Source organism: Solea senegalensis, linkage group LG7, assembly GCF_019176455.1.
Source record: "Solea senegalensis isolate Sse05_10M linkage group LG7, IFAPA_SoseM_1, whole genome shotgun sequence".
Classification (NCBI taxonomy): Eukaryota; Metazoa; Chordata; class Actinopteri; order Pleuronectiformes; family Soleidae; genus Solea; species Solea senegalensis.
The window spans coordinates 15,984,448-16,056,536 of NC_058027.1; the positions used below are offsets into that span (position 1 = coordinate 15,984,448).

Below are 72,089 nucleotides of genomic sequence, written 5' to 3' on the forward strand. Positions count from 1 at the left end.
GATGTGAGTTTTTATGTGTGAACACTTGCTTTCTACCGCTGGAGTAGGCAATATTCACACTTAAACTATGCTGTTCTCAAGCTGGCAGGCTTCGGCTATTAGTGCTCCCTTTGCATGTTTCTCAACCCAATAACTGGGGGAAAAATGAAAAGAAATAAATGGTGAGCGGTCCTCCCCAGAGCACCCAAAAAGGCCTAGATATGAATGGAAAAGTCCTGACAAGGAGGTTTTGCCAAACATTAGCTCTTTTTATCACCTGTCATCTGACGCCTGCAACTCTTTGTCTGTGTAAAGCCATTAAGCAGGTATCTGCAGCCGCCAGGGCGCCGTGTGACACAAAACAAATGCCCCCTGTTATTCTTTACCTGCAAATCCAGCAGGAAATGGGATGAGGTAATGCTGCTCCGCTTACATGGTATATCGTATGTGCCCTTGCAATCAAACACTCTCTCTCTTTCATTCACGCACACACAGTTAAAAGCTTAAGTTTAAACGTTTTTATTGCGACGGATACAAGCACAAGTACACAGACATGCCATTAATGTTTTGTTTTTTTTGTTTTCTTTTGATGGATAAACAGTCAAATGTCCAAAATCTCTGTTGGACAAACCCTCCTCCGTGAGTCTGCAGCTGCTGCTTCTTTCCACCAAATCTGCCTCCCCCTAGCTCTAGCTCAGGCTTGCCCTATTCTTGATGAGCATTAAGGTATCAAAGGCTTACCCCTACAGTACAGCCTCCCTTGTTTATATTTTTGTCCAATAAGGTTTATCTTAATGGGCTATTTCCAATGATATTTTCATTGGAGAGTAAAGGAGGGGAGTGGTTGACAGCTGCTTGGATTTTCTCTTACAGTGACATGAGTTCATACCTTTCAGCCTTACCATCATCCTCCTCATCACTGACTCAGATGGGTGGATGCACTTTGGAGTCATATCTTGACTGCACTTGTGGAGGCAGATGTGGACACATGCTGGTATCTAAAAACGCATTGATTTATTACAGTACTTAAGACAGCATATAATAAACATCTTATATAAACAGTGAATCAGTCAGGTGCGGATTTGTGGCTGAGCTCAAATATTTTCATATTTGGTGTTCATCAACATGACAATTGCACAACCAACTGAGAAACCAATTTCCAACCGAGAACACACAAGACTAACCCTAACCAGACTGTATCTAATGGGAACCAAACGCCAAATCATGAGCTCTCAATCTCATCCATGTAACTGAGGGATGTAAACATAATGTTGAGCGAATTATGCAATAAAAGAACAGAAAAAGAATTTTAAACGATGAACTCATTATATAGACTGCATTGGGAAAAAGTGCCAATTTTTCCTTTCCTTATAGGGCAACAACATGTTTTCTCTGCGGTCAACATTCTACAAAAACATCTATAAATATATCTCAGTTCTGCCATCTCCTTCTCCCAACAGGTAGCACTTTTTATTTCATACATGCCCATCAAGAAACCCACCAACCTTTCCTTCAGTATCGGAAGTGAACACATCACAGCCATTGTTTTGTGTCCTTTTTAGTTCAGATTTATTACACCCCTGTAAATCAGACCACAAATCAAACACATGTGTTTTCATGGTGATAGACCTCACTGATTCTGGACAAAGTTAACAGTTAACACCAATGTTTACATCACTTGACATTCCATTGATTTACTCTTCTTACTTTGAGTACATAAACCTTTACCAAGTGAAAACCTGTCAAAACAGAGTTACAAAGTGCTTTATGAGATGAGATAAATGGACACAGTCACACCAGGGTGTTTGGTTAACACTGGAACAGAAGGACCATTCAAAAACTATTACTATTTTTTCGTACATGTTATATTTATTTATTCTGTGCTCATACTCAGTTCTTCTTATGTTTATTCCATACAGACCACAAATATAAAATGCAAAAGGATGCATCAGTGTTTAAGTGCAGGAAGAAGGAATATTACATTATCTTCAATCAGTCAATCAATCAAATCAAATGCCATTTTTCATTCATTGCACAGCATTACACAACCAAAGACAAGTGAAACTCCTTGTGGTTAAAAAAAGATAAAAGATAGAGCGACAAAATGCAGCTTGACATAAATACTTACAGTGGCCGACAGTGTGTTTTGGGCCATTGCAGTGCGTTTGCCCCTGCCGGCCACCATAAATATCAGCTTTTTTTATGGCACTTGGATAATGGAACCTGGAAGACTATGTTCCTAGACTAGGTTCCTGGTAGTGCCTTTCATAAGGCAGCAGTTTAAACAGACCGTTGTAGAACAGGCATAAGAAATAACCACTTTGTGGAGAACGCTGCTGCAACTGTTAAAATGTGGCATTCGTACAGCCTGAGAAATGCTCTACCTCCAGTGCCAACAAACTTTATCAGGTCCACACCATTTAAGACATGTGCATCCACAAGACTGAACCAGTGATAACTTATAGTTTAGCAGTTCCAGCAGCAAATACTGTGGACATGATAATGTAACTGACATCCAGTACTACATAACATGGAGTATACAAATAATAATAAGACAAATAACAGTGCTTCCTGTGTGTGTATGTGTGTGTGTGTGTGTGTGTGTGCATGCGGTGCACATGTAGGCAGATTAATGCTTTATTTGCTTTACAATGTAACGTGTTTAACACGGTAATATGTATATTTCACAAAGAACTTAAAGCACAGAGTGGTATCATTTAAAAGCCACAGGGACAGTGGGGTTTCATTCTGCCTGGCAACAAAGAATGAAACACACACACACACACAAACACATCAATATTGGGCAGTTAGCACCTTCACTGGCACAGGCCCACTTGACGTAATCAAAGGCAGAAATCCCAGGTGCAAATGGAACAGGAAATGGTCTTTCTGGCTCTGCTCTGACTCCTGGCACCTGGCTGACAACTGATGACATCTCCCTTTTCATGTAATGATCCCCTTGACTTCAAAGTGAAAGTAGGGGAATCCCACCACACACAAACAAACACACACACAGCTTTTTGATATGTGGTTATCCAACTTTTCTTCCCAGTGGCAAGGTGTGAGGTGTGAGATGATTATAGCTGTCATTTCCTTTTTTGTAAATATTCTTCAGATGTTTCAGCTCTTAAATACAGGGTTTCAATAAATGCAACTTTTCTGTCATTATGGTCTCATTATGTGAAACCCAACAACAGAAGAGCAGGGCACAAATGAAATGAGCTGGTTCAGTGCTGGTTTGTTTTAGGGCTAGTTTTAGGGCTTTTATTGAAATATCTCTATAGAAATATCCTTAAAAAATGGTCAAATACTATTTGCTGCTTGGACTATGACCACAGTTATTCATTTTGACGTGGTTTCCATTCTTGCACAACACATAAATGATTTGCAGTGATGAGTGGGAATTAGGGAATTTCTAAAATAAAGGACCATTGACTTTCAGATCGAGGGAACCAACAGGGGCAAACACACTGCAACGACCCAGAACACATGCAGAAAGAGAAACGAGCTGCATATTCACAAACGCTGCGGATTCAAATGCACAAACAAACACAAAAACAAAGGCAACGTGAGAAACATGCTGAAAAATGATCAAACTACTGCCAAATTAAAACACTGATCATAAAACCTGCAGGGTTACAGGAGGAGAATACTATTCACTGTCTGAACTACGGCCCCAGCAACTCATTTTGACAAGGTTTCCATTCTTGCACAACACATAAATGATTTGCAGTGATGAGTGGGAATTAGGGAATTTCTAAAATGGATCATTGACTTCAGATAGAGGTAACAGAAGCAATTGTTTGCAACTGGAAAAGAAGTGCTTTGTACAATGTGTTGTCTAATTACATTAAAAAAACTAAAATGATCATACGTGACCTAAACATCTTCAAATGCTGAATATTTATTAGAATCTATATTCGCTTCAAGACTGGAAAAACTGGAAAAGTATAGTCTTTGGCTTGCGTCTGACCTTCACACAGCGAGCCAATCACAGCATGAAGTTTGTCCTCATAAGAATGTAATCGCAAGTAAAAAATACTCACTGTAGAACTATAATAGACTGTAGTTTCCGCTCCAACTCAGTAGATGACTGATATTACAGAGAATATAGAGAATTTGAGGCGAACCATCTGTGAACTATACTATAGCACTGCACATCTTTGAATATTTGATGCTGGTGGGGGAGAGATGGAGAGAGAAAGAGATATGCCAGATGAACTGCCAGAAAAAGATGAGGCTATGAATGACAATGACTGGAAACACACACACACACACACACACACACACACACGCACACTAAGAGAGAGATTTAAAGGATAGTTCCTGCATGCATTCACATTGATCATAGACTGGGGTCTCTTCAGCTAGACTACATCTGTTAATACTTTTCCAACACTATGCATCATCTACAACAATAAACTATATTTTTTAATCCTTATACATACACGGTTAGATCTATTTTGATCTAACGGTGTCATCCATACTGCTATGATTTATGATTTTTTTTTTTAAACTGTCCGAATCAGAAGTTATCTGCAACCATACGAACACAAACATATAATAATTGTGATTACTTACGGACGTAAGGTATGCATGTATGGAAGGGCAAGGTTTTTATTATGGCATATTTCCACGGCACGGTTTAGGTTCCATCTCCACTACAAAAAAAGTACCTACTCAACGTGTGCAGAGTGATCACTGCACGGCTGTGTTAAACTGCGGTGACTTTGTTTTATACGCGACACACACGCACACAAACGAGTGCAGTCCCTAAGTACACCACATTCCTCTGTTAAATACAGAGATTTCCCTGGTAGTTGTTGGAGATTAACCCACGTTTTAGGATTGTTAACTAGTTTTAACTGATCTACAATTCGGCACGGTTCCGCTTGATTTGTGTGTCGGACGTCTCTTCTTGTGGCGGCACCAGTCAGTGGCCAGCAGTCTGACCAATCCTCGCATAGTACCTACTCAGCACGCTTTTGGAACCTTGCAGGAGCAAGTACTAAAAATAGTACCTGGTACCAGGTGTTCTAGATGTTTCCCTGCTGCATCAGCTCGTCATCAAGCACTGCAGAAGCCTGATGATGAACCATTTACTTGGTTCATGTGTGATGGAGGTAGGAAACTTCTAAAACATGCAGGGCAGTGGGTCCGTGGGCCCAGGTTTGAGCAAAACTGGCTTATAGTCGAGGTGTTGCCATGGAGACTAAATCAGGAAGCAAATGCAAGTCAAAGTTAATCAAATTCTCCTGTTAAAATGCAACCTGCGAGTTTTTAAATGAAAACGTCAGTCTTCTCTCGTTTAAGGCTCAAAAACACCGGGTCAGTGTGAATGCCAGACATATATGGTGTAGAATTGATTTAGTGCATCATCGCCTATGTAGGCAAACAGATGCTTGCAACGATGGCTGACGCAGCCAAAAACAACAGAAATTCACCCAAATACTGTATATCCCACAGATAGATGCAGCAGGGAAATTATATGATCTGAAACATGGACGAGGAGGAGAGGACTGACTCTGCAGTTGTTCAATCTGGATCCCACACTGGAAAAAGTGGTGCCACATGACAAATAAAACAAACAAACAAAGCAAAGTTAAAAGGGGGAGAAATCACGGACATATTCCGGAGGTAACAGCTTGATCTTCTTAAGAATTTAAGTGTTTGACTGTTCTGTAAATAGAAATCGCATCTGATTACAAAGGGAATGTGTCTACTCAGCCGGGACTTCATGGGTAACTTTGAGTGGTAGTGAGATGCCAATAGGGCCTAGCCCAAAAGGACTCACTCACAGGAGCTAGTAAAGCTCAGGTGTCCTTTTATGAGGCCTTGTGAGGGATCATGAGGGGTTTCCACTTGTTTTTTGGAGCTTGGAAAACCTCTAATGGATAAAAAAACAGGGTGGCATTCCAATCAGACTCCTGACTCATCTCAAAATGAGAAATAAAAAAATATATATCATCCATATTGTCCCATTTCATATCAACCAGGCTTAGATTGGGAAACAGAAAACCACAAAACAACATGAGAAGAGACCGTCCCTGTGGGAAACCAACTATAGGAGTGATATGTCAGCAGAAAAAAAAACCCCACTTGATTGTGAACATCACTTTGTTGACATTCAAACATGACACTAGGCAAGGGGATTTTGATATTTAGCTCATTTTGGCAAAAGAAGAAAAGTCAGGGAATCTCGAGAGTCATCTGGATTAATCGTATGGGAACCATGAACATCTGTACAAGATTTTGTATCAATCCATGTAGCAGATGTTGAGACATTTGACAGGATAAGTGAGAACAGGCCAGTGGCAATAGACGCAAAATGAGAGGAACATCAGGATTCTCAAGAGTCATCCTTTGGGCACCATTGGTGACAGATGGAAGACAGAGGCTGACATTACTGAATTTGTTTTGAAATACTTACACTTGGAGAAGATTGGGATTTACAAAATCTAAGATTAGACAAAGATGTGGTGTTTAAAGTGAGGTAGCACAGGGTCATGCAGAGTATGTTCACCATAATGACAAAGACTTTAAGAACCACAGCGTACATGTGTTCTCGTGCCATGCACACTGTGTTTGCTGTGAGTTCCAGTACAGGATGTCTGACTATGTACATCACTGCAGTGTACTACTGTAGTACTGAGGTATTATCAGCTCATTAAAGGGTCTCTATCTGCTGGTTCCTCTTATGTTGTGTTCCCACGACAGACGGCACGGGGGAAATGTCTCATCTCAGCGTGGTCTTACAGTCTATTTCCATCTGTGGCCAAACAACCCAAACTGCTTATATTTCCAGCTGCAACTAGATATGTTGTATTGCTTTTGGGACACAAACAACAGACTGACCTGACAGGCCGCGGTGGCTCAGCAACACAACTGACGGAAAGAGACCATTAGAGAGGGGGAAAAAAAAGAATGGGAGCCTGCTAAGGACTTTAGACAGATGGTTTACCATACCGTAAATAAGCACATCATCTGTCAACACAGTGGCACGGTGCAATGTGCTGTGGTGTACTGAGTGTTGAGATTTAAAAACATCTGCAGCCTCCACTGTCAGATCAAACTACAGCGCTGTGATCAAAATGGTGGGAGAAATGGGCCAGAGACAAAGGGCAATAATCGCATCTGCCTCTCAGGCCACAAGTCTTTCCACTTAACGATCTTTATGTCTCGGCTCGGCTCCAGACATGGAAGCACATAGGTGGGCCAAAGCAAAGCAGGGTAATCAGGTAGTCAGTCAAACCTTGGTAAGCTTACACAACAACTGCAGGAGCTTCACCGCCTATCTGCGGCAACGCTGTGGTCGCGTTTCCTCACTAACTCCACATCAAACTGTGCAGATGACAGTGCAATTACCCACCAATGTTCTGTGCAGGAAATTTCCCAGCAACCTCAAATCATCTGACACTTACACTAACACTGAAGCCGAGTAAAGGGCCACCAAAATTGCATCTTACAACTTAATGACAAGCAGACACTGTAATGAGCCATTGAGGTGAAGTATCGTCATAAAGGAGTCTGTTCCCATGAAGAGCTTCATTCTGGAATGGGACATGTTTTATCAGGAGAGAGTGAAACTATTTTGAGGTTAAATAAATCTTCTAATCGAGCCTTCAAAGGGCTCACATATCCCTACTTAACAGCACACTCCGGTACACTCAAGTGATATATTTCCATTTTCCTGGCTTACTTTATGAATTTACTGCATGTGCAATAAAGAGGAAGTGCCATTTTTACAGGCTCATTATTTTACAATTTTTTACGGTGATTTTTTTCTTTTAACAATGCATCCTTGATGCTTCTCCTGTGACCACATGGTTTCGGATGTGCCTCCCTCGTCTCGTATTTAAATGCACCCTGACACATGTCACATGTTAATGTGTCACATCTGTACACATCTGTCTGCTGTCAATGTGAGGGTGAAAGAGAGCGGCGTGATGATGCCTGTTCATCAAACCATGCTGTTGTAACATGAAACATGACTTAAACGTTTAGAAAAAAGAAATCATTTGACCGTCAGTGTTTATATGTGACAGTGGCTACACATAATGTAACGTATGAGTTCTGATTAGAATAAAATAAATGTGTTCACTATGAAACTGCAGTAGGTCAGGTCATGTCAGCGAAGGAGGCGGGCTCTAATCTCTTCTGCGGGTGGATCGCTTTCATCCATTGTGGTCACATGTGTCCTCAAACCACCGCATCCCCACATTTGGAGCGTCCAGACCTGTACTTAAGGCTGTCGGCATGTGAGCCAATCTTGTATGACAGACGACTGACAGTGACCCGTCAGGATTCCTGGTCGTCTTCATCAACTGTTGAACCGGGAGCTCTACATGAGACGTTCCAACATTTTTGCTCGGCTCCTTATCGCCAATGCCATGGCTCCTAGACACTGGGAACCTAGACCACAAGTCCCCTTGAAATAGGGTGGGCCTAATGCTTAGAACCAACTCCATGGTGTTCTATTTCCCTGCCGAGCCTAAACACCAATTAAATGTCAGTCAGTCATCATCTACCACTTTATCCTCCACCAGAGGGTCGCGGGGGGTGCTGTGCCAATCTCAGCTACATCGGGCGATAGGCGGGGTACACCCTGGACAGTTCGCCAGTCCATCGCAGGGCCACACACAGATAGAGACAAACAACCATTCACTCTCACACTCACTCCTACGGTCAATTTAGAGTGTCCAATTCACCTAATCCCCACATTGCATGTTTTTGGACTGTGGGAGGAAGCCGGAGAACCCGGAGAGAACCCACGCACACACAGGGAGAACATGCAAACTCCATGCAGAAAGGCCCTTGTTCCAACCGGGGCTCGAACTGGGGTCCTCTCACTGCAAGGTGAGAGTGCTAACCACTACATCACCGTGTGGCCCCCAATTAAATGTTCTCTTTCCAAATTCACATAATCTTGTTGAAATGAAATGGAATAAAACCTGATTGAAATGAAACAGTGTTCAAGTGTTCAAGTGTTCAAGGAGATTGAAATCTATTTCCAAGGAAATGACAAATAGAACTGCCTGTTTATAGGGTCCGTGTGGCCCCTTTGCTGTGATATTAGGTCTGGTAACATCCTCTAAATACATGATTAAGTAGTGCAGACATTTTTGGGGGCCACGGGAATATTGTGGGCTTATTAAGGTGAGGTTTTATTCATGCCACACAGTGCAGTGGCAGAAGAGCTGAACGTGAGCTGTGAGAAGCAGTATTATGCTCAGTGGAGAGTGAATTTCAGCTATGTGTCTGTCAGTGCATTCCACCAACCTGTCCAGGTGTTCTCCAGGCAGTGGACTGAGCAAGGGCGTCTGCAGGACCACCTGTTCACAACAATTAAGATTACACACATGCTCCAACAATACGAGCCGGTGAAGTGTGCACAACGTGTCGCTTTAGAATGACAGATTTCATTATATGAACCAAACACAATGGTGTTGTAATGTAACACATTGTAGTTCATTTGTAGTTATTTCTTGCTATTTTTACTTTTACTCCACTACATTTCCTCTAACTATCTTTGTGACTCATTCAAAAAATCAAAATAAGAAGAGTTGGTAATGGTCTGTATTTATATAGAGCTTTTCTAATCTTGATGACTATCATTACTACAGTTTACAGCCATTCGCACATCTTTCATACCCATTCACACGCTGCAACATGGGGTTAAGTGTCTTGCTCAAGGACACAGAGACGAGCAGAGCCAGGAATTTGAAAGACAATTCTCGCTACCGTGGCTCAATCCTAACTCATCACTCACTTTAATTCAGAGAATTACTTTTGATACTTAAGTACATCGATTGGCATGTACTTTAAGACTTTTACTTAAGTAATATTATAAGAAAATGACTTCAACCTATCAAAGTCATTTTCTGGTAAGATACTTTTACTCAAGTATTCCTTTTTAGTACTTAATACAAGACTGCACATGAACGTTATTCCATTTTGCCTACTTTCATTGACTAGTACTGGAACACTGCTGCTGGTGGAATCATGCATACAGAAAACATTACACCAGACAGTGCAAGTCTTTGTTAAGCATGTGTTTTTGGGGAGGGGGGGTTTATTCACATGGTGCTATTATCTTTGTCACTATATCAGTACAATGTGAGGAGAGCATAACGTTATTTATGCCATATAATAAAAACATTTCACCGACAGTTCCACAGCTGTGTCTGAAACGATGCCTGAAATGATTTGACTTACTTCAGGAACTCCTGCAAATGATTATGACAGAGTGGAACAGTTAAACGTTAAGCCTTAAGCAGCATTAAAACAATATCTGCATCCTCTATTGTTAGGGAATCTTCTGCAAGACATAAAGAATTTAGAAAGCTAAATGCATATCAACTAGGTGTGGGACCAAATATCGATTTGGTGATATATCGTTGTCTTTCCTCAGTCAATATGATAATTGATATGCCAAAGCAAATATTGATATTTTAATTAACAAATTATGGCGCTCTGGAGTAAACAATCGCTGCCAATTTCACTCACCGGGCGTTGTTACTTCATGTCTCCTCATGGCGGCGCTGCTCAAATGACTGAGAGAAACTTGGGTGGAAGTTACCTGGCCGAAGAAGAGTTCACAAGCGGGATAATGGTAGAGAAAGCTACGTCCACGTACAACTTTTAACTCACCAAGTGCAGGTAAAACTGGTCTAAAAATGTACTCAAGTTCAAGTAAAAAAGTAGCTTAGTTACTTTTTTAACAAGGTTGGGGTTGGAGTACAAGTACACAAAAAAACTACTCAATGTAAATGTAATTAATCGCTTCCACCTCTGGTTTGAAGCACAAAAATGGCATAATATTAATGATTAATGTGATGACTTTTATTAAGCAAAAGACTCACGTGCATGTAAATCTGCGGCAGCAGTGATAAATCACTTTTAAATATAGAAAGCAAAGTCATTGCTACTCACTGAAGTTTGAAAGTAAAAAAATTACGAGCAGCTCTTAAAGGCACCAGCAGAGCTCCGCCGATGCCAAGAATCACTACAGCTCATTTATCTGCGCGTGCTAAATGATGCTACGCGCTGATTGGCTGCTGTCCGCTGACTTGTGTCCATCCATCCCGCGGCCCTCTCTCTCTCTCTCTCTCTGTCTCTCCACCTCTCTCTATCTGTCTCTCTCGCAGACGCACACAGAGCCGGGCTGAGTGCGGTGTCCCGGTGATCCCCGACACCACCACCACCGCTGCTCCTCCTCACACACACACACACACACACCGTCACACACACACACACACACACACACTCATGAGTGCACTCCGTGTCTGTGCGTATCACCGGCTCCTGCAACCTGCCGACTTCACCTGAACCTGCAAAACAAACAATGCGTGCACACTGCGTTGTGCGTTACCGCAGGTTATTGCTACTTCTGTGCGCACTCAGGAGGTAACTAGTGGGAGGTATGAGCTTGCATGCGTGCCATCATCATCATCATCATCATGGATTGCCTTTTTCTTCTGATGTGGACTTTACCCATCCCGCTGGTCGGCTGCACCTCAGTCAAGCTTCTCTCCACCCTCCTCTGCTGGAATATCATCAAGGCATGTGGCATTTAAGTGCACACACACACACACACACACATACACTTCAATTCTGCAAATGCAACCTAAACATGTGTGTTTATTTTATGCATTATGATTGTTTTAAATGTCAAAGATAGATGTCATCTCAAATTAGGAGGACAACTCATTTTTTATCACCATTTATGAGGCTTCCACTTCTATATCCTGCAACCTGTTGCTACCTGTCCATTCACTTTTTCTTTTCTTGCAGACTCTGCACATTTACTGCTCCCACACCTCCCACACCGTTTCGGCCAGCTATTCTTCCAGTGACAGTGGATTAAATCATGGTGAGTTTTTTGCCTTTTAACATGTGTGGATGCGTCTTCCAGCTTTGCAGCATTGCAGTGTTTGCAGACATGACAGTGTGGGCTCAGATATCAGATATTGGGAGACCATATTAAGACAAGATAAGATAATCCCCTCAGGAACATTACACTGTCAGTCTAAAGCTAATGTGATACAAATGTTCGTTTTAAAAACAATTTAGTGACTCTGGCTGCAGTGGCTGTTGAGACAAGACCATTGATTGCATGCAGGGATTCATTCTTGTCTGCTTTGTCCTGTAGAAACCAAGGAAACAAGTTGAGGTGATTTACATACTCTGATTTACTTAGAGACAAAGGCAAATGGGCTTCTCTCTCAGGTTGTGCACAATGCGTCCTACAATGTAAAAGAAGTCATATCTTTTTTAAAAAAGAAATAAAGCTGAAAGAGTCAGGAAAATGTAAGAGAAAACTTATGGAGATGTTATAGCTCCTCTTTTACAACTGAAATAAAAATAGTTTCAGTCACTTACATTTTATTTGACTGGAAGACAACATGTGTGAAATCAGAACATTATGACTTTACTACCTCTGTTTTTTTTTTGAAATGCTGACCCATATTTTACATGCATGTAGGTAAATTGGCACAGTAGTTTCTGTTAAAATCCATCTGTGATGCATTTGAGTTTGTGATCTATCTGTCTGACTGTCTATCATCATTGCTTTTTGTTGTCTACAATATAAATTAAGGAAAACCTAAATTTGGTGGCCCAAATTTGGAGTCACTAAATTGTCTCTAAGGGGTTTGAAGACCTGGCTGGTTGGGTTTAGATAAGAGGAAGGATGACTGGTTTGATTTCAGAATAAATATCAGGGTATACAAATCAGAGACAGGGTAGAAATACATTTTTGCCCGGATACCACATTTGTCAAATTTCTCTGAAATTTTACTGAAAGAGCCAGAAACCCCTGGGTGTAAACACACTCAGTATGTTTACATGTCATAAAAACAACACTAGTTTTGGTTCAGTCTGACTAAAAGCACAATACATTTTAACAAGTTAGTCCGGTTGAAATTGTACAAAGTTGAATTTCTAAAAGTCAGGCTACCTCATGGAGTTACCATGGTTGGACGCTTGTATACTGGGACAAGATAGCTCAACTTAACTGTGCATGGACACATCCTGACTGATTCTTTGTGTGGTTTTTGTGCATATTAGGGGACATTTACGACATTATATCCTCTTTGGTCAAATGTACTGGTCATACTGTTATTACTAATTCAGCCTTAAGAACACCAGTGAGTCACACAATGTTATTGGAAGTATCATTGACATTGACATGTTTGTTGGTGATGACTTGTTTTCCGCCCGTCTTCTCCTCAGACTACGAGTTCGTAACACCAGTGGAGGTGGACTCTGACGGCGGATACCTGTCCCATGATGTGACCAGGCACAACCATCGCAGCAAGAGGTCTCTCTCCTCTTCTTCTCTGCACTTCCAGTTATCTGCCTTTGGGCAGAACATGCACCTCGACCTGCATTCATCCTCTGTGGTTGGCCCGGGTTTCACAGTGCAGAGTCTCGGCTTGAATGGCATCACCACAGTGATGGGGGATGCAGGTTTTCATAACTGCCTGTATCAGGGATTTATCCGCAACTTGTCAGGCTCCACAGCTGCCATCTCGACGTGCTCCGGACTGGTGAGTGTCTGCAAGTTTCTTGTTATTTTATGATTTTTCAAATAAAGGTGCTCAGTCATCACGTCAGGCCTTGCCAAAAGTTTGGATGAACTGTAACATGACATCATACTCATGAGTATAAGCATCAGTTTCTAGCGCTTTGTCCCGAACCTCTTTGAACACTGGGAGGAGTGAAAGAAGAGAGTGAATGGGGTAAAATGAGGAGAGCAGAGGCATCACTATGCTGATATCGCAGTGCAAGGAGAAAGGCTATCATTTTACATAACTGTATACAACACAAACACACCTGACTTACTGATGATCAGCATGGAAGAACAATCGCAAGAGACTTGGTTGACTAATATGTATTTGTGGATATGGACAACAAAGGAAAAAGTTTGAAGTTTGAATTCGTTCACAAATGTTTTGCCTTGCAGTGAGAATGCATGACATTATGCTTTTTTTTTAGTCATTTCTATTTCCACCTCAGTCACCACACCCACTGTTACTCTGCAGGAATTAATATTCAAGGAAATAATCCAGATTATAGGAATATGTACCAATAACTAACTTCAACCCCACCTTTTGTACAAAGCTTGAGTAAGGACGGATTTAACCGAGCCTTAGCCTCAGCAGTGATTTAAGCACTCCAAGTTACTTCATGATCCCGTGACAGTGTTCTCTACTCAGACTACTTCTCTCCTCAGAACTTTTGAAATGTTTATTTTTCATTTTATCTATCTCCAAAAGTGAGTTTCATCTTATAGCGGTAATCTCAGACATATCTACTTTCTGCCTGGACCATAAAGTGTGTCCCAGGAGGAAAACTAAAGGTCCAGTCCAATATTTCCGCAGTGACAGTGACCAGGGCTGGTGCTGCTGTCTGTAAGTATTTGCCTCAAGGCAACATTTCATTTTTCCAGGCAGACAGGAGACATTTGAGGACATCTAGATATTGATATGGAAGATAAAACCTGCCGCTGGAACAGGTCAAAGGAAGAATATTTAGATTTCTCCCCTATGAGGACATGTAAAATATGTTATATAAGTGAAACAGCTTTTCTACTAAAGTACAAAAGGTTTTTTCAGATCCCCAAAAACCTCTTTCACGCTTAACTGAACAAGTAAACATGAGATTGTGGAACCTGGGTGAACATGCTTAAAGAAGGCAATGGACACCATCCCAACGGCCTGTGGTTAGTTTTTTCACCCCTGTGTGAAATGTGATGTCACAAAAAACATGGAAACAACATGAGATGGAGGAAAAGGAAGAAAAAAACAATCAGTCCTTTGTTCAAGTCGAAGAAGAAAATAGTGCGTCCCACCCCGTCTTGTATTGCTGCTAATAAAAAACTCTGTTAAACTCGGACAGTCCAAGATGATTTTGCATTTCCATTAGGAATAGTACCAAAAAAACGGCCCCAACAGTCCCATTTTTCAGTTCCCTTCCCTTGCGGTACCAGAGTCCTGGTGAGGTACATGACAGGTGGAGGTAGACCCACGACAGTCAGCTGATTGGGTGACAGAGAAGTGTCACTCCAGTGATTCTTCAACGCCCGCTGTCTATTCTCATACAAAGCTTGACGTCTTGTTGAGACAAACAGCCACAAACCGAGCAGAAAAGGTACCGCTCTCAGTCGAAGCGCAAGCCTGACCGAGGGCTTTACTGTTCCAACTGTGCCATGATGGAAGCATGGTTTTGATTAGCTTGGTTGGTTTCTGCTGATTTGACTTTAACTCCTGAGCAAAACCAAATCACAGGATTTGTGTTCAGGATCCGGAGCTGCTCTTGTCATCCCCCATTTGTGTTTAATTTACATCTTTAGATTCACAATGCATATATTTTCCCCTTTAAAGCCCAAAGACTGTAATTATAAGCTCACCTGTTTACATGAGTGGTTTATGGTGTGTCTGGACCCCGAGCTACCAGCACACCTTGACTCATCCCACAGCCTGGAGCAGATGGACACACTACACTCCATAGAAGTCATACTTCCATTTATCATCCAGTCTCTTACCTCCTCCTTCCTTGCTTGCCCTGCTCTTTTGTCCTCTGTTTGCCCTCCTTCTACACCTTCTCTTGTTCTCAGCAATTAAAGCCAGGGTGAAGTCTGAGCTGCCTGGCTGGCACTGCAAATCTTGGCATTGTCCCTTTCATTAGGCTTGCTCCCACCCACAATAAAACGCCACTATTCTGGTCTCTTAAAAGCGCTGTGACTACAGAACGTGATTGGGGCATGATTGCATTTCAATGGGCCTCGATTTGGGCTTTGATCTATTTTTTACTCCTCTCCTCTTCAGCTTGTGCTTTGTTATTTTTTTCTTTCTTTCTATTCCAAGTGGGGATTTGGGGGTCTTTGTTGGTTGTATATTCACTCAGGAAGTTTAAAAAGTCACGTCCCATGTCATTATATTTCTGGCAGATTAGCAGCAGAAATGAAAGTTAATGAATAAACTAGGACGAAATTATAACTGCATGAAAGGTAAATTCTCTGCCTTTCACCTCCTGTCTGTCTCTTCTTCTTTTCCAGTGCATCCATCTGTATGTGTTGTTAGACCTATGCAAGGCTTAAAACAATGAAAGCAGTTAACCCCTGCTTTTCATCTGGCCCCGTGCCCAGAATATTTTGGATTAAGTTCAAATGAGGAACAAGGCATTCAAGACAGCTTGATGCAGTGACAGGCTCGAGCAAGAGATTAAACTGGGATTAAAGCGATGCAAAAGAGGAAGAAGTCATTAGGAAAAAAAGAAGGAAATAAAGACGTGGAAATCTAAGTAAAGTAGAGAAAAGCAACGAGGGCGAAGCAATGAGTGACAAGTGAGCCGCGCTGGGCTCGGCTGGGAGTGTAGAGTGCGGTGCAAGAATAATGTGAATTCATTATCTTGGGTGGAAGCTCCCAGGGAGGCTGGATGGTCTCTTTATAGAGAGTTGGAGAGATGGACTCAGTTTATGTCAAAGAGCTTTGGAGAAAAAAATGAGGTGAGAGCAAAAAAAAGGAAAAATTGCCTTCTCATACTTCATGTCATTGTCTCCTTTCAACAGAGAGAAGGAAAGAGGAGAAAGGGGAAAAGAATGTCCCTGAAATAGGGTTTTTGGACTTGACCCTGCTTGTTAATAGTGTAGAGGTGTCAACACCCGCTACTGGGCCAAACCAAGCTCAGCCTGTTTTAGACATTCATCCTGGCCCAGACCAAGCAGATGGAAGTGGGATTCCGCTGTTTTAATGAAGGATATTGTGAGATGGAATTAAGAACAGGGGCCGGATGGATAGATGATTGCCAAAGAGGGATTTTCCGTTGCAAATCCTCATTAATTGAACATGGCAATACTCGCTGTTTTTTAATTATTCTCTCCGCGTCCTCACAAAGCACCGCACTCATGTGTACGAGTGAAATTAAGTTGTCTCTTTGGCTTTTGCATGAGAGATGAAAGGATGTCATTTCAGATGTAATGCTCTCTGATGTGTAAGAGGAGGGAAAGAAACCAGGGGAGGGCCCTCTTACTTTCTTCTTTTGAGTGTTTCTCATCTGAGGTCGCACTGCTGGTTGACCCCGATCCTGTCTGCTCAGGCATATGGTGAGTGGTGGTGGTGGTGTTGGTGGGGGGGGTGGCTGGTTGTAGGGTTCCGACCTGGACTCTTAAAGGTTCTTACCACTGTGTGTAGTACAAGTTCAGAGCTGCTCTCCACTCAAGTGAATGCAGGAAAAAGAGAAGTGATTTACTGTTCACCTCTGTCCCTCTGTCCTCCAGCCCCCTCCCCAGGACAGGATTCTTCTCTGGGGTGATTAGGGCAGACCCGAGTCGGTCCCTGTGAGAAAAATACTTAAAGTGTCATAAATATGACACTTTTCTTAGCAGCTGGGCAATTTAGTCATCGACAAGCTGCATAGACAAGTGTATTATTCAATCGCAGACAACAGAGAAATGGATGATGTACACTACCAAAAAAACTCCCCAGTCTCTCCGAGTGCTTTCTCTAGTTTAGTATTTTGTTGATCAGCATAGCTGCTTAAAATGCATTGCTGTATGTCATCTTTACTGCTTCAGTATAAAAAACATTTAAGCTGGATGCACCCAGTGTCAGGTTGTGACAGAGTTGACCTTGACCTTTACTGTGACCTCTCCCATGCCCCAGCAGGCCAGGTCAGAGACAGGTTGGGTTCTATGGCAACTGAGCATGCAGGTTCAGATAAACCAATGGGTTCGATTTAACGGGATCACCTTTCTCCTTGTGTGGCGCTGTCTTTAGGTTGCTTCACTGACTGTCAAACGGCGTCATGTCGTAACTTTCCAGTATGTGGCATCCAGTTGTGAGAGGAAATGTGGTTTTTATGCAAATTGAACTGCAAAGAAGCCACAATTGTAGAATAACTTTGGAACCCAGCCCACCTCCTTTCCAACAGTGGATTGGGGGAGTGTCCATCCATTATCATAACGTCCTGAAACCAAATTTGATGCATTGCATTTGAACTGCTTCCCTTTTTATATTTCCAGAAGAGAATGGGAACATGTGCCACTATCGTTAAATATTTTAAAGATACCTTTATGTTAGTGTGGATGTTTATTACTTCTGGTATTGCACTGAAATTCTCATCTGGATGTAGACATCTTTTTTTTTTTTTATCTGAAAAGCAGTTTTCAAATAGTCGTATGGATGCAGTCTTAAAGTGTGTTTCATTTTCGTGGTCCTATTTTCTTTGCATTTAAATTTCTCCAGTATATTTGTCCATTTTATCTCTTCTCGTCATCTTCTATCTACTATGGTTTGGCTGCAGATGAGCACAGGAGATGGACTTGTGGTGTAAACATCTCATTTTATAGCCTAACGTGTTTGCACAGCCACTTGTGAAAGGAACAACACTAAAGAAAGTGTCACTACACCCCTCCTTTATTCTCTGTCGCAGCACCCCCGCCGTCTTCTCTCTGTCAGCTTAGATCAAACCTGCTGTCTGATGGCCGTTGCTGACACGGTGACGCATGTTGTGGCAACCACTGGTGACTGTTGTGCGACAGGAGCCTGACCTATGACCTCTGTCTGTCTCCAACGGGCTCAGGCTCCACGTGGTGTGAAAAAAGCATTTGCCCTTTCCCGAGCCTTCCCCTTCTTTGAATGCGGGATGCACTGTAGCCTCTGGAGGGCTTAGAGGTAGAAGGACATATCACAGTGTGATGGATTTACGACGTGATCACATATGTGTGATCTCCAGTACTCCAGTACTTGTTGGCTCATTTGGCTAATTTGACATCCTTCTCAAATGTTTTTCTTTCTGGCATCAAAGGATCTTTTGATCCTTTTCTCCGTGTGAAAGTTAATCATGTATTTCAGGAACAACAAAGTCAGTTCTAACAGAATTCATGTATAGGATATTGCGATGACGTTCATATGTCCGTAAACTACATCTGGAAAATAAAATCAATTTGGCCAAAAGGCATACATTTAAGTGCTCAAAAGCTCTGTTTGAATATTTAACATATGTAGATGTTGTAATCCCATTAGAGCCCTCGCGGAGCTTAGAGACAGAATATGATTACTCATCTGTCGGGCTGGGAATGGAGGCAACATATGATGTGTGCATGTTTGCCAGTGTGCTTCAAATCCCTCAGGCTTCTACAAAGTAAAAATGACATTTGAATGACCGATTTCCAGGCACCACTCAAGTCATTTGTACCTGTCCATTTTCTGTAAAGGCCAACAAATTGGAACAACGTCCCTCTACAATGTGCTGCTCTGGCTTGGCCATAATTCAGGGACTGGGCTGGGCCACAGAGGAGCTCAGAGCTTGGCGCTACAAGAGGAGAGTGGCCCGGAGCAGTTCCCTGGTGGTCTGGACGCTGACAGTGATGTAGTGCCCACCGTTAGATGCCAGCAGGAGAGGGGGTCAGGTTCTCAGCATGGGTGTGGGATGGTTTTGTGTGTGTGCGTGTGCTTTTATGTCCTTTTTAGTCTGTGCAAGGTCTCTCTCTCTCACATAAGACAAATGGTTGGTGTTCAAGTCTTCAAGTGGATGCTGCAACTTCTACAAACAGAGCCCATACATCAAATCTGACCTACTATTGTCACCACTGCATTACATTCACTGGTGCTGTGGTGAAACAGCACAGGCCTATAAGGAGTGACTATTTGACATACATTTCAGGACAGGCTGTTTTTTTTTTTTTTACAAAAGGGTGGCACACTGTTGTCAAGGTACATTTATTTCCCGTGGTACTGTATAGAATTTGATTAGGAGGTGCCACAGTAGCTGTGATTGCAGACCATTTGGGCCACCTGATTATGGTATATGTAAAGACTATTGCAGTGATGTATGATGTTTTCCTGCAAATGCTATTGGAGTTTAGTGGATCAGTGGTACACCGGGTCACCTTTCACCTGGAAGGTCGTACGTTTGATCTCATGGCTCTGCTAGTCTACATGTGTCCCTGACACTTAACCCCAACTTGCCCCTCATGAGCTGTGCTGGCAGTGGGTTATGGGTAATGTGAGAGAAAAACGCGCTGCACATACTGTAGATGCACTGTGAGAATGTGTGAATGGCAAAACTGTAGTGTTTGTTCAGATACAGATACATATACATTTTTGTTTACTTCATATGTAAGTAACAAAGCAGTATCACTGGATATGATAAGTTACAGTAGAGATACAGGATTTTTTTTAATTTAGCTTCTCTGGGTGATAGGGTGTGACTTCCCAATTCTGCCAGCTCCACCTTTCCATTTTATAGAGTTTGGTTACTGGAAGAAGAAGTCACCAACTTGCACATCTTCAAAACATTTTTGAATAGGTTTCTAAGTTTTGACTTGCGTTGTTGTCATTTGCATCACAGTAGCGCCGCATTTGTAAGTCAGTGAAAGTGTCAGAGTAGCACCGTAACCCAGTTAGAGTACAGTTAACGACACTTTGAAGAACGACATTTCCATGTGTATCAACTGGTGTGGGAGTTGCCCTTCTGTTTCCTGCTGTGTCTACACTGGATAACGAGTAGAACTGTGCCCATAGGCCCCAAATGACAAAGGACTCATCCAGCACCATCACTTTTTCTCTTTGTGTGTGTGTGTGTGTGTGTGTGTCCACCTCTGCTGTGTTCCCCAGACACATTCACAGGGTGTCACTAGGTTGTTCAAAGACAATAAGTGAGGACAAACAAGGAAGAAAACCCTGGGCTATTGACACACTGTGAGCCTCATCAGTCGTACATGATGAGGGTTATCTAGACATGGTATCACCAATGGGGTGATTGTAAATGACTTTGCTGCAGTTCAGCAATCTGCCTGTGTTTCTCTATCCTCTTTTCCACTCTGGCTTGTTTGTGATGTCAAATATGACTCACCAGAGGTAAAATACAAACTAGATTGCACATGGGAAATTAGTGTGCAGTTTTAGCCATGTTTTAAAACCCCACATAAACACACATTTAGTGCGTGAAAGTACTATGGAAGTTCCAGTTTGTCTGTCTAGTCACTCAGGCTGCTGTAGGCATGGTGGCCCAAGATGGTGGCCTCTGTAAAGCAAGTTTGGCTACTAAAGGAAAGTAATTGTTTATTTTAAAGCGATTATACACTATTATAAACATACTTTAGGGTTGTGTATTTAGTTCCTGACCATAAACCCTCCTCAATGTTACACAGGAAGAGGCAGCACCCTGAAGAAGGCAGAAATGCAACACTGTGATTCTATTGAAAAAGGCAGATGCCTGAAGGGCCTCCTTCTGCTCTTGAACGATTTTTTTCCCTGCACATCACACACTGTGCTCACATGATGTTCGGCTGAGCTGGAGTGCAGATGTGCTTTACAGTGCAATAATCACCGGCTTGGGGCTTCTCACCACTTGGCCCTAGTCTTTAACAGCATGTAAGCACTTACTCATTTGCCTTATAATATAATGGTGGGAAGCCTTAAAAGAAGCTACAGTGTATAGAGTGACAAGCTAATGATGCCTTCTCCCCTCACATAAATCAGTATGTTGCCAGACACACAGAGCTTTTTTGTTGGAGTGAGTTGTTTTCATTTTATCCAAGGAAAAGGAAAGTCATGAGAGAGTTGTGTTATTCTCAAGCTGAAAATAGTAATAGCGTTGGACGCGGCTGGAAGTGGCCCGACTCGGCCTGTAATCTGTCTGCAAGGATAGAGGAGTGAGAGAAAGTCAGAGAAATGTAAACCTGGGTGAAAAGTAAAGTGGTGAGTGCTTCCCTCCCTTCAATCAAGCTAAGTCTTTCAGGTGTTAATGTACAGAGATAACTACAGGTCTGCTGCATCGTCACCTGTTCACAGATGCCTTGTAGAACCCTTTGAAGCTCCATACAGACCATTTATCTTTGATGCCTTAAATGGAAAGGCCAGCACTTTCAACACATGACAGAGCTTGATATACCAATAATGATGTATATGTATTATAATACGTATATATCATCACCACTATACGCAGCAATATGACATGTGCTACCATACTTGTCTCTACAAACAGTGGATTGGAATTGGCCTATGTGATCTAAAGCAAGAAAGAAAATACCTGAATTCTCACAATACCATAGTGTGACGTGTTTGACTCTGATCTCTGAGAATAACTCTTCTACCAAGAACGCCTCTCTCCTTTCAACCCCTTCCTGTCCTTGTACCACAATCCACTAAGGTCAACACGTATCTGGCAAATGAGGAAACCAAGAATCCAGCTGAAAATACTGATGGCAACAAGAGTGAAAGAAGGTCTTTGGTTTACCCAAATCAAAACTGTGCCCAGTTCAGCCAAGAGTAGTGGTGGCTTGAGTGGTCAAGGGTTTAGAGTCTAGAAGGGTTTCTGTTTCCAGACATTTTGCTGTTTACTCTTCTTTTCATTTGTCTTGGGAAAATTAAATGAAGATACAGGCAGCACCTGTGTCACAGAACCACAGTGATAGAACATACTGACCGGTAGTTTGATGGGAATATATTGTTTATTTTACAACTTCAAGACAGGTTCACCTTAGCACTAATGGCACGTTTCCAGTACATAGTACCGCCTCTACTGTTTGGTTGTGTTTCCGTTACAATAAAGTACCGTAATCATCACCGACGGCTGCATGAAACTGCCGTGACTTCATTCTATACACGACACACACAAACTAGTGACTAGTTACTTGTAATGCAGTTGTTTTCAGTGCACTGAATCATTAGAATCAGTTCATTAAGAGGATTTTTCAGTACTTCCTCCATGATCAGAGCACAGATTGTCCGCTTTGATTCTTGTGTTGGACGCTTTGCTCATTCCTCTTCCTGTGACGACACTCTTGCTCGGAACCTCGTCTGAGCAGGTACTTAAATGAGTATAAGCTACTATAACTATTGGAAAAGCAAAATAACCGGTCGTGCCGTGCCGAGGTCAGTTGAGTCATGCTAGTGGAAAAGTGCCATAAGAGAGCTATATACAAGAGGTCTGTTTAAATTTGATGCCATGTAACAAAAAATAGAGAATATGGACCACTGTAAATAAAAAAGACTATAGACCAACCACTGTACACATAAACACGTGCATGCAGAGACTGCCATCTCTGAAAATGTAATTAATTTCCTGGCATTATCATCAGGTACTTCCATCTGCTAACTGCTGGAAATGAAAGTGGTAGTTGTGGTGATGCAGTTAGAGGAGAGAGCGAGCGAGAGAGAGACATGTTATTTATAAATGAATGAACTAACTTCAGACTGTCGGGACATCACTCGGTGGTGAGTTAAATCCACCTTAATCTGAAACCTTATTATAGAATATGTGTTGCACATTCAACATGCTGTCATTTTAAGAAAGCAGATTTTCACATTGACATAATAAGGCCAGTGTGATAATGCAAGGGCGATGGATGGAAGGGGGGGAGGTACATAAGTGACAATTTATGAAATCTTGTCACATGGTGATAATGGTAATATTGGTTGCCCCTCTTGTTTAAGGACTTATGTTTTTACAGGTTAAGGTTGTTGTAAATCCCAGACACAAAGACAGATAAAACGATGGGCAAACGGGATCAGTGTGTGCTGACAGGAAACGCCTGCTATGACCTCTGTTTTGAATTCCAGTCCATTTTTGTTGAGCTGCAGTCATTTTCACCAAGGATGTTTCCTTCTGTTATGTTTTATTAACGGCCTGGGTTAAAAGTTTTTTTTTCACCTGGTCCTCACAGGTCGATTCTTCCAGAGCGATGATGCGGGTGCAGATACTGTAGCTGTGAACGATCTCGTTCAAGGTTTTCTTCTTTTGACAGATATTGATGTGCCAGAGTTCAAACCGTTGACTCGGAAGAACCAAACGTCCAACCACTGCACCATGTGGCCCAGAAGTGTTGTCAAAGTAATGAAGTTGGATGAGTAGCTTCCTGCAAAAATTCTCATAAAGCATGGCGCACCGATTGAAGGATTTATGGACAGGTGAAGGATGAAGGGATGGATGGATAGAGGGATGGATGGGGCTGATGATGGCAGACTGCCATGTATCCAGGCACTGTTTTGACAACAAGAGCCTTTCACTCCATGGCTTTTTTTGTCCTGTCTCTGTTTATTTTACCACCTGCTAGTCTAGGGGAATGGGGTCAGTTCAGGAGGAGCTCTCTACCACACACACACACACACACTCACACACGCATATATACACACCCTCTGCACATGCACTGATTTTTATCACAGACATATACACCCACTGACCCACTGATCTTTGGCCTCGAGTGTGTTTATCTGTATGTGTGTGTGTGTGTGTGAGTAAGAGAGAGAGAGCGATGGGGAGAGAGAGAGAGAGCATGATTGCACAGCTATTTTGTGTACATTTGCTGAGTTGTGGAGTGAATTAGGTAGAATTCTCTGCCCAGACGGAATGTTTAAGGTTCACTTGCTCAGGGCCTGTACACACAAAAACATGTTTTGGTGAATCTGCAAAGGTTTTGTATCGTTTCATCTTTTTATCCACATAGAATTTTGTGTTTAAAGGGTATTTTTGCAAAGAAAACAATCTCAAAACACTACCCTTTGATTGTATAGCCTTTTTTTCCAATGAGATTAAATCAGTAAATTGTACAGCCATATTCTGTAAGTGTTCACATGCTTATGTCATTCTTCAGTAAAGATGAAATATTAGTTGACTGTGTCAAACCAGAAAATGCGATAAGTGATGGTCGATGAATAGAGTGAAGTAGTAGCTTGCATGAAAACTTTGAACAAATAAAAATGATGTGTAAACGTTATATGGAGGAAGTGAAGTCAAATACACCACGTTTACATGAAAATGTTAACAATAAACACTGCGGTATTTAGCTTTTTCTTTTGCTTTGAGTAAATGTTTTGGTGAAAAGCCTTAAACTGAATTGATGAACTCATGATTCGGATTTGGTATAATCAATGAAAAACAAAAGAGAGCGCTCCATTAAAAATGGCAATTTTATGCCTTTCTGTCTTTCAGCTAAATAAGACATCTCCTCCTCTCAACAGCTGTTTGCACTCTGCACATCTGCCAAATATTAGGATACAGCTCCTAAGTTTAGGTGGGGATAATGTGGGTGGACCTCAAGTGAAACGTGTGGTTAGAGCAGAGAGAATTGTTGCCTCAACCAAAGGCTGCTTCAGCTGCACTTGAACACTGTCAAGACGAGAATGTGCTGTTTAAACATTTACTACATAGACTACATCTTTTCAACGGCAACTGAGATACGAAACATTGGTCAAGAAATCAGTAGTTTAGACTGATTGTCAATGCTTTGTGTGTGTTTTTTCCAGTCAGGTCTGATCCGTGTGTCTCAGGAGGAGTATTTGATTGCCCCATTACCCCAACATTTGGCCAGACAACATAACTACAGCGCCCCCAGTGGTCACCACCCACATGTTGTTTACAAACGCTCAGCGGAACACATTGTACAGAGGAGATCTCGCAGCCCATCCAGCAGCAGTTCTTCCACACCTGAGAAATCAAACCTTCAACATCATCAGCAGCAGCAGCAGCAGCAGCAGCAGCAGCGGCGGCAGCGGTACCAACACAACGACTACCAACGTGGAAAGCTGCCGAGAAAACACTTCTGCGGACCCCGCAAGCAAAGTATGTAAGGGAACTTTCTCATTTTCCCACTTTACTGTTACATGCACCTGTCAGAAGCTCTACGTACAAACAAGACACTGAGATGACTGTTGTATGTATTATGAAGTTATGTATTCAACAATAATCCATTTAACTCAAAACAAACACAGTCAAGCTTTATGAGTGCAAAATGCAGAAATTACACATTTACTCGCCAACTTAAAACCTAAAGTTCGTTTAAAACTTCAGGGTTTTTACCCTGATCGTTAGATCTGAGGGCCCAAATATTCTGGAAAAATGTTGTCTTACAAAGTATGGGTCTGCATTAGTGTGGCCTGCATGGGCAATACAGATATTAGTCATGTTGCATTATAGAAAGGATTGTTTTTCATTTTAGAATCCATGGTTGGGGTCACAAAACATCGTTGTACTGTATGCCAAACATAGAAAATGTCAACTCCCCAAATGTAATCCTTTCGGCTCACATGTCCATCATCTTTATTTATCTTGTTGTTTGACTGCATAATGTATTTATCATAAATGTATATGAGGCCTTTGTGAGAGGGCTGAACCAGCCCTACGCTACTCAACCCTCTGCCAAGGTTACGGCCTTATCTTTCCTAGTGGTGAGAGGTAGGAAGCAGTGTGGGGAGTGAATTTCCTGTCTTTTCAGCACCAAAACCTCCACAGTTCATTAACTTGACCCTCACTGCCAAGTTGTTCCTCTGTCTCTCTCTCCCTCTCTGTGCCTCTGTACCTCATATTGTCTGTCTCTCCACCCTTCCGTCCTTCCCCTTTTTTTTTACGCCTGTAGACACTCCCAAGCCCCCCTCTGAGGACCGCTTCATCATGCCGGATGAGTTTGCGATACCTGAGGTGGAAGGGCCAGGAAGGGCAAAGAGATCGCCCATCATTTCCAACAGAGTGGGTGGTCTGAATGTGGAGACCCTGGTGGTGGCAGACAGGAAGATGTTGGAGAAACACGGCAGGGACAACGTCACCACCTATGTCCTCACCGTCATGAACATGGTGAGGGTGTCAGAGGAGGAGGGTGGAGAAAGAATGTGCATGATGGGGAAATCTGTAGTATTTAGTTAGTCTCGAGCAGGTTTTCTCAATCCTGGTCCCCTAAAGTAGAGCAGTAAACTGCTCTAAAGCAGCCTAAGTCTAATAAATGTCTCTCATTAACTTGTGTGATGTCGCATGTATTAAACAACTGAAGAGGAGCTAATTCAGTTCCTCTCAGATCACATGACCCTTATTCTGGAGTCAGACATGTGGATGATCATGAACGGCACATTCTATTTTGCAGGTTTCCAGTCTTTTTAAAGATGGTACTATTGGGACAGACATCAACATTGTGGTGGTCAGCTTGTTACTTCTGGAACAAGACCCTGTGAGTCAATTACACTACAACTTTACAAAAGGTTTCTTTTTTTTTTTATTTGTTGATTGGGAATTCACTGAGTTATTAATTTGCTGTATCTCTCTTTTCTCTCCCTTCGCTTCCAGCTGGGCTTGACCATAAATCACCATGCTGACCAGTCCCTTAACAGTTTCTGTCAGTGGCAGTCGGGACTAGTGGGCAAAGGCGGTAAGCGGCATGATCACGCCGTTCTCCTCACTGGACTAGACATCTGCTCCTGGAAGAACGAGCCCTGCGACACCCTGGGTAAGACCGTTGCTCATGTAGTGACCTCATCCTTTGGCGGAAAACCTTTGCTTGATTCGCTGTAAGTGTTGTAGATTTGCTCAAGCAGACAGGTATGTAGCTGATTCAGGGGGTGAATACGTTACGACAGGTAGTGATGATGGGAATTTTGCAGATGCAAGTGGCAGTGATGCGTATCTGAGTGGTCATTAAATAGTGTCCTGCCATGGTTGTCTATCGAATCAGCACGAGAAACAACTGCAAAGACCTGGCGTGACATTTGACTTTTTTTGTTTTTTTTGGTATGATCTTGGATTGTCTTTGACCATTTTTGTATCCACTGTTTGCACTCTATGACATCATCATGTCATCCTGAGTAAATCAGTGACAGGACTCTTTTTTTTTATTATTGTCTATTCTGCAGTTATTTTTCTGTTAAGTGTGGGGTTCAGGAAGAGAAGCTGCTCATTGTTATGGCTAATGTGGATCCAACTAAACTAAACTTAATGCAAGTAAATTGAGGGGAGCACTTAATTCCGATAGCTGCTGAAATGTTTGACAAAGACAACATAAAACTGGGGGGAGACGGAGGTCAAGGAGGAATTGGCTCTGAAAGTAATAACATTTTTTGTTCTGCCAGTTGTGTTTAAGTTTAACATCTGGCTCTTAAAATCACACACACGCACACACACATCTACCACATATTGACATTCACCCTGTACATGTACCTATTTCTTTGATCCACTGAGAAAAACTGTTGCCTAGATACTTTCATCGACTAGTCAGTTTCAGTAACATCACTTATCTTTCTGCCGGTGTTGTCAGGTCCACCATAAGCCACAGCCCAATAAACTAATCAGGCATCAGCTTTGCAGCGGGTGTGAAATTCCCCTTCATGCATGCAAGTACGAGACAGAGGTTTGATGCTTGTCAAATCTGTCAGAGGTTTCAGCAAAAGAAATGTGCTCACTGACAACAAAGAGAAAGAGACAAGAGAATTGCACAATATTGCAATTACTCATGCAATTTGCGTTGTGGTGTGTCAGATAATAAGTTATTCATTCTCCTGGCACCTTATTCTCTTCTCCTTCTCCGTTTGTCCATGCAGGTTTTGCCCCCATCAGTGGCATGTGCAGTAAGTACAGGAGTTGCACCATCAATGAGGACACAGGACTGGGCTTGGCTTTCACCATCGCTCATGAGTCTGGACACAAGTATGTTGAGTGAAAATTTCATTGAGACTTTCATGACGGCGCCAAAAACGTTGAGAGAAATTGCACCAATGATGTAAAACAGATACAACTGCACTCAAGTGGTGTAAGTGGCTGTAATGAATCAATATAAAATAACATGAACATGGTCTGAGTTGAAGAAACAAATACATGCAGAAGTACAGGCATTCCATTAGGGCACGACTTCTTCTTCCAAACTGCCCGAGGCACCGCAGATCTGTGTGTGTTGAATGCTCTGAAGCATAATTATGTCTTAGTAGAAACAACATTATCTTCATGAATTTATCTGGTAAATAAAATGTGGAGCAACAAACATGAGATTTCAGAACTAAAACTGACAAGTTAACAAAGAGAATTAATTAAAGCATGTGTGACGTCTTGCACGAGTTCATGCAAGACACAACTTTATAAAAATCCATCCTGAAAGGTCTGCTCACAATGAATGTTCACACCTGTCATTAATATGCATCCTGTGACCACTTGTGATCAGATCTTAAATTCTGTTTCTGAAGACAAAGATAAGAACTACAGATGTGCGTGTTGTCCAAGTGTGTAAGCGTGTGTATTAGAACAAAAGACAGGGGGAGCGAAGGAGGGATATTAGTTGGGAGGAGCTGAGTGAATCAATGCACTGCATAAACTGCTATTACATAAACATTAGAATAAAGAAATGATCTGTTCATCTTTGTTATTAGTGTGGCATTGACTACTAATAACTCAACACATGAAAAACAAAATGCATTGTGAAATGAGTCAGAGGATGTCAGCTGAGCAGATGATCAAAAATCCTGAGGAATGTGATTTATTATATGTGATTGGATATGAAGACACATGTGTGACAGATGTTAATATGAGAACTGAATGGGGGTCAATGACATTGGCTTTGATCATCATCGGGGGAAACTGTTCCAAGAAAACAATGAGTCACTGAAAAGCTTTGGGCGATATGTATCTTGCTATTTGTGAACTTGGTCTTGAAGTCATCTGCTTCTCTTCATTCCTCCCCAGTTTTGGGATGATCCACGATGGTGAGGGAAACCCTTGTCGCAAGACAGAAGGCAACATAATGTCTCCCACTCTGGCTGGAAACAATGGCGTCTTCTCCTGGTCCACCTGCAGTCGACAGTACCTCAGCCGCTTCCTTGGGTAGGCCTGATGCACATACAGTATCCGATTCTGTTTTGGTTTTTTTGCCCCTCTTTCTTTCTTTTGACTGACATGGGGGGTGTGCTGTGCTCACCAGAACAGCCCAGGCATCCTGTCTGGTGGACGAGCCCAAGCAAATTGGTCAGTACAAGTACCCCGAACAGCTTCCCGGGCAGCTGTACAATGCAGACACGCAGTGCAAGTGGCAGTTTGGTTCAAAGGCCAAACTGTGCGGTCTTGATTTTGTCAAGGTGAGATACTGTTTTTTTTTTTTCATATATTCACTTTAAAACTGTTATAGTATCTAGTATGTCTACATTTATCTCTTATTTGCTAAATAAATAAATGTAGACATACATTACATATGGACGTGCCAAAATCTCCCAGTGCTAACGTAGTAGTATATGTATATGTAGTATGTTTATTTCAAATCGAACAATGGAACCATCTATAACATCAGTGTCAGTGTTGTAAATGAGCAAAAATGCAATGTCAACAATAACAATAATAATTATAATAAATAAATCTAGGTAAAGTAATTTGAAAAAGTAGTTGGCATACGGTCAGTCAGGATCCATAGTAACAAAGTAGGTTAAAGCCAAGATGGCAGCAAAGCAAGTTACAAGAACAAAGAACATTATACACAAAAGAAACAAGAGCAAAGGTGTTATCCTTTCCTGCAGTAGATCGTTAAATCAACCCTGTCTTGTGTAGTTACAGAGAACCACATCTTAGCTATAATGAATAACTGTGGTTTAACATGTAAATAAGCTGTTATGCATGTGTCTCGGCCTGAGAGGCTCCACTAATAGAATAGAGCACTTGATCATATAGGGGCCAGAGTTTTATTCTTTACAGCACTAATGATGCCTTTCTCAATTGGCACTGAATGAATTAGCGTGATCGCTATCACGCACACACATTTGGCTCTGCATTAAAATGCATTCAGTGAATTAAATAGGACCCCCCCATGTTACCCTCTCAATCCTTATGGTCTTTGCATATAAGCCCTTTATGTTTAGTGCATTCAGTGACGTCGATTCACATGTAAATGCCACCAGCTTTCTTGGAGCAGGGTTGTAATTGCTGAGAAATGGACTCGGCCAAATGGTGTATATGACGGCTTAACACACACGACATTGACTTGGCGAGTCAAAACTTCACTAAACCCCTGCTGTGTTTCCCTAACAGAGGGTCAAATACAACATCAACATTTCCTGAGTTTCTACTTAGACCTGAGGGCTAATTGGCAGGTGGTATATAAAACTACACACTGATTAACAATGGGTGTGGGGCTGCCTTTCTCTCACAATATCCCTCTCCTGGGCTCATGTTAAAGTCAAATGATTGGTGAAGACAAAGTCTTAACAAAGTCTTAACAGACACACAGAGTGGAGCTGTCTCCATCATTCTGGTTTCTCTCCCGTTGCCAGTTCCTGTTGGGCAGGCTGCCCCACTCAGTGTGTTTACATGCATGCTAAAAGATCCGAAATCATCCGATTTTAGTCCAACTATACAACAATAATTTGGTTTTCTTAATGCTCCTGCATGTATAGGCTGGAGTCAGACTTGGTGTTCTGCACATTTCTGGTCTTTGACCCGGGAAATAGAATGAGACGCTGTATAACCTGCAGTACTGTTGCTGGAAATCATACGGTGACGATTGTAGAACCCCTTCTTTTTAATAGCTGTATCATCCTGTGTGCTTGTGTGTGTGTGTGTGTGTGTGTGTGTGTGTGTGTGTGTGTGTGTGTGTTATTCGACAGGACATCTGTAAGTCGCTATGGTGTCATCGCACGGGACACCGGTGTGAGACCAAGTTCATGCCTGCTGCAGAGGGCACCGGCTGTGGTCCAGACATGGTGAGGAAAGGCCTCAGTAGCTTCAATGATGTACTGATTTTAAACGTAATAAAAATGACATCTGACATTCCAGTGATGAAGCTTTTATAACTGATAGTAGCTACAAATATAGGCAACAAGTACAAGTCATCATTTAAATATTAGTATCTCAGTAGCTAGCAGAGAAGACCCGTCACATGAGATTGTTTTATTTGGACACTCAGAGGACAATGAACAGACAATGACTAAAAATCAATGAATACTGGTAGTGCTCACACTTTCAGGATCACACTATTACATTGCTCTGTACCTGCATAAGCATTTCATTTGCGTACTTGGAAACATAATGACTGTATTTTTCCCCCATATTGAAATCAGATATTTAGAAAGAGAGGGATGAGATGTGTGCGAGGGCAGGGTTTGGCTTGGCCCAGCAGGGGTGGGGTGAACTCTGCGTGCACATGTTTTTTGGCTGCATCACGGATGTTTGTGTGTCCAGGTGTAGCACCGGGCATTTGTCCAAACAACGAAACTAAGGGAAGACACCGCGGCCAAAGCACAAGTTCTGACAAAAAATAGCTTCTCGTTCTCTTGTTTCATTCCCTTCCTCTCTTTCCTGCAGTGGTGTCGCCGGGGTCAGTGTGTTAAATATGGGGAGCATGGTCCTCGGGCGGTCCATGGCCAGTGGTCAGCCTGGTCCCAGTGGACTGACTGCTCCAGAACATGTGGAGGCGGGGTCATGTACAGGGAGCGCTCCTGCACCAGCCCAAGGTATACACATTAGCATTAACTTGCAAAGTCTTTTTAATTGGATTCAATACCTAATTTTTAATGCCTTTAGATAGATGTGTTAGCCAAGCAGATGACAAAGTGATTCATGTTGTCATGGGGCTGCTTCTAATATGAAAATCTCAGTTGCGGTTTGGGCCAGAAACCAATTTTTAAAGGCCTCCTGTCCCAAAATCTTTCCTTTTCCGAACACCTGAAAGTCTGCAGTCTGCCAGGTAGCTGTCAGCAGAGACATGCACACATACACTGTACATGCACAAACGCACATGCGCGCGATAAGGGCTCTCATCCGTCAAGCTGACAGTCCAGACAGACGGACTATCGCTGCTCCAGACAAGGAAAATCTAACCTAATAGCTGTCTCTTTGCTCTAAAAGCTTCCAAGACAGTACACGACTGCTGCTTACTCACACACACATGATTCTACGTAGTTCTGCAGACCCAGATTTCACAGAGCATGTGCGTTTGTCACTAAAGGCCTCTGTCTTTGCCATTACACACAGGGGAGAGCTTAGCATAGAAAAGAAAAGAATATAACAGATTGATTAGGACATTAGACATATACATGATTAAGAACATTAAATATAAAACAAAATAATAATGTATCTTATCTTAAAAAGTATCTTAATGTTGTGCCATCAGTGCATTCATACCCACATCTATCATATCTATAATATAATAACGTAATATACAGCCTATATGCTCATATTTCAAAGTCGTGTTTTCTAGCAGACATACAGCCTCTTGTTGCTATTCCCCCGAAAACACTTGAGTTTTCCACCCACGCAATACAGAATAAATTTATTGTTGCTATGACGCGATCAAATAATCTTTGTTGGCCGGCCCCTACAGCCCTCGTCCTTAAACTTTAATGCAGTACATTTTCTGAAATGTGATATATTCCGAGAACAGATTTATTTCATAATGTTGATTGACATTTTTTTTACTATTACTTTATAATACGGTACATGCAATTCATAGACGACAGCCACTCTTAGTGAGGTCTTGAAAAAATTTAAAATATATGCAACATATGCAGTGTTTGAATTCATTTATTTGCTGCCAAGGGTTTAAACTCCTCTCATGAAGAGGATATGGCGGAAACAATTAACTGTGTCTATTTGTCCTAGTGGGAGAGATAAACAAGAACATTTGCATAAAATCCTGCATATCAACTCGTGTGTTTTTTCTTGTTGTGTTGCTCACGAGCTGCCCATTGAACGTAATGTCTCGTAAAGCACTGACTGAATAGTTTTGAGCACACATGCCACATCAATTGTCAAGTCAATGTCAATGATCATGGATAATGATTATATCAAACTCCATCACAGAGAAATCTGCTGGTTGATTTGAACTTTTAATGAATGCCATCATTTAGAAATGAGTCATAACGAGATCGATCGTAGAGGCATGTCAAATCCGATCCCGTGTGTGTGTGTTTAAGTGCAGTGAGGATACAGTCTCTCTTAAATTAAACTACAGTCCTTGTATTGTGACTTTTAGCCAAGGTGACTTGATGTTCAATATGACTTCATACCATCACCTTACATCTTCACAACCTCCACAGCTGGTCAAATACAAGTTATTTAACCTTGAAATAACAGCTTGATTTGTAATCTGTCTGCAATTTCAGCTATGGCTTCAACTGTGTCAGTATATCAGTTATTTCATGGCTCATTCATTCATTCATTCATTCATTCATTCATTCATCTTCTACCACCATCTTCAGTGAAGGGTCTCTTTCATTTTGTCTCAAATGCACATTTTCTTCAGACAATTGTGTCTTTGAGTCCATTCAGAAAATCCCAGACTTCCAACACACTTCTTTCTTTACTCCTTACTTGTTTCGTCCATGCTTACTTAACAACTGGGCAGATACTGATGTGGCTGTGCAGTTCGTCACAGCCGACTTGTCTCCTAATCCTTGCGGAGGGATCAAAGACGTTTTCAGAGACAGACCGGCCCTCATATGATACACATTATACACCGTGACTGGCGGACCAGAAAGGGCGACAGAGCCCTTTAAACCGGGGTATCTGTCAGGTTCATTTATCATTCCCGTGGCACTAAAGAGCATTTTGAAGTAGCTACCAAGGAAAAATGGGTAGACCCAGCCAAACACTGACTTGTGGGTTCACTGGTAGAATGGGAGATGAAAATGGTAAGAGTGAAATATTAAATCCAACAAGGCCATGTTATGATATCATTATTATTATAAGTACATACAACTAGGTCAACAGTTGTCAGATTCCCAGGAAATCAAATGCAAAAACAACACAATCTGGCTAAATAAGTGTGACAACTCTTCACAACCACCATCCTGCCAGCACAACACACCCCTTCACCAAGAATTACCCTTACAGAGTCATTCCAGCAGCACAGTGTAGAGCGGAGTCATGTTTTAGTCTCTGACTCATGACATTCAGAGTGTGTTTGTTCCCTATAATCTCTGCGATTATTTTGGCAGGGCCACTCCATGCTTAATCTGAACAAGATGGATTATCCTGAATCTAACAGCTCATGTCTAATGTCATCTGTAACAATTTGTACATGCTTAGGTGTCACATCTAAGGAAACATGCAGCATGTATGCATATTGACACACTATGATTACTCATATAAAATGATTTGTTTTAGACAGAGTATGGCCTCTTTGCACCTTTAACCTAGTATTCTCCACTCAGCAGGTCTTCTCTTTTAATATTTTATGTATCTCTTGCTTAGTCTTGTAAAAAAGGTTCATAGGATCAGCCAGCTATGAGGCGTTGCTGCGAGACAGAATACGAGTCCTCTGCTCTCCCCTTCCTCCACCTCTTCTTTCTCCATTCCCCGTAGACCACCTGCCAGATCAAACGCAGTCAACCTAATCCTACCCAACATGTCTGGGAGATTAGGTTCATGATCTTGACCCAGTTTTGTAGGGAATATGTTTTGTCACACACTTGATTTAAAGAAAACTAAACCCTTCAACCACTTTTTTTTCCAGGTCAACCAATGTATATGTGTATCTCTTGATGTTATGTGTTGACCCAGGTGCAAATCACAGTAGTGTATTGACAGCTATTACATTCAAATTTTGTCTATTTTGGTCCATGCTTTTGTCACTCTCTTATCTAATCGGCATGAGGCTCATTGAGACCCAGACTCTGCGCCCCTTTTTTAAATGCCCAAGCTGTTGCTCTGTTTCCCTTTTCTCTCCACCACAGAGCGTTGCAGTTGTTAAACAGCTGCAACTCGGTGTCAGATTTGTGACATATGCCAAAAATAAGAATGCTGTAGTTCTTTTTATGGCCTGGACCCAAAACCAGAAGATGCAAAGTGCTAAGGCAGACGGGCACAGGTTTTAACAGGGGTGCCATTCACCCTGTTGTAAATTGATAAGAGACATTATTTGAAGGTTGAAATCCTACACTGTGTCATTTTAAAGAGTGTTGGGATCTATAATGAGGGGATGATGATGCTTAGATCAACCCCGTTTTTGTGGAATTTCTTGGTGGACGTGGTGGAAGGTATTTCACAGGGGTTAGATGGAACTATATAGGGATTCTATAGAGGGATGGAGCACCAAGGTGACCAAAGTAGACAAGACTAGACACTGTGATCATTGTGACCTACAGGAGTTCAGTCTCAGTTTCTTTTGCTGGGCTGATTTACCAGGCTCTTGGGACATCCTTAAGGGTTGTGTTGGGTCTGGAAAATGAAACACAACCCGAAAAGTTGTCGCATCTGGTGTTGCTTGTTGCTGAAAGTAGATTTACAATTGCAATGAGGCTGACCAGGGAGAGGAGAAAAACAACGTAGAAGAGAAAAGGAAGAGGAACCAAGAGTATTGTGAAATTTGGACATCCAAGATTTGCCTTCACCTCCCTTAATAATTAAACTGTTCATATTCCATACTCCTCTGATAAGAAAGCCTTAACAGACGTGTACAGTAGACTCCCTCACTGGCCTGCCTTACACATGTTTCCATATGGACTGGACCGAGTGGAATGGTTCGGTTTGGTAAAGTACGGTACAGATTGTTCTGCATTTCCATTAGGAATAGTACCAAAATAACCAAAGTAAAGTTCCATTACTTGGCAGCCTTCCCTTGGGCTACCAGAGTAAAATGATGCGGTACAGCCATGACAGTCAGCTGATCTGGCGACAGAAAATCACTCCCCTGCGTGGAAGTTGAGACAAAGGTGCTGTTCTCAGTCAAAGCCTGACCCGAAGCCTGACCCAGGGTTTTGCCATTCCAAACCATATTGTACTGTATCAAACTGAACTGTACCATGATGGATCAGGACTATGAAATCCCCCACCCTATCCCCCTCACCAAGGAAGCAAGATCAGTTTTCAAAAGCAGATTTACACAGACATATACACACACAGACACCTTAAGTGAGGCTACATCATTCTTGGCAGCTTAGTGACTTTGTGATTGAGTCCAGGTCTGAATTGAGGGGAGGAACAGACATAAAGAAAAATGCAGGGAAGCAACATGCATTTTGAATGAAATGAAAAACACTGCAACAGAATTTCAAAATGACTGTGACTCTGGTTCTTTGTGTTAACTATAAAACACTTTTTTAAAATTCCTTTGCCACAGTGTTGCATTACACAGTGTTTCATAAAGTGTGTTCTTTTTATTGTGTTTTTATTAGACATGTTTGATCGGCATGGATCATCAGTCTTTGTGTGTGTCTTTCTGGCTGTCTGTGCTGGTAGTTCCTGGTATGAGTTTATAATACTGAAATCTGACATGGCGTCCTGATATTTACAAAAATGTCAACACTCACACTGCTTCTTTTGTTATATCAAGTGTTGATGGTGATCATCAGTTTGATGGCTTGTTAAAGCTCCTTTATCTTTTTAAGCTCTCCTTAATTTATTTCTGTGGTTGAAGATTTGTGGTGTGGCATAGCATACAGTAACACCTGATATAACATTCAGGGTTTTCTTTGAAAGACAGCACTTTTGAGCTTAAATGCTTCTTTTTTTTCCCTCCAAAACCTTAAACTGTATTTTACAATTCAATCATATACTCACAGATAATATGGTATAATTTTAATACATGCAAGTACCAATTTGATGCAAACATTTTGAACACCACGTGTTGTTTACAAACACCATGATTTGACTCAAGGTTTGAGAATATTTATGTAAAATATCTAGATGAAGCTTAAAGGAATAGTTTGACAGTTGGGTATATGCATATTTCCTTTTGTGTCAAGAGTGAAAGCTGCATCCAACAGCTTAGATTAGCGAGTTGAAACAAGGGGAAAGCATTGGCTCTGCTCAAAGGTAAAAAAAATTGAACTACTTTGTGAGGTGAATCTGCACAAAAACAACTGTTTGTGGTTTCACAGGAAATTGTATGCAGGACCATTTCTTGGCTGTGCATAAAGATATCCTAAATTTGCTATGGCAATGACTGAGGACACCAGGTTGTAACTGCCATTTTCATTGGTCAAAGATGTAGATTGAATATAAATAATGGTCAATATCCACAGTTCCACATAGTGAAACCAATACAGACATTTTCCTCAGGGTTTTATGGTCTCAGTAACAGGTTTCAGGTCTTCTTCAAGATAGCATGGTGTTTCTTTGATAAAACAGTCACAGTTGTGATGATGTTTCATGACTTATTGATACTATGATCCCTAAATAAGACATAGGATATTTAAAATGTGTATTCTTCTTCTTCTCTGTCTTGTCTTTCACTCAGGCCCCAGAACAATGGTAAATTTTGCTCAGGATCGAGTCGGCTCAACCAGCTGTGTAACACTCAGCAGTGTCCTCCCAACTCTGTGGACTTTAGGGCCCAACAGTGTGCTGAGTACAACAGCAAGCCCTTCAGGGGCTGGTACTACAAATGGAAGCCCTACACCAAGGTGGATGGTAAGGTCTTCAGTAAAAAATCTGAGTCTTTTCAATCTTATGCTGCATGTAATGTATGGTTTGCTCCAATGGTGTTGTGGATGTATTTTCCTTTGTCCCTGTTTGAGAGAAAATGTTATAGATTATTTTATGACTTATGTTTAAATTGCAGTACCTCCCAAGGATTATGAAGCTGACCCACGGTTTATTCTAATGAAAAATCTTTAATTAATTTTTTACACAGCACTACTGGATAACAGAGAATAGATATTTGCTTTTTTTATTGTATTAATTCTGCTGACCATATATATATATTCTACATCCTGCTCTACTCGTCTAGTTCTTCATATCACTTTTTATAAAGTGCTTTTGTAATGTCAACCTCTATTTACTGTGCAGTGATTAGGGCCAAAAAGCTGGAGGAAAATATCATTCTGTGTAATGTGCACAGGAGACTTGTAGCAACCTGCACCATCTGACACAGTGGGAATGGATTTAAGAAGAAGCCTGCGGGCTAGCTTTTTTACACAGAGCGAGGGAGAGAGATTGAGTTAAATCAGGGCGAGCAGTGTCTTTGGCTTTTGTCCCAGGCCTGTTTAATCTGTTGATGAATGGGAGGTGATTTAGAAAGGAACAGATTCTAAACTGCCTTCTGGGACCTTGAGCCAAGTCACCTTCACCGTCATTTATTTAAATCAAAGATGGCTGCAGAGACTTGTCTGTGATATCTGATCTGAAGTACAGAATAAACCTGTTGCCTCACGTGAATACCCCTGGGTGCATTCATCGTCGGCTCCTGTCTTTTACAATTCACTATCAGCAGGAGCAGTAGATACTTTGTGTAACTGCTTTAAGTACAGCAGCTACTGGAACTTCACAAGCAACATGTCACAGCAGAACTTGACTTCATCTGCAGGATTTGTACGTCTGTTAAGTCTAACTTCTTCATTGTTGCTGTGTGTGTGTGTGTACACTTGTGTGTTCTCTGAGCAGATGAAGACATCTGCAAGCTGTACTGCATCGCGGAGGACTTTGACTTCTTCTTTGCCATGTCCAGCAAGGTCAAAGATGGCACCACCTGCTCTGATCAAAATGGAGATGTCTGCATTGATGGCGTGTGTGAGGTACACAAGCTGCTGTGTATTATGAAGTAGTTTTAAGTTTAAACAGGTAACCTATTCTCATCTGTTCTCATTTAGTCATTTGACATTTTGACTTTTTTATGAAAAACAGACTGCAACAGTCAGTTGTAGGAAAACCATTGGCTGTGACCAGGAATGTTCAGGTGCACCTGGTTGTTTTAATTATCCTTGAGAGGTGTCTGAGACTTGATTGAAATCCACAGATGAAAATGACAAATACCTCCACTACTCACACTGCATGGCAGAACAGAAACCTGACCATGAAGTCCAAGGTCCTCGCTATAGATTATTAAACTACTTTCCGACATTTGAGCAATGGTGATGGTCTTGAAGCAGGACTTGGGAACCACCACCATGAACACAACAGTCATGTTGTGTTCATGGTGGTGAACACAACATGACTCAGGAAGCTCAGGAAGGCCACAACTCTAACTCTAACTCTAACAACATGACTCAGGAAGCTCAGGAAGGCCACAACTCTAACTCTAACTCTAACTATGTCTAACTTTGTCTCATCCATCCATCCATCCAATTCCATGGTGGATGGATCATCATGCTGTTGGGATAATTCTCAGTGACAGAAACAGGGAAGGGAACATCAATGATCCTGCTGGCTGCAATCAAGGGTCTGCTGCAGCCTCTTCCTGTTGTGGGTGGAGCAGCCTCCATACCATAGAGTAATGCAGCTAGTCAAGATACTCTCAATTGTACCTCGACAGAAGGTGGACATGATGGGTGCTGGGGCCATCACTCCCAGTTTGAGGAGGGAGTAGAGCCGATGGTCAGTGGCAGGTGCTGGGTGGGTTGAAATCAATGACCATCTCCTTCAGGAGTTGTACCAGCAAGGCTATCAGGTTCACCTCTCACCTATAGTTGGTCTTGTCATTGTTGTTGACGAGACCCACCAGGGTGAAGAGTAGGGGGCTGAACACGTGATGGTATGGGATGTGTTGATCTGTCCTTGTGTGCTTGTAGCTTCTCTGTGAGGAAGTCCAGCAGCGATTGCAGTGTTGAGTCCAAGCCCAGTGAGTTTCCTGATTAGTTGCTGAGGGATCGTTTTGTTAAACGCTGAAATGAAATCTATGAACAGCATTCTCACATGATCCTCTCTGGTCCAGGTTGGTGAGTGCTGGGTGGCGTGCAGAAGAGATTGCACGATTGATGGAGCGATTTGATCGATATACAAATGGTGGAGGCTTTAAAGTATGTGGGAACAACAGCCTGAATCAGAGAGATGTTGAAGATGTCCTTGAGGACATGTTTGAGCTCCTGCACAGTCTTCCTGGTATGTTGTCTTACAGAGTGCTCTCTTCACGCTGTTGTTGCTGTCAGAAGTCTGTGGTGTGGTCTGATAACTAACCCATGATGGTCTGAATGCCCTTCTAGACACCCTGTGCATCTCTACTGTCACTAAAGTGGCAGGTGATCTTGCTTGTGTGTTGATGTTTGGATTGTTTGATGCCACGGGACAGGTTGGCTCTGGCTGACCTCAGGTCAGAAGCATCGCCAGCTTTGAAGGCTGTGTTCATGGTCTTCAGCAGTCTGAGGACCTCTGCTGTGAGCCATGGCTTGTGGTTAGCTGGGATGGTAATGATCTCAAGGTGGGTGACATCATCACTGCAGTTAATGATGTATGCAGTGACTGTTTCTGTGTAGACCTTGATGTCAGAGACGGGCGCTGCACCTTCACCTTTTTGGCAGAACAATGACCTCAAATGTACAACTAAGAAAATGCTGACTCTCTGAATGAAAGGCTGCTAAGACATTTGAATCCAATATGACGGAGCATAAAAGGATCTCCTGAAATAATGACATCTACTGCTTAAATCCAGGTGGACGGAGTTTGTGGAGAAGCTGTCACTGCTGTAAAACATGTTTCTACACATTAACTGAATACCACAGATGCACAAAACCTTCTAAAGCCATGTTTTCCCATTGTCATGATGGATAATCAAGTGCAGATATTTAACTGTTGTTAATTTCTCTTAATTATGAATTATTTTGACACAGCATCTATTTTTTATCTCTCTTTGGGTAAGCAATAGTAAATGAGTGAAAGAACAAAATGATTGTGTTCACCTTTGACCCTCTGTTCAGTTGACAGCTGTAATTGTAACAACTGTAACATTTTAGGTATGTGAACTTTTTACCAGCTCAAACAAAAAGAGATGTATGTAATTGGTTTACACTGCTGACACCTGTCAAGTTGTTAAAATCAGTGATGTTGTTGGCCATACCCAATGTCCTTCATGGAGTTCATGGAGAGGATGCATTCAGGGAAACAAGGAATATGTGCATGAATTATGCATGATCAAATGTTCAAAGTATAATTACAGATGGTATTCTTATTATCCTTTTCTATTTAACCATACCCTTTTATCATGTTCCATCTAAAAATATGGGTAATGCCGCCTCTCCCCATGTCCTTGCACTCCAGGTCTGGAGTGCAGTAGTTACTGTATGACCTGCACACGAGACGTCAATACAGATGGGAATAAAGTTAACTGTTGTTACAGTATTAGTTTATTCTTCCTCTCTATACACCTCAAGTTGTTTCATTAGAAAAGGCTCACACCTCTATACTGCATCCATTCTTTACATCACAGCACTGCTGAAGTTGATGGGTGTTGTTTGTGCTTCCGTAGGCAGTCGGCTGTGACCAGACTCTTGGCTCCAAGGCCTCTGTTGATGCCTGTGGAGTCTGTAAGGGAGACAATTCCACGTGCAAGTTCTTCAAGGGCCAATACACCTTACAACACAGGGCTAATGGTAATCCTTGTCTTCATCTCTATCTGTAGTGAGTCTGTTCTTTATATGTAACATACACTGACATGAGAAAGAGAGATCTAAAGAAGACCAACAAGGACAAAATAAAACCCATTCACAGACTGACGTTTCATGGACTGATTCACTTCATGTGTGCTTGACATTCCACCCGTCTGTTTTTTCCCCCCCGTAGATTATTACTCAATGGTAACAGTACCAGCTGGGGCACAGAGCATTCACATTCAGGAAATGGAGGTCTCCACCAGCTACTTGGCCGTGCGCTCCCTCAAAAGGAAGTACTACCTGACAGGGGACTGGACTGTGGACTGGCCAGGAAAGTTCCATTTTGGTGGAGCTGTGTTCGACTACGAGCGCTCTTTCAACAAGCCGGAGAGCCTGTATGCCGCTGGACCTACTAATGAGACACTAGTGTTTGAAGTAAGCCGTGGCTGCTGGGTGATGTCCATCTGTAGCAATTGACAGTGACAGGGTCTCTCTCTATCGCTCTCTCTCTCAATCTCTCTCTCTCTCTCTTTTAAAATGTCTGAACGTGATGCGGCTTAGATGAAAAAAGGGTTTTGTGTGGTGGGAGAACAGGGGTGTGTGTAGCTGTCTGCAGTGCTTCTGTGGGGATTAATTGTGTTGGGTGCTGGGTTACGTCAGGCATGTTGTAGTGATGTGGGAGGCATTAGAAACTGGAGCTTTTGGGAGTTTGAGCAGGTCATCGTGGGATGTCCTCTCTGTGAGTGACATTTTACGTTGTTTTTTTTTTAATTGAGAGTCGATCTACTGGAAACACCTAATACACAGCGAGGAAACAAAGCATAGACAGCAGTTAGGTACGTGACAGAGTGGCAGTATATGACGCTCTAGGGAGGAGAGCGGGTTGGATTCTTCCCACATAAAAGTGTCAGCAAAAGCATTTATTTCCTTTTGAACTCTGACCCCAAGCTGTAGCAAAAGAAGTAAAAAAAAAGCAAGTTAAGGAGACATCACTTTTGTTTTCCTCATGCTACTTAAATTCTGTACTTGTGGGAATGATTGACCTGTTGATCCAGGAGGAGAACCAATGTGATATATCTGAAGTGTATGGCTGGTGATTTGTTCAACCATCAGGAACTGTTTTTGTTGCTATTTTAGTAAAGACACCTCTGTTTTTTGGGAAGTCTAGCAGAGTTACTGTTGGAGATGGTATTTGAACAGACCATTCAAGATGACTGCTTGCAGAGATGCACATTTGTAACTATAATTTAATGTTTAGGTTTTGTTTTTTTAATAAGTGAAGCTGATATTGACAAATATTGGCTAAATATTGGTCCCCAATAAGCTTTGCTGTTGCTTACACTGTTATTGTTGTTTACAGTACAACGGAACTGCATTACTCTGTGTCAGATATTATCAGAGTCTCTCAGTTTCAATTGGGACAAATTGTCCTTTAAAGAACGGACTCTGCTGAATCTCACATTTCTCCTTGTGCTCGTCCAAGTTATACATAATCTGTCCAGAAGAGAACTCAGATGTAGCACACTGCTGATCTGCAGATGACACAGCCTATAATCTCTAACTGTCTTGTAATTACAGAAAGGAGAAATAGGTTCATGGAAAGGGGGGGGGCAGAGAGAGAAATGTGAGGAGCCTGAGATTAAAAGATTAAGAATTATCTTTGGACAAAGCAGTTAAGGCCAGGACACTGGGATTTCAACTGCAAATGAGAAGAGACAAAAAACAACAGTTTTTTGTCTCTTGTTTTCTCTTTTATTTGAACTTCTCTTCACCTGTTTCACACATTCTACTTAACTGGATCTGTCACAGACGGAGAGCGTGCAAGGGGGGAGGGTATACGCACTGATCTCTCCCAGACCCTTACTCAGCTTGAAACCCTCAAAGAAAAACAAACTTTGAGGAGTGTGAGTGTAAACTGTGACAAGTTGTTCACATGTGCACAGCTGCTCTGCTGGTAAGGAGGAGGTGGGAAGTGGAACATCTAACAAGAGCAGGAGGAGGGACCAGATACAAAATATTGCTCTTTTTTGAGCTCTCAGTGGACAGCAAACACAATAATTCCCCTTATTGGCTTCCATGTAAGTCAAGGTCTTGCTAGTAAAGGGCAAAACACATTGTGAGCCCACAGCCTGATACCTGTGTCAGTGAAGTAATTGGTTGTGATGAAATAGTTGTGAAAACTAAGACACTGCCCTCCTGTGTTTAATGTAAATATACACGCAAATATTACAAAGCCAACAGCTGGGATTTGTCAGACCTTTTAGTTGACAACCACCACTTGGGGAACGCTTAAAATACTTAAATGTCCGCAGCTACCAGTGGACAGAAGCAAAAGAAAATTCAACACGTTCAATTGCTTAACCATAGATTGTACATAAAATTTGATGCAGTCCTTTGGTTTGGCCCAGGAAGTAGGACAGAAGTAGCCACCAGGGTGCGACTCCACTGGTTGCAAAAATAACTCGGCAAACATTATCCTGAGGAATTAACAGTCTCAATTGCTGGTTTCTCATCTTCAGTGAGATGGTAGTTTATCCAGTAGGTGCCTGGTTGGAGGTTAAGTGTGAATTCCCAGTTGTACAAGAGTTTTTTATTTCCACCAAATCTTGCCGTATAACATTTTCGCTATAAAAGGTCACTTCCTTGACGTTAAGTGTCTTTGACTGAACCTTTGGCTGCCTAGGTCTGTAACATTACCCAGGAGGGTTTTCTGCACGACGAACATTGAGGAACTATTTGAAATGGGATTAGACAACGGCGACAAATGCTTGGTTTTGTGTTTTCCTGGTGACATATTACTGTTGCACTCGTTTTCAAGTCTTCAAGTTTCTAGCTCATTTCTTAACTGGTTACATCGCGTTGTTAGATCTTTATATTTTGTGATATGAAGAGAGTTTTTTGGTGCTGGTGTAAGTTTCCACTGCAAAGAAGCAGCAGGAGTGACTGTGATTTACTGTCTGCAAAGTGCATGACATCACTGTTTGGTATTTGGGATCATGGTTTTTGCAGAATGGTGAGTTAGCGTATGTGTCTTGTTCTTGCTGTTCCTAATTTTTGTGGCTCAGCTACCATAGAAGGGACACGTGTTGGCTGCAGTTATCTCAGACTGGAGAAATTGAAAGGAGACGGGGTTGGACTTGTCTGAAATTATTGTTTGAACACCAGTGTCTGCCTTGGGTGTATTTAAGATCACGGTTTATGCAGAGATTAGCTATTTGAAAGACTTCAAGGGTTTGTGGGACCTTTATTAAAGGGGTTATGACAGAAATTTTGAATGCTGTTTATATGCAATAAATAAGTATTAAGTCCTGGTGTCCAGTTGTTATGCAGATACTGATGGACAGGTATTTTTGTCAGGCGATTCAATGGATGTTGCCAGTCGAGTCTGAATATAATTTGCCAGTTGGATTGAGGATTTATAACCATCTTACCTGATCATTGTGAGCTGTGAGAGACGTGGCTGTACGGAAGACAACCCGCAGTGTTTTGAAATCGTTTTAAAAATGACACATTCTGAGCCAAATATGCACACGTGAGAAATCCCCACCACAGCAGTGGATTTTTTACAGGGTTGTTTTAATGATAGCCTGATGCTTCTCCGATAATGGGCACGTCTGCTGTCAGTCATCCGTTTGTCTCTGCTCCACTTGAATATCCAAATAAGCCTCCTGCACATAAAAAAGCCAACTCAGAGTCACCCACCAGCAGAAAGAGAACAAAGCACTCCCTTAATGTTTCCAAAGCCTTCTGGGTAGTGCATCTAACAGCTCAGTGGGAACTTAATGGCTGAATTAGGTTGTATATTGTAAATGATAGTCACATTATTCTCTGGAGGGGAGTCCATAAGAAACCATTTGTTTCAGCGCTATTTGTTGCTGCACTTTCGCAGTGTACCTTAACTGTTTGCAGAATGTGGACCTACTGTATATAGATTCATGGAGTGCTTAGAGAGAGGGTATGGATCATGCTGTTTATGGGATGGAGACATCTGTGATTAACTGATGTAGTATGTACTGTAGACTGGTAATTTGGATAGAAGAGTAACGCTGATTTGACAAATGGCATAAGTGGATGTTAAAGACCTGACGTGAAGCTCTTAAAAGACAAACTATTCACGCACGTGCTGCCTGTCTGACTGCCAGTGTCCTCCTCTGACAGATCCTCCTGCAGGGAAAGAACCCGGGCGTTGTGTGGCAGTACACTCTTCCTCGCACTGAGAGGAAGCCCGACTACAGCTGGGGTGTGGTGCGCTCGGACTGCTCCGCTCCGTGTGCCGGAGGTGAGATTGTGTTTAAATGTTGGCAAATACATGACGACCTGTGTGGGTAAATGTGTTGTACATTAATAGAGCTGTAGCTAGACCCTCCCTAATACAATGGTCATCCAATCATAGCCTTAATAAGAAACAGCAAACATTATTAGGACCCCCAGTATTTTCCTTCAAAGGCATGCTTTTTACTCTAACCATTTATGGCTGGACTGTGCATATTATAAATGATTTCCGATGGATAATGAAACACCTTGTAGCCTCAGACTTTTACCATGAGATCATGTCTTTCACATGAAGGCAGAAACATGCACGTTCTAATGCATCCTAGGCAAATGCATACTGATCCCATGTGTGTGACACTAATATCTGCACATCTGTGTGGTTTTTTTTTTTCGCATTTGTCTTGTTTGTGTTTGTTTTCATATTCCATGTATTCCCAATCTGCCGCAGTGTGGTCCAGGTAGTGCTTTTGAAGAGCTTTGGAAAAACAAAAACAAACAGACTCCATCTGGGTGTGTGAGTCATTATCAGACGTCAGCATTATCTTGCGATGCATTACACTATTTCATGCTCTCTCGCACGTTTAGAGCCAAATGTTAACATAAAGCACATGAATATATCAATCACTGGTATCTCTGACAAAGTAAACATATGCATAAACAAAGTTACATAATGACAGCATATTTCCAAAGCATGCCTCCACCCAATTCTGTATTATACCACTACTTTGATCCATTAAGTGACTTTGAGTTGTCTCCCTGCAACATATTTTCTCAATCTACAATGGATTAAATGATAAAACACATTGCAGATTCTCTCATACATACAGTATCCAATTTATTTTGCTGGGCATATTTTATTCTCTCCACCGACTTGAGTTGATGGCACCAGGTGTATCTTCTCTCAGAATCACTGTGACCGATACATTTTCCCTGAAACTCATCGAAAATATGCATTAGATGTTAGAATATTACAGTTATTGTACTTAACAATGGCCATAAATGTAATGTTGCAAGTAAGTACATTTTCTATTCCATTTACACATGTGTTCCAACTCTTGTTAAGACTGCAATTCGCCGGTGTGCAGACTGACTTAACGCAGATGTTTACTGTCACGTCACGTGACTGAAATAGATAAACTACTGTCTTTCATGCTGTATTTTCTCATGCTTTTTCCACCAGGACGTATCTCCGCCAAGGCTATCTGTCTACAGGACCAGAAAGTGCAGGTCAACTCCACCATGTGTAATCCCCTCTCCAGACCGACACTTGGGTCCCATCTCTGCAACACGCAGCCTTGCCCTGCCTAGTAAGTGCTGCTGTATGTTTGCATTTTTCATGAGCTGCCTACAGTTTGCCTGTGGTCCGTTTGCTGTGGTCAGCCACTACTCGCTACTTTCTCGTTTGCTCCTCGAATTTCTAACTTCTCATTTTTCTTTCCTCTTTTACTTTTTAGGAGAAAAAACTCTCCCCGTCCACTGTACTCTTTAATTAGTTCTTAATTTTTGCATTGCTGTTTTTTTTTTCTTCTTCTTCCAGCTGTGTCTTCATTTTAGTGCTGACAGATGTGTACTCACACTGCAGCAAGAGGGTTCACACCAGCACTGCAGCTTGTCTGATTGTGCCAAGATCAGGCAAGAGACAGATTAATGCTGAGAAGAAATGGTCTCGTTGAATACCAGGGGAATTTTAAGACTCTAGTTAGGTTAGTGATGGTTAGAGTTGATCTTAATATTTCTGAAACCTACATCCCTATACCCTTACCCTCTTACCCTTTAACACAAAAAACACCACCACCAACCATGTTGCAACAAGTCCAGACCAAGCCAGACAGCTATCACTTACACCTCCAACCGTTTCTGACCAAGTTTCCCACAACCTGAGAGGGCATTTCCTGACCCTAATTTTAAGCATTTTTTCTATACAGTCTTGTTGCAAGCCCTGAGCCCCCTCTCCTTTCTTGGGGTGAGGGAAATGGTATAGTCCAGATCATCAGCGAAGATCCAGGAAAATAATGTGTTGTTTATTAAACCGTAGCTGACACCATTTCTCAGCTGGTTAACGTGTGCTTACCAAATTAAGGGCACTGCACAGGAAGACAATGGAGCGGCATGAAAGCGCTAATGAGACCTCCTGGATGTATGGAGACATATGCAAGAGCACAGCAGAGAGGAGAAACAAATGAGAGCGAGGCAGGATGAATGTGTGCTTTGTATATGTGTGTAGTCTCGCGGGAGGGGTAACGTGAAAATGCCCCCTAATCTCCATGGTGTGTATCTCAGGTGCTGACAGGCCTATCCATGTTTTATTGTGCGGAGACGCCGAGATTCCCACAGGGACCAGCCAGTCTAGCCATGCAGAGGCAGCCAAACAGCCCCCGCCCCCATACCCTAACTACCATCTACCCCATTTGAACAGAGGAAACGTTTCCACACCGTGGCATGGCACTACTTTCTGAACATAAACCAGGAATGCAAGGAGAATTTTAAGGCCTTAGTTCAATCTTCCAGCTCAGCTTGCAGTCAGGAAGAGATACACTCATATAGACTTTTATGTCCTACCTTGCTTTGTCCGCTCTCCAGCCCCGTGTACACAGTTCCCAGTACCACTCTTCTCCTCCTCTGTAGTTCTGTCTCTGTTGTGCACAGGTATTCTGTTCTCTTTTATGGCAGAGGCCATCTGTGGACTTACTTTCCAGAGAGTGAGGATTTCTCTGTGAAGACCCAGCACCAAAGATAGATAGTTGTACCTGTTCCAGACAAGCTGAGCAGATAAAGGGAGACAAAAGATGTGTGTGCACAATTCTGACCAGAGACGGTGCTTTTCAAGCATATAAGAAGTAGAATAGTGTAAAGGGCCAACTTGCAGGTACATCTTTTTCTTTTCTTTTTTTTTTGAACAGGACTTCTACTAAGAGCAAAGCCACAGTCAAAGCATTATATATTTGTAATTGTATTGTATTACATGTAATGTAATATTTGTACATTGAAGCAATACAGTTATATAAAAACATATAGTTTTACATGTGTTAAATTAACATTTCCAAATATAGGTGACATTCTGAGTTTGATTTTGAGGATAGAATACAGGAAGGAGCCACTTCTGGCTGCTGCTGTCATACTTTTAGTATATGAATAGGGATGCAATTAACATCATGCACAAAATTGATTGCAAATCAAATTGTTCACTTTATTTTTGCCAGAAAGAATAAACTAAGAAAACCCCTCGTATGCATTTGGATTTAACAGCTGAGTTAACAGTTGGATGACACATTATTGAGCTTCATGTATATTCTCACCTCTGTGTTTGCACCGAAACCTTCTCGAATTTCCATGTCAAAACATATTATATTCGGTAGAACACGGAAACGAGGCCCCGTTTCACTTGCACTAGTTTGACTTCAGTAGCTGCTCAGCAAAAACCTATGCAACATCATGGAATAAGTACACTGTAAAGTAAAAAAAAAACACAAGAGAGAGGAGGCTGAAGGCTGAAGGGACCATTGAATGACCTTACTGAAGTAAAGTGCAGTGGTGTGTATTCAAGAAAAAATGAGTCCAGATGGGAAATGTCCAAGTACACCAAACCACATAAATATGAAAATGTATGTAAGTCGGAGTGCAATAAGTACTTCCATGGAGTTCTGCTGAATACGGGCATAACAACCTGCTAAGTAGAGGTGGTCATTTTGGTGTATAATCATGCAGAATACCTTAAGAAATGTTGGTCTCTGAGCAAACTCAGTATTAGGGGAAGAACACATATTTATTCATTGGTCGGAACTGGTCTCTAGCCATACAAGTTCTAAAAAAGAACCTCCCCTGCAGTATTGCCCTATTCTACCTCAAAATATGTCACCATTGAAAGATTTTAGAGATACAAATTACAGTTGGGTCAGTGGTGGTTTGCAGTGAAGCAAAGTGGCACTTGAGCCACTTTCCCCCCCAATGATATATTGTTATTTATAAGCCAAGGAAAAACAGAGGGGAAAAAAAAGCAAACAGACCACTAGCCAAAAATCCAAAACCAATACTTACAGCCCCAATGGTTCACGTCTTTCCCATTTCCAAATTGCAGTTCAGTCCTGCTGCCTCATTTATCTGTGGCATTTGAATGAAAATGAAAGCATTTTTCCTCCCCTGAAGCAGGTCGGGCGGTGTGGAGGAATGGTCTTTGTGGTAGCGTGTCGTCTCAGAATTGGACAGAGCCATCTGCCCATCTCTCCATGTCCCTCTTCTCAGCCTGTGGTTGTCAGACCTCTCATTTGCTGTAATCTCCCCACGTTCAGTGGCGGTGCCTAGACAAGCTATTTTCAAGGCAGAAGTAGGCTTTCATCAGCAGCAAAGCTTCATTTCAAAGACACTTGAGAGGAGAGGAGAGGAGAGGAGAGGAGATATATGTGATGTTATTGTATGTTGAATATCACTGATGGCTCTGTAGATCTGGGGTGACTGTAATGGAGAGCTGTATGTACAGTATTGTTTCCATGTTTAGTTTCAGATGTGAATAGCACTCATATACAGTGTGTGTGTGTGTGTGTGTGTGTGTTTGTTTGCTGCATATAGATACTGTATATTTTCTCATTATCTACCACTTTACGGGTTCAAGTTTGAATTTGTCACAACTTCAAAGAAAAACAGGAAAAGTTCTCTATTTGCAGCCTGCAACCACTTAATAATACATGGTATGTTAACATCTGGTCTGATAGCACTCACTAGCAATTTAGGGTGAAATTGTGTTGTTTTTTGTGTGTGTGTGTGTTTGTTTTGGCCCAAAATAACTGCAGCAGATGAGAGCTGGGACCTGTGGTTGACTCTCCTGATTAGAGCTCAGTCATGACTGGTATCCTGAGATCATAGTTTACTCTATTTAAAATGCATGTATCTATTAGACTCTCCTTCAGTCATTTACATATTCAATTTTTATGATTAATATTATGTGACGCACACCACGCATGTTCCCCTCCTCAGTCACCTGCTCTCTTTGTCTCTGCACAGCTGGGCGACTGGAGACTGGGGGCCCTGCAGTCGCTCGTGTGGAGGAGGCCAACAGACGAGGACACTGCGCTGCCTGAGGAAGGTCACTTACCAGAGGGAGGAGGTGGCGGCGCACTCCCTCTGTCCTGTCATTTCTCCTGCTCAGGTCCAGCCCTGCCAAACCCAGGCGTGTCCGCCCGAGTGGAGCACGGGATCTTGGTCACAGGTGGGTTTGTGGAAGACTTCGAAATCCACACCATAGCACACATTCAATCTCCATGCAGAAAGGCCCTTGTTCGATCATGTCTTTGTGAATATAGCGTAGATAATTTACTTCAACATCATTTAATGTCATCAAACCAACAGCACATATTCACAGTGAGGAAGCTGAAATAACTGACTTGTGTGTTTAAGCAGGTTAATATAGTTGTCATTCACAAATGCAGCCCTAATTGTGAACCTGTTGAGTTTTGAGCACCATTTAAATGTGTTGACCGTGTACAGTAGACAGTATGGCACAGTAAACAACTCTGACTGGGCAACCAAAGAAGAGCACAAGAATTTAGGACAAAAATACAGGTTTTAATCATGGCAGCAGTTTATTTGTCCAATCTTTTGTTTTTCTCCATTACATCATTCTACTTCTACTTCAGTTTCATGTCGTCCATGAGGCTAAAACACAGTTGTACATATTTGAGAGGAGACACAGGTAGCCTCAAGTTCACTGTGCAAGCTGTCGGGTGAGTCAATCAAGCTAAAACAAGCACTCTGCTGCCCTCTGTTGGACATGTAGGGACAAGTTAATTAATTAATGCCACTTTGAAGGAACATTTTATTCTGGCCTGTACTGTCTGCTTGTGATTGAAAGCACTCTTAATCTTCTATTTTCATTTAGGTTACATAGATTTTTGTCTTTTTCCCCCTGTCCTTCTTGTACAAAGTTGTTTAAATTTAAATTCCTGCCATTAAATCTGAATGAACTGATCCACAAAACAGTCACACAAAAGGGATCACAAGTTAGAAGTATTGTGTGGTTTGCAATCAGACTCTGATTTGTCAATTTTGCTGCATTAAAACGTGTCATTTTTATCTGTTGGTTGTTAACCATTTATTGTATGTACGTTTCTAACACATTTCCCCATGGAATCATATTGTGTCACGTGAACACACGTTTATTTGCTCACATTCCTGTACACTGTATGAAACTGACATCCCATAACACATCCTATAGCTGGTGTGACCTGCACAGTCCGGACACTCAGCCGTCATCCTTCAGGGACTTCTCTCATTGGCCTGGTTTGCATCACAGCAAAGAGTTCATGTGGTGGTCATGCAGACACAAGGCCAGTCTTGTTGAAAAATAACTCCAGGACCTTTCACTGACAAAAGGACAATTGCGTGTCTCTAAGTGGATACGCACAGACGCGTGTCTTATGTCTAATAAATGAACGTGGCGATGCTGCATAAACAGCAGTGACGGCTGAGGTCACCAGTCAGTCCCAGCGGAGGAGTGTGACTCTGTTGTCCGTCCCTCTGTGGTTCATATGGAGTTTACCTCGACAGTGTGTCCTGTTGATGGAGACTTTAATGGGTCGGGGTCACTTTCATTTATGAGATATCGGTTTATTGTATATAATGTTTGGTCGTAATGGGCTGTATTCAAACTGGTGACCTTCTATTTGCTGGTCCACTACGTGGTGGAAATGCACTGACAAATGCACTGACAATGCCAGAGGATTTAACCTTTGTTAATACAGGCTAGTGCTTCAATGTGGTCAAAGCTGAAGGCTAAAGCGATCGTTAAGTCAAGTGTCAGGCTGAGTTGACGTGTGCGTGATCTTTTAACCTTTGCTTACTGAATCACTAAGCTCCTCATGGTTTTTTTTTTACTTTTAACTCCATGCCGTATTTCCCTCTCCGTCTCCTCTCAGTGCTCCAAGACCTGTGGCCGTGGACTGAGGAAGCGCAGTGTGTTCTGCCGCAGCACCGATCCCGGAGCCAAAGCAGTGGTTGTGCCTGACAGCATGTGCAGACAGCACCACAGACCCAAAGCCCAGGAGACCTGTGTCCTGCAGCGTTGCCCCAAAAATGAAAGGCTACAGTGGATGCCCACTCCCTGGGGAGAGGTAGGAACAGAGACACATGAGACTCAGTGAGCGGGAGCGTCAGAAGTCAAATGAGTTGTTTCCAGTTTAGTCATTTTGAGCAAAGATATTCACCCACACACAGTGTGTTAAAGGAAATCGTTTTTTATGATGCACGTTGTGTTGACAAACTAGGCTGTGTAAGTAGAGGAGGATTATAAATAGTAATACACTTTTTCATTCAATAACTATTCATGTATATACTGTGTGTGTATGTGTATAGTACCTCTGATTAGTTATTGATTGTGAAACGAATTGCAAACTCAATCAATCACTTTGACCAAAATTTCCATCGTTGATTTTAGTTATATATTTTCTGGTTTATTTGCTGAATAAGTTCAGTTTGAGGAAAACGTGTAAAACGTATCAGTTGAATATCTCTTTGGTTTTGAAATGTCACTTTGTACCAGACAACCAGTCATTGTAGGAGCTCTGAGGAAGTAGTTTCTCATTTTTTATCTGCTCAATTGTCTACATTATTCTTGGAGGACAGCGCAAAATTAGGTTTTGGCTCTTTTTCTACAACTAAGTGACCTTGTGGTGTCTGCTGCCACACACACAGACACACACACAAAGGCAGAGAGTTCATTTTGTAAATCCATCCCCCGCTTGCATTCTTTCCTCAGTGCTCCAGGTCCTGTGGCTCAGGCATCCAGAAGAGAGAGCTTCGCTGCGGGGAGAGAGACTCACAGGGAGGGTATGTGCCTTCAGCTGCTCACCGAGACATCCCCTCACACGTTAATAGATTTGATACCCACTGCGTCATCTGTGTCGTGTATCCCAGCATCAGTATCACAGTGCTTTCACAATTGGAGTCGTGTTGAGCAGGCAACCTGTCTTCTTCTGCACAGGTATGTGGAGTTCCCGGTACGGAGGTGCAGGAACACGGCCAAACCCTTAGTGGATCTGCAGCAGGGCTGTAACCGGGGTCCATGCCCAGAGCATCCGTGGGTCGTCCCGGGCAGAACAACCTCCAGTGCTGTGGTTTTAGGCTGGTACTCCTCTCCCTGGCAGCAGGTACATTTGTTTTGTGCTTTCATCCAAAAAATTGGTTGACATGACAGAGTTTTAGTCTGATGATGTGTAATTTACTCCATCTGAAAGCCTCTCACTTCCAAGCTTCTGTCCCACATATGGCAATGTGGTAATGAACATAATTGTGGTTCTCTAAATAACAAAAGGCCTAGTTGTACGGTGTCAGAATCCAGTGTGGGATCATGGGAATTGTTGTCTTGTTGTCTCATTTTATTCCACTGAATGTTTGTGCTTTCCAAAGAGAGATAACAAATTACAGCAAAGTTAAAGAGTGTTGGAAGAAGAAACCTTTCTCATATCTTGCAACAGTTCTTCCAATCAGCAGCCAGTTCTTCACAAAGAGGCGGTTCCTCGCGAGTAAACGCTTTCTCTCACCAAAGGCATTTATTTGGTGACTTAGGGAGGAAATGACCCAAACCTGATTATCATTTCAAAGTTTCTGTTCCCAGGTATCACATTCTCTATTCTGTTAGGAAATCCTTTGGGGCAGACTGTGTAGTTTACATGTTATTTCATCTAAAATGCAGTAAGTCTTAAGGGCAACCTCATATAGCACACTGTCTCATTCCGCTTGATCTGGCACTTGTGATCCTTGTTCGTTTCCGCCAGGGAGAGTGAGAGAGATACATGTATCATGACAGCTCAATGGAGGGCAAATACACGCTGGATGGGATGTTTGTTTTATTCATCACTTCTTTGTCTGTATGGACTTTTTCCTCCACCTGTTCTGCTCCTCTGCTCCTTTTATGACAACCCTCTTCCCTCCATGCCCACCAATGTTTTTATCTCCCTGCTCATTTTTGTCCCCACACTCTTTCTCTCCCTCTCATTGTCCCCTTCCGTTTTGTTTTTGTCTCACCGATTTTCCTCTTTGGCCTCTGTCTCAGTGCTCCGTGTCCTGCGGCGGAGGAGTTCAGACTCGGTCCATCCAATGTCTCCGGCAAGGTCGCCCCGCTGCTGGCTGCCTGCCCCACCAGAGGCCTGTAACCTCCAGGGCATGCAACACACACTTCTGCCCAGCCGCTCCTCCTGCTCCGGCACAGCGTCCTGGCTGGATCCCAGCTGCTGGACCCACACTGAAAGGTACATTCCTCAGGGGAAAGAAGGCAAATTCATCCAGTTTAATTAGCCTGCAGTGGGTTGAGTTTTCATTCCGTCTTCTTTCCATTTACCTGAGACAACCGAAATTATACCATGAAGTTTTCATTCATCTAATTTATTCAGAGAGTAAGGTGAAACATTCCAATTACTTATATGTTTACATTTTGCATCTGTTCTCTCATTTGCATTATTATAAAAGTTGGGTGCTAGCTCACCCGGGTACAGCTAGTACTCCTGAGGCTGTGGTCTTTTGGCAGTGGTCCGAGTTCATTTGCTAAATATCTATAGCTCTCTTTACCCTCATTGAACAAAGACAGTAATGCCTTTTCTTTCAACGGAATTTACAATTCTGCATTACTTTCTACCATCTATTTGGCTGAACAGTCAAAAAAGCCTATCAAAATAAATGAAAAACTAGAAAAAAAAGCTGCTAATTGCATTTTTCTGCTCTGTAACCTGCAGATGGACACTGTGTGGACCATTTCAGCTGGTGCCACCTGGTTCCCCAGCACGGCATCTGCAATCACAGGTTCTATGGACAGCAGTGCTGCAAGTCCTGCTCTAATAAGAGGCCATAACGCTCTGATATACTGTACATTGGAATCTGTGGAATTCAAACAACACAACAGAGGTCCATCCATGGCGTGATAACTAATAAGACACAGGACTGTGCCCTGCAGCATGTGTTTTCTTCCTGGAGTACTTGACTAATGGATTTTTGAAAAAAAAAGACAATCTGTGGACTCCATTTTAAAGATGATAATATGGCTGCTAACGCTCGTCTGCCAAAGCAGTGTCATTAAATCACTGATGACCATTGTCATCGCTTACATCAAAACTGAAGAGACAAATCACAGAGCATATGAAGACGTGTGTGATGTAATACATATTTTATGTATATATATGTATATGTATATATACATATATACATATATATGTATGTATATATATACATACATATATACAGTACATATATGTATATATATATACATATACATGTGTGTATATATATATGTATACATATACATGTGTATATATATACACACACATATGTATTTGTATAAGTTTTCAAACCTCTGGAGCTCCAAGCCATCATGAGAAGAGGAAAGGACAATAGTGTTTTCAGCTTGCTTATAGTGTATGTTCTATGTTTAAAGGCGTCTGGTTTCGCACGCCTTTATTTAAGTTATTATGGTTCCTAATATATATATATATATAATTTACAGTTTTGTCTGATGTACGGTGGATCTGTGACATGTTGACTTCTTGTTATGTCTCTGGATATACCATTAGATCGTGTCAGTTGCCCTTGAATCCACATGACATTTTACATTTACGTTGTATGAGGCATCAGTAAGAATTTCTTCTTCACTTTTACGTGTCCTCTGCTCGTCTTTGTTGCTGCTGCTGCTGCTGCTGAATCGATGACACATTTCTTTTCCCGCCCTGCGCATTCCATTCATTGTGAAACACCCATGTGTGTATGTATGTAAAACGGTCACAAAAGTGGTCACTTTTATTGCTCCTATTTTGATGTGGTAATACAACTTGATGAGCTATTTGTCTTCTTTATTCTCACCTGCTAGCCATAAGAACAGAGGCTGTCTGAGGGGCTGGGGAGAGGATGGGACAAAAAGGAATAAATATTCTAATGGTGGTGGATTTTAAAAGGTGTGCATAATGAGACTGGGTCCAATCTGTGACAGAACCACAGAGAATTATCACCAGAATCTGTAGTAATGTTTCTAGTTCTTCTAAGTAGCATGTGATGAGAAACCTCCAGATGAATTCACTATTCATTACTTGTCCAGCAGATCAGTCCATTATCATCTTGTTTCTTTAAGCACTATTTTGGTCTCCACCAGTTCCACTAAATAAACATTTACTAATGTGCTGATGCTTAGCTCCTAATCTACTTTGTCTGTTTTTAATGTTTTTCTTTACAGCTTGTTTTTTTTCAGCTAAAGGAGCTTCTTTTTCCGTGAGTGTGTGTGTCTGCATGTGAGTGTGAGATGCATGATTGAATGACATGTGTCCAGGTGGATCCTGGGAGCTGATTGGTCCTTCACATGAGGTTCCAGAATAAGAGGCCTGATCATCCCAGCTGCAGGGAACTTCCTTCAACCACTCATAGCCAGACTGTGAGCAGACATGTTGCGCTTGTTTTTAAATAACTCTTTAAAATTGTTTGTTTTACGTCTTGCTGTTGGTTTTCTTGGGAAAAGGGATTCTTGTTGCGATCAGGTTGTTCGCATCATCCTTATGAACGTTACATTTCAAGAACGTCTGGGAATTTCTTTAAATTTGGTACAGATGTTCATTTAAAGCCATGGGTGTACTCATCCGAATTTGGTTAGACTCCTGATACGCTAACACATGTCAGAGTCACAGTAATTGTTCAGATTTGGGTGGCTCACGTTGGCCTCACAAAGAATGCTTTTGACCATTTGAACTCTGAAAGTCCTTAAAATTTTTATTCTGGTATAAATGTGTCGAAAAATGCACTGGTCAGTGGAGGCTTACAACCGCTGGGAGTATAGTTCAACTTTAGACCACTGTGACACGAAAACCATTAACCTTAAAGATGCTGAGCTGAGAGGGCCCGCAGTTTACTTCACATTACACGTGTTCCTTTAATTCTTTAATGTTTCGCTGGGCATTATTAACAGTTTAGAACTCCCTGTGAACACAATTATTTTTCCACCCAGCTCAAAACTTAGTGGTCTTTGTCTGCTGGCTATGTCAACCCATGACATGAGGTAACTTTTTGCCACCTCAAAACTTTAATAAAGTTGAAGCGTGCTGAGACCAATGCTGCTTTAATAGTATTTTTTTTCTTAGGATGATTATCCTTGCCTCTCTCGCACTGCGGGGGCTGATATTGCTCTTTAATCAACCCGTCTGCATGAATCACGAAGCCTTGAGTCCCCACATCGTCTTGGCTGCATGCTGTTTACTGGCATGCTGTGAGCCAGACACCACAAGCTGGGGCCCACGCTCATTCACAGAAATATGTCGACTCAGCTAACGGACACACATAACATGTCCAAGGGGCGTCGTGCTTGCTGTGAAGGTGTACGTCCTCTGCGTGTGACATGTGGGTGAGAGCGCTGCGTGTGAAAATAGTGTGTGTGCATGCATGTGCCCTCTTGAATGCATGTTCCTGTCTGCTGGTTGTGTGTGTCTTAAATTCAGAGAGAGAGGGAGAGGTGGCTTGTACAATACATATGAATGATGCATACTTTTCATTGGGGGCATTCATTTTACTGCCGAGCTGATGTAAGAGTTTCTATTTCTGCAGCATCCTGCTCCCAGTTCCAGACGGGACTGGATTCCTCCAGTCCATATCGGTTCATAACATGTTTTGATTATCTTGGCATGGGGAGCGACGTCAACGCTGAGCATCACTGCAGCAGAGAAATGAAGAGATTGAGACACAAACAAAGAGCAGATACTGAGCGATGTCACCCACATGGGTTATTAGCACAATACCACCAGCAGGATTGTGTCTGTGTCTGTATTCAGAAGATAATCCCCTTCTTTAAAACGTTGATGTCAGTCAATTCTAGATCGATAGATCGACATTATATTTTTTATTTTGTTTTATTTACAGCTGCTGATGCACTGATTTTTAATAAAAGGTATCAAAAATGCTCATTTAAACACAGTATAAATTTGAACGTTCCTAATGAATCTCTTTAGACAAGACACCAGGTCTAATGCAAAATAAGAAAAAGGGCTCATGCACACTCAAACCAAAGTTGATGGTCCTAGTCTGTTGCCTCCAAATTAGTCCCGTGTCTTGTAATACCTCATTTACTCGGGGTGATCGATACAAGTATTTCCTCTCTGTTTTCAGCAAGCTCTTGAGGTCCCTCTTTTTTTTTCCAGTTAGCAAAGTGCCATTCGTTGTTGGTCCAGCTGTAAGTCAAAGTACACATTCCTCCAGCAGCCAACTGTCAGACAGCGCGCCTCAGACGGTCATTTGTGTGCGCTTGGCATGCAGTGAACCTTGATAGGAACCCCTCACAACTGACAGTCAGCTTAATCATAACAGAGTCTCTGTGTGTGTGTGTGTGTGTGGTTCAGGTATTACTCATGTTGTGGGGACCTAAATCTGTTTACAGAGTCACATTATGGGGAACAAAAAGCAAGTCACCATATCGTAAATGATCACCTTTCCAAGTGAGGACATGTTGTACGGTTAGGATGAGGTTAGCGTAAGGTTAAGGTTATAGGGTCAGGATTAGTTAATGTCCTTTGAAGTCATTGAAACGTGTCTGTGTGTGTGTGTGTGTGTACTGAGCAAAAGTAAAGAGTGATCTCTCTATTTTTTGCCAGGCTTACTTAGAGGGCAAGCCTCAGAACAAGTGAGAGCTGTCATATTTCAGCACCACCTCTCCCGTCAGTCCTATGTATCAGGCAGAGTTCACTGAGGACGTGCCCAAATACAAAAAGCTAAAAGCCACACACACACACCAGTCCCTTAACTTTTACTTTTCTTTATTTGTGTATTTATTCTCCCAGGTTTTCTCTTACCCCACTCTTTTTTTTCCTTTCTTTCTCTGTTCCAAAGATGCACACGCACACACACTCATACATACAATGAGGCTGCCTGCACAGGGGAGCGCATGGTATTTGCTGCAGGGCGATTGCAGGTGTCTGCAGTCGGGCTTTAGAGGTGTGCGGCTGTGTGGGAGCCACAGTGTGGGGCACATTCGTTGCTGCCAGACATCTCCAACATTAAGAGATCTACCCCTTGCAGATCTCAGTGATTAACTGCTCCAAAGACGAGTGACAGCTCTGCGTCAAGCCAGGCCTTTGTGCCTCTGTCATGCTGGATGATTTAAGAGTCGAGTAAAGACCCATGGATATCTCACTTGCGCCCTGCTAAGCCTCTTCGGCTCCCCTGAATCCTTGCCCTGGTCCTTAGCCACAATCCCACTCTGCCTCTCTTTAGCCTTTCTCCTCTATCCATTTCCATAGGTTTTTTTTTTTTTTACATCATCATCCACTTCACTCCCTTCCTCGCTCTGCTTTCCTCTGAGCACCACAGACATCCTCCCCCCTTGATTTCTCCCGCTCCTTCTTCATCTCTTTCTCTCTCCTTGTATCTCATCACCTTTTGCTTAAGCGTTGTCAAGTCTGTAAAGTTTGTAATAGCTTTTGGAGCACCCACATCACTTCTAACACCACCTGCTCTGTGTTTTGTCTGCTGTCTGTGGGTGTTACCTAGAAATTAGTCAATGTGACTCTTCAAATTCGCTTTTAAAGAAAAGCCTCCATCCTCCAGAAGTCACCTGGATGATGATTTTTCATTTCACTGTGTGTGGATTAAGCACCATCATGTAGTCCACCTTTAACCAGCATTACAGGACATGTCTTGTCTCATCGATGCTGGACGATTTTCTTCCTTTTTGCTGATACAAGACGACGCTGTCTCCTACACACACACACACATGCTTTTTTTTCCTGAGCACTCCTGCTCACATCCATTGAGTAAAAAGCTTTTACTTAACATATTTTCTCCTTGAGGCTATGAATATTATTGATCTGTGTGTTTGCTGCAAGTCTCTCTCATCCATCTTCCTTTGAGCGGCTACTTTCTCATCATTTCCCCCGGAAAAGTATGAACTGATAAGGGTCCTCGGGGCCATGAAGGCACCAGCTGCAGCATTGCCCACCTGCCTGTTAACCCTCTGACCTTGAGTAAACAGCGTCCAAGTAGCTGCAGAGGGCTTGTGCTTTTCCGTGTCTTGCATTCATCCCTCGGTGTTGTATTTGTTTAGTGCCTGTACGTATGTGAATTAATCAATGTAAAGCAGAAAGCTCATCAATTTCAACCCTCCTCCTCCTCTTCCTCCCTGGAGATGCATCGCTTGGACATCCATTTATTCAAATAGTGCCATATACAGTGTACATGTGTGAGGACACACACACAGACACACACACACACACACGGACACCACGACAGTCTTAATTTGAAATGTTCTTCTGCCTGTGCCATAAGCTCCCACACACGCTGGAAGAACAGGTGACATGAAACATTTCTAATCAGTTATTAGTCTGACCACTAGGGGGCAATGCTTACCCAGCAATTCTGCAACATGCCCTCCTTCGCCTTCTACATTTGAAACCACATTTTGAATGCAAATTACAAACAACATAAACAAAGGAACAGTGGAAGAAAAGGAAAAAAAAATCACCATAAATTATACTGTCTTACACCTTAGATACATGATTTGTGCAAATACTTGACCTTGTTTTCTTGTTCACTCAAGCCCAAACAAAGGCATCGCATGTTCTCTGACCTCCACTGCCCGGTCAAACATTAGAACTCTTGTATTGACGGACACAAAGTTAAATTTGACTGGCGTCAGTTCAATATGTTGGTCATAATTGTTGAACTGCGTTTTTGCGTGGCCACGGGGAATACGGTTAAACAACAGGTCAATTTTTCTTTAGTCTGTGATGCCAGCAGAGTCTCTTAGATGATCCTTCATTCTTGCCCCTTGCGGATATGTGATATGGAGACGAATAGGCAAAAACAAGCCAGGCTTGATTTTTGGACCACCTTAGTAAATGAAGTGCTCTCCAAGCATGTCGAGGGCAAAGCTGAATTACAAATAATCACTGGGAAACATCATCAGACTAACAGAAATGAGGTCAGAACTATTACTGATTAACTACTAGTTTTTGTGCAAGGCAAGCAACAAAAGTGTGCGTGTGGGTGTGTGTGTGTGGGGAGTGAAGTGTTCTTCAATGTGAAAAACAGCAAGGGAGTGTGTTTGTAGGTAATTGGCCAAGGTTACAAACCTCAATAAATCAAAGCCACACTAGTGTTTCAAACAAGGACACAGCAGTGGTCACACTAGAGCAGATACTTTATTTTCAGACACACAATTTATTTGTCGACATCCTCATGCCTAATGACCGTATTTCCTACATCTGGCTAGCAGCGCTACCTGTTACCTGACCTCCCAATGCATTTCCAGTCACCCTGAGTGGAGCCTCCACATTATACACGCCTGCAATCTTATTGATAACGTTACGAGAGTCAAAACAAACATTGTACTTGAACAAAAGTCCGACTAAGCGCATACATGAATTGCATTATCCAGGTATGTTAGTCCGATTAAGACTGGCTCGACTTTAGTCAGACTAATGTGTTTACATGACATTAACAAAATCAAATTATTGTCTAAATAACTAAAATCGGACTTTTAACATGCATGTAAAAGCACTGACTGATAAGTAGCTCGAGTCTCATCTCCCCAGGTCATTAAAATCGCCTGCAACTGATGGGCTGAGACAATCTCTCCATCACTGAAAAGCTACACCCTGACACGTCGCCATGGGTTAATTGTCTAAATCCCTTTTTACGGTGTATTAACTGAAGGCGAAGCAAAACGCGTAACTTGAGTTGCTGGATCATTTATGCGAGTAAATGCAGCTGATAGAGCTACTGTAACTACATCCATAGAATATCTGGAATCAAGTGACATATACACATATTTTTAAAAATGATCAGGTAGCACGACTTAACACACACACACATACGGCAATTGTATTCCATTTCTGATGGAAATAGGACATGTTGGTGGAATCTCAGTAGTGGTTGGCCTCGGCGCCACACAATCTCTTTGCTTTTCTAATTCAAGCAGCTAAAGTGTGTTGGTTTGCAAATGCAAATTTTGCTTTGGATTGGCACGGCCGATGTACTAAATTTCACGTCTTTCACGCGATCGAATCACACAAACATTCAGTGGAATGAATGCACCACTACTATCTTCCTTGCAAAACTGCTTGGTAAAATTACTGAGCGTGTCTACCTTAAACTCCGTGTGGCATCTCTTCCCACCTCAGTCTCACTTTAGTTATTTGGGTTGCGGTGCCTCTTAAAGCCACAGAAATATACCACATTTACAGAACGCTTAAGGGCTTCACAAAATTCCACACAGTGTATATATATATGCAGCAGACACAGAGATGGTGTGAGAGAGAACAGTCTGACAGATTTCTGGTGACAATCAGCCTTACAGCTACGTGCCTGTGATGCAGTACACACATGAAAGTGAAGGAGGCATTACATGCAGCCACAATCGTCGAATGGCTTCATTACACACAGAAAACATCTGTAACCTTAAGTATGGGTTTGACCGCTTACCTCAGCTAACTTTCAGCAGTTTGTTTACAGGCAGCTCACATTGTGAAAATATAACAAACATAACAATAAAAAGAACCTGACACACATAGAAATCAACATGATAAATAAATCCAATTTTACAAATGATTCCCTTTATTACACTCAGCACCTGTGGCAGCCCGGAGTGTTCTCTAAATATACCCCTTTTGTTCTCTCTGAATTTGTATCAACCTCTATCATTCACATCTGCAATAGACGCAAATCCAAATGAAGCAAATCAATCAAACGGCTCTCCCCCCCAACTTCTCCCACCCGCTTCCCACCAGCAGGGAAAACAGCTGCCGTCAAAAGTGGAGCTAAAAACGGAAAAGTTTGCCTCCGCTCGGGCCAGGTTTCCTTCGGAGAGCAGTGGGGTTTGAGCGGGGGGTGGAGCAAGGAGAGGTGGGCAGGTGTGTCTGGCTGTGCAGGCGAGGTTCAAGTTTCCTAGTTACCTTTGTTACACCTCAGCTAATCATCTAACCCAGTGGTCGGTCTGCCCGGCAACAGACTCCAATTCCTTGTCCCTCCCTCCACCCTCCCCATGTTGCCTCAATTAGTCAGGAATTAAAGTCCTGCTTCATGGATGGGATTCATGGGGGACGCTACTCCTTAATTACAGCAGTGCTCTACGTGCTGCTGGGGACTGATTGCAAAGCGTAACATCCCCCCCAGCCCAGCAGCACACCCAGCCCTGTTTTGGGGTGTCTGGTATACAGCATTGTTCAAATCAGCAGGCAGATTCAGACGAGTTATTCAGCTGATACAAGTGTCACAATCCCTTTCATTTTATTCGGCTGCCTACAACGAGTCCAGCGAGAGATCAGAGAGACTTTTCTTACCCCTTCATTTGAGCCAAAAGTCTATGGTTTGCATGGCTAAACTTGGTATTCATTCAGTGTCTAGTGACATGTCGTGTGAGACGGCAGTTTAGGGGACCCCTCTGATCACACCTCCCTTTTCCCCAAGCATGTCTGGAATACTTACAGTTGAAACGACCGTACGTCATCCCGTAGAAACATGGCAGTGCAGGATGACCGCCTCCAAACAGCCTGACCCTCGTCTTGCATCCGATCATGGCAGTTGTTGTCTTGTCGTCTTGTGTGTTTGTGCTTCACGAGGAGAGGTTTGGCGCCAGAACGTGCAGCAAAGCGGCTGTTGTGTTGTTTGCTGACAAACACACACACAACAAAATAATAAAAAGAATACAAGAACAAAAGACAACACACTGGCTGACGGCTCGTGCTGAATATTTCCTTCCTCACTTTTATGTTTCGTAGAGGGTTTGCCTCAGAAGTTACGGCACAGACGCTAAAACAGATGATGTGGCTTTCGTATGTTGGCACGCATGCAAACGTCCTTGCCAGTAAACCCCTCCTAAATGTTAAACACACCATAGATTTCCTCTGAACTCAAGCTATTGCTCTATTAATAACTGTATTCCCCCCTTACTTTTATATCAAAAGCAGAAGGAAGTTGAGATACCGAAGATATATCACAGGGCTTCATCAGACAGATGTCTGCTTTTATAAGGAACTGGAACAGCGATGGAACAGACTTGAAGTCTTGTAGACCTGCCACAAAGTCCACATTCAACAGTCTCACAAGTACTCACTGTGTCACTGTAAATGTATGTTTTTTTACCCTGTGTTTCTCGTCCGGTTTTAGCTTCTGCCCCGATTTCACCTGCGTTCATCTGACCGACACAGCCTGTGTTCTCAGTTTGCCCATCAGCATTTCAGCACCATCTCTTAGAGCTGTGTGTCTCAGTCCTGGTCCTCGGGACCCGATTCAAATGACTGGGTCGTTATCAGGCTTTTGCAGAGCTTGTTGATGAGCTGACCGTTTGAATCCGGTGTGTCGGCGCAGGGAAACATCTAAAAACATGACCTAATTAGACGGCTGTTTACTGAACCAGATTTGATTCTGAAAAGACCGCTTCCCTATCACCATTCCTGGGAGTGCATTCGATTGTTGCAAGCCTGGATTTTGATGTCGTCTTTTTTTATGGAAATCATTTTGCTTTTAAATCTGCCACTGAAAAGTTTTGAAATGTGTTCAAACTTGATTTGCTAACTTTCCAGCTTTATATGTGCTGAATTAAGGAGACGCGCGTCAAACATCATTCGATTAGATTAGATAAACTTTATTGATCCCCGAGAAGGGAAATTTATTTGCTTCCAAACAACATACATACAACAATACAGACAACGCAATCGAATAGATAGATAAATAAAATAAATTAGAAGCATGATCTACAGCAATTGGGCATTAAATGTAATTAAAATGCACTGGAGTTGTTAAGTCTGAAGGTCGTGCATCACAATTAAATGCATTATGTACTGTATTGAATGCATTTGCCTTTTTATTGCTTCATTTTTGACATCTCTAATGTCCTGTGACCCAAATGTGACCTTGAGACGACAAATTATTTCCGAATGTATCCTAAAATGGATTCTAATAGGTTACATGAATAGTAAAGAATGCATCGGTTTGCCAATAGACATTATATAGCACAGTATAAGGTTTTCAAGCTTCCTCACGCTCTCACAAACAAAAAATCAATTTCAATAGAAAGAATCAAAAGAAAAGTGTTAACCTAGAGTAATGTGGTGAATCCTGGCAACAGCTTTTCATATGATCTGTGCAGTGGGAAATAAATGCTCACAACATTTATTTATTCCTGGACAAGTGTTAAACTATATGTACCTCTCGAGGGTATTGTATCCAGAAAATAAGATGTGGACTTGAACTGGAGTGTCAAAGGGCTTTGTGCTTTGGATGCTTTGATTTGCATTCTCTGTTTTGGAGTGCAGAAAAAACACACAGCTTATTTCCACAACCCACGTTGCAGTATGGCTTTTTTGAAAAAGAAAGGTTGCAATAATTGCCCTTTGTCTGTGCACCTGTGTGCTACTAAAAAAAAAACCCCAGAAAATCCTCCTTGAATTTCTATGCAAGGGCTGTGAGAGCCACTTGTAACAGGGGGGAGCAGCAGCGGTTTGAAGTGGCCACAATATTCTGGAATTAGCGCTGATAGCTGAATACTCATGGGAGGCAAGTGGGTACACATCTTATGTTTTTATGTTTCATTTTTCGAAAAAAGTCAGAGGGAGACGAGTTAGTGAGTGGGAGGCATCCATGTGCTGTTAGCACCCAGCTCACATCGATATCATCACCACCGAATAAACCTCGTTCCTGTTGCCTCTATACGGCGCAGGACAATATTGAGCTTCGCATTAGGAAAGGCTCGGCTCTTGCCTCACAAAGGACGACCTATTTCTCTGACACTGAAGAACCCTGTGCAGACTGCAGCCACGGCCTGACACTGACAAATGTCACAGGACCACCTGTCACACTGGATTTTGCACTTGTATCAATACTTAGAGAGTTTTCATAAATCAGCCGCGACAAGTTTTCCCAGTCTTCTCCGGGGTTTAGATTTACAGTGGTGTCGATTGCATGACAAACGAGTGCCATTGTCACTTTTGAAGAGACCTGGGGAGAGGGGAATATAAAGGTGGACTGATATAAGTTGAAAGGAGACGAGCGATAAGGAGGGAGCGTTAGGGTGAAGAGGGAGGAGTGCTGAGACAATACCACATGAATTGGATCACTGTTTCAGCCTTCTTCAACCTGCTGACCCCGTACTTACGCGCATATTTTGCATGACGTGTGTAAATATAAATGCTGGGTAAGCGTCGGACAGAGGAAGGAGAGAAAGTCAGGAAAGTATTGATGTGTTGTGGCGCAGCGATACAGCAGAAAGGCAGAAATAGCTCTCATGACTAAGTGTTTGTATGATGGCACATGTTCTCAAGGGAATTACTGAAGAAGAGACTGAAATGCACCTAACTGAGAATTATGTAAGGAATGTATTTTATGAAGTCCTAAAATGGCCATGATATATGGAAACATGTTAAAATGAAATATTGGCTTCACTGAGAACAATGTTAAAGCTGAGTTTAGACACAATTTGGACAGGGTGGCACCTCTCAACTGAAAACATAAAACATTCTGAATCTAGAACATTCCAAAACCTTGGTTATGCATAGTTTACTTATTATACACAGTATTAAAGATATTGAAATATGCATTAAGTCTGCGAGTTGCCTGAGAGGTTCAATATTTATAGGAATAAAACAGATGGTGAGACAATTATGTGTGTGTATGTGCATGGATAGAGTGTAACACGGAGTGTTAGAGCAGTGCCTTGTTTTAGTGTTTCTAATTTCAACGTTTTGACACTGGGACTGCAGTAGCCGTTTAATTGCCAGCGTTGTACATATTTTACATACATGTCGATTTGAACGTTGAACATGAAAATGAAGAATCCCACCGATGACTTAACCATGTCAGAAAATCTTTAGAACAATTGAAGCGGATGTCTCCCTCATTCATAAAAAGTACAATTGTAAAATGGGCAAACGAAATACATTTGCCTCAGCACAATTAAAGTCACAATTAAGCATTAGCCTCAAAATAAAACTTGTCATGGTTTCCGGAGACAGCAATGCCACTCTCGTTTTCAGCTGTTCGACACCTACTGTTCCGCTCTTCTGCTGTGATTGTTGGGGTTTGGCAGTTCATACAGAAATGAGAGGAAGGGAAGCTGCGGGTCTTTTAGCAGCACAAAATTAAAATGTCATTATGTGTCTCTATTCTTAGCCGAGACTGCTGCCGGGATCTCCCACATCTCTGGCTTTGTTCAGAGGAGTGACATGTGGTTTCACAAAAGTTTACAATTCCATCTAAATCCCAGAAGGGCCTCGTTCCGCAGCAACCTGGCGTCACTCTCAACAGGCTTCCAATATTGCGCTTACAGAATATAACACACATGAATGCACGGGCAACTCCTTCTAATAATCGTAAGAGCTGTGAAAAAAGATTACCTCGACAAGATAACGCTGCAGTATCAAGATGTCAGAGGTGGGTTTAATAACATGAAAGTGACTTTTTTCTTGAACTCCCGCGATGGAAAGATTGTGTAAACCCCGTGTTGAAACGGAGAGTTTCTCCATTTCAGCTTTTTAGGTCCAACGCGCGCGTCAAACGGCGATCGAGCAAAATGTGTTTTTTCCTCATGCAGCGCAAGTAATTGAGTACAGGAGACGTGAACAAAACACGTGTTAAGTGAAAACAAAGGGGGGAAATCATTGCAGGGCACAGAGGCAAACAAACAAATCCTATTGAATACGAACCCTACAGTATATGTGTTTTCATAATGGTTTGTGCAGTTCTCAGAATCAGCACTTAGCATAATTAGTAGAGGCTTTGTAGGTCAGCCACTAATGAAAGTCTTTCTTTAAAATGTCATGCAATCAGTTTCTTTCAAAGGTTGTTGGGGGCAGGTAGAACTGCTCTCTGCTGCTCCACCACAAGCGTTTGTTTGTTTCTCCACCGGGAGACAAAAATATATGTATTTTCTCTTTTGGTTTAGAGATGACAATATGTGGATGTATGGTGCAACATTTCAAACAGTAAGAAAAGAAGTGTTTTTTACTGTATGATTGTGTGACATAACAAGTGTTTTGTGCGTTCTTCTTTTTATGAATGATCTATAAAAGGTTCATTTGCCCTTTGACAGTTGGGCGTGCGGTGCATTTCTTGAGCTTTTAACTGTATCTCGGTTTTTAATCGCTGTAATGCAGCAGTATAACAGCAGTATATGCTTACCTATGATGATGTTAGTGGAATGTGTACCACCTATCACATGCTAACATCTGCTAGGACTAATCATAAGGTTCAGATGCACACAAAACTCATTTTGCAGGTATTTCATCATAAACCAGGTTGTTACCAGTTTAGAATGTGTGTGTTCATGCATGTGTGTGTGTTCATGCATGCATGTGTGCGTGTGCGTGTGCATTCCACTTCTGGTGTTCCCTCCAACTCACCTACTCACCTGTTCCTGATCACCACTGATTGCCACTGCCTTTCCCTGCTGTTCAGAAGCCCAATCTGTCTCCTCAGTCTTTGCTAGATTGTTGTTGATCTCACAGCGGTACGACGACAGCTGACTCCTTTTTTTTTTCTCGGCTTGTTGCGTGATTATCTTGGATATTGCTCTGACCCTGATTTTCTCTTGTGCCTGGAATCTGCCTCACTCAAACTCTTGTGAAGCAAAGTCCGCCTTCGCCTGCCACCCCCTCTGAAAGCTGGTGCGGTTGCACCCTCAAAGCTCCTCAAGGACACAGAACCTCCTGCATGTTGCACTTCAGATCTCTATGAACTCAGTCTCACAACCATTCTGCCTAGAGTCCCTTAATTGCCCCATCTATTACTACTGTCTGAGTATTACTCCTGAAAAAAATCAATTTGCCTACCATATAACAGCCCTTTTTTTTAATTGATCTCATGTGTTTGAGTCAACAGTGAAAGGAATCAGTTGAGAATAAGGACAGTAATGTGTTGCTTGTTTTTTTTGCAATTCATCTGTCATTTTGTCTTTTTTAAAGCCATACTCTCGATATATAGACCGAAAATTGACAGCTTTCTACTGCCATAGGTGTTACTGGCAGCAGTTGTTACCATATAAGTCAGCCAATCCCTTGTCATACCCTGCTTATACTGCAGAGAGCTCTCAAAAGCTGCACGATTTTGGGGCTATTTTCTCTCTATTACCATTGAAGCAGGCTGTCAGTTTGGACATTGTATTTTCAGCTCGAGTTGAATCCTCCTCATCCCTCCCTCCCTCCCTCCCTCTGTCCCCTAGATAGTGTCGTGGATGTAAAAAGCAGCCTGTTGAGCAGCCATCAGTCTGCTGGCATTTGATCAATGCCCAGGTGCCTTTGTGCTGCTAAGCGATAGATAAAAGAGACCGTTATCAGCTCTACAACATCAGCAGCAGATAGCTATGTTGCAGGAGCAAAGCAGGCCTGTGGGGCTGAGGGTGGGGGGGCTGGGGGTTCACACTTCAGCAAAGTATTGAAGAGGAGAGTCATGGTGGGATGAATGACTGGGAAGAGGCGGGGGAGGATGGGGAAGCACACTGTAGGTCAGCGCCTTGATACAAGGTTTCACAGCTGTCACCAGGCCTCGAGAGAGGAACACAGGGTGGAGGAGATGAGGGCACACACAGAAAATGAAAGGGAGTCAAAGATTATTGGGGGGAAATGGTAAGAGCCAACCTGAACCTGCAGGAGAGGGAATTGGACACTTTCAGGGGAAATGTGCAGTTGACTGTGACTGTGAATCTGCTAAAAGATGAGGCAGCGGAAAAAAAAAGAAGAAGAAAGAAGCAAACTCAAAATCCAGCATAAAACGTGCACGTTAAATCAAGATGTTTGTAAAAATGTAAGCACTCACAGCTATTTATCCAGTGACAGTTGATGGATTTGGATTTGGAAGCTAACCCCATACAAAACCCAGATTTGAAGGGTCAGTAAGGAACATCTTTTTTTTCCCACTTGTCAACACCTTGCTGTGTTTGAAGGACAGAAATATATTTTAGTGACGCAAAACAGACAATAAGTCAACTCCCAACCTCGTTATCTGGCTGTGTTAGTCTGACTTTGACGAAATAAGTTCAATTTAAGTCAGATGAATGAATTAACATGTATTTTATAAGTCCAATCTTAGTCAGACTAACACAAAAATATAGTTTAAACGCACACATTCAGACTATTTTCCTTTCTTATGTCGTAGGTTTCATCGAATTTCATGTCAATTTGACCCTTAAAACAGTGTGTTTTCATGTTTGTGTGACGGTGTGATTTCAAACTTGAATACTGTCGTGTTCAAACCCTGTGCTGCGAGCTTTGCCACAGGTGCACCTGCTTGCCTTAACGATCCTTGACAGGTGTCTGGGACTTGATTGGGTGCACCTGTGGCAAAGTGATCTGATTGGACACAGTACCTGAGAGAGGGGGAGAGAGAGGGGGAGAGAGGGAGTGAAGTCAGGCAGTGTGAGAAATGAGACGGTCAAGCCTAGACAACTCTCGGTTATGTCACCAATTCCCCTTCTTCTCCTTCTTCTTCTTCTTCTTCTTCTAATAAATAGCGGCAGGCTGTACACTGAGAGGTTCAATGCCACCCTGCACAGTTTGAAATCTTGAATCACATTTCTTTCTGCGCCTTGAAGCCTCGTTTGCAGGTTTAACCCCTGATAAGCCAAAACATCCTCAAAAATCTGATATATTTAAACATTTTGTGAAATAAAATAAAAAAGATTTCCTTTTGCAACCTAGTTGTACAACAAATAGTAGTATTTCGATATTCTGAGAAGTATTTAAATGTTGTTCTGTGTCGTGAGTAAATGATTATCTTATCTTCACTTACATTTGTTTTGTCATTTATTCCCAGTTATTGTATGGAAACATTTCATGTGAGATGTGAGACGTGATATATATACGTCATTGTGTTATTAAAGATCAGTGCTCTTCCTCTGTCACGGCGAAACTGATGAGATGTTGTAAAGTTGAG

At 42.2% G+C, this 72,089-nt stretch overlaps 1 protein-coding gene across 2 annotated transcripts; it reads left to right on the forward strand.

The window, feature by feature from the left end:
* Positions 1–11,138: 11,138 nt before the first annotated feature.
* adamts18 (ADAM metallopeptidase with thrombospondin type 1 motif, 18) lies at positions 11,139–56,104 on the forward strand. 2 transcript variants are annotated; one of them, XM_044031228.1, is made up of 24 exons: positions 11,139–11,540; positions 11,773–11,851; positions 13,213–13,529; positions 25,233–25,548; positions 26,342–26,556; positions 26,840–26,923; positions 27,040–27,199; positions 28,287–28,392; positions 29,419–29,556; positions 29,654–29,807; positions 31,323–31,418; positions 32,020–32,168; positions 37,895–38,067; positions 39,040–39,170; positions 41,834–41,957; positions 42,148–42,392; positions 46,116–46,236; positions 47,410–47,536; positions 51,225–51,429; positions 53,135–53,329; positions 53,974–54,044; positions 54,199–54,364; positions 55,270–55,465; positions 55,946–56,104. In XM_044031228.1, the coding sequence occupies exons 1-24, from the start codon at positions 11,412–11,414 to the stop codon at positions 56,059–56,061; spliced, it is 3,813 nt and encodes a 1,270-aa protein (XP_043887163.1). In that variant the 5' UTR covers positions 11,139–11,411; the 3' UTR covers positions 56,062–56,104. The 2 variants fall into 2 exon arrangements, with proteins under 2 accessions (XP_043887163.1, XP_043887164.1); XM_044031229.1 differs by lacking the exons at positions 11,139–11,540; positions 11,773–11,851; positions 13,213–13,529 and having other exon boundaries at positions 25,262–25,552.
* The last annotated feature ends 15,985 nt before the right edge of the window (positions 56,105–72,089 follow it).

What these genes read in the sequence shown, in the direction of transcription:
- adamts18 (XM_044031228.1), top strand. Translation starts at nt 11,412, where the DNA reads ATGCGTGCCATCATCATCATCATCATCATGGATTGCCTTTTTCTTCTG. An exon ending in TCTCGACGTGCTCCGGACTG is followed by an intron (nt 13,530 to 25,232) that starts GTGAGTGTCTGC and finishes TGTTTTTTCCAG; the next exon opens with TCAGGTCTGATCCGTGTGTC. An exon ending in CGCTCCTGCACCAGCCCAAG is followed by an intron (nt 32,169 to 37,894) that starts GTATACACATTA and finishes TCTTTCACTCAG; the next exon opens with GCCCCAGAACAATGGTAAAT.